Here is a 60,948-nt window from a genome sequence, read left to right as displayed (position 1 = left end):
CTGTGCCTGTTTATTCTAACAAAAACAAAAAGGGTCGGATATAGAATATAAGATTATGACCCGTATTTGACTCGGATCTGAACAATACATTAATAATTATAAAATATAAATATTTTTAAATACATTCTTTTACTAAATTAACAAATTATTTTTTTAATCGAATTAACCAAATTACTTGTATCCCATATGAAGCATCTAAGAAATTAGGATTTGAAAGAGGCAAACTTGTTTGGCTATAAATGTATTCATCATCAGTTGCATATAAGTGCTTTTTTGCTAAATATCCTGGAATCATGTTGGGTTTTTTTGCTAACATGGATAAAATAAAATGAATTATATATGTTGGGTCTTTTCTTTTCGGGTAGACCCGGATCCAACTCGGGACTCGTCGAACCGAATCCAGAATTCTAAGCACAAGACCCGTCGGGTATATGGGTTGGATTTGGGTCTAGTACATTAAAATGATTTTTGGGTCTGAAATTTTCAATTTCAACCTGGACCGTTGGCAAGCTTACTCATCATGCGGCCAACTCTAATCATGTGGCTAGACTCCCTCCTTTGGTCACTCATCATGCAACTAGCTTTGGTCAAGTGGCCAAAGAGAGAGGGTGAGAAAGAGAATGGGGGAGAGGAAGTAGAAGGGGAAAGAGGAAGGAGTCAAAAGGGACGAAAAGAGAAAAAGGGCAAAAAAAAAAAAAAGAAGGGAAGGGTGTACCAGCACCAGCGCCGACGTCACCAGTGAGAGAGGTGAGAGAAGCAAGTTGAGATGGGAGGAGTAGTGGTAAAAGAGAACGATGGTGTGTATTTTTTATATTTGGGATGCGTATTTTAAAAATTTTGGGGTATTTTCAAAATTATTGTAGAAAAAGTTGTTAAAAAATTTGTCTAATAAAAATCCGCTAAAAACACGCTTTCAATCATACCACTAAATATCTTTCCTATTACACTTAATAAAGTATAATCCATATGCCATATTACTATTTTAATATATTGTCTTTTATTACACATTTTTCACTGATTACACTCTACAAAATGTAATAGCATGGACTTACAATCATATCACATATTTATATTAATAATTCACAATACATATCCCATAAAAATTAATGCTTTTAAATTTGTCAAATGACCCACAACCAATCTATTCTACGTGTAATGATCATGATACACATCAAAACTATTCTATTATCACTACCGTACTCCAACTATGAGATAGGGTATAATACTGGGTGTAATAAGCTCATTGTGAAGGAAAAATCATAAAAAAAGTCCCCATATTTTGGATAGTGTATTATTTGAAATATTATTTGGAATAATTACTGTAGCACTTTTTGTGATGTGATGTATGTGAGATAAAAAGGTGATTGGGAATATAAAAAGATAGGTTGGAAAATGTGTTTGTGATGCAAGCAAAATATTATTTGAAATAATAGAGGTATCCAAACACTTTTTTTTTTTTGTATTTTATCCTCTCTATTAGTCTATCTCAACAAATGATTTGTTGAAACATTAAACTAGATGAAAATACCCCCAGTTAAACAGTTAAAATTTTCAATGAAAATGCCCCCTTCTATTATTTATAAAGAAATGTTTCCTTCAAGCTCATAAATATTTTGTTATCATTTCCTCATTGATCAGAGTCTTTAAACTTTCAAGTGCTACATTTGTAGCCGGAAAAGGGAAAAAATGTCTCAAACTTCTTCAAATTAATTTTGTTATTCTTTCTCTAGATATTGTTTATCACAACATCTAAAAGAACCAAATCAAAAAACTGTGGATGTGGTAAAATAATACCCTTAAAAAGATCATAGATATCGAAAAATTTCGAAAGGAGATTTCTTGAATGTTCAAATTATAAGATATAATTTGTACGATAAATTAATGTCTTTTTTAACTTTTAGATAGAATAATTTGAAAAAGCAAATTTTTTTTTGAATCATCAAGTTTATGATTTTCTTATTTTTCTTTGCAAAAAGACGTTAGCAAGGGCATGCTTTTTCCTTCCAAGGAGGGTATTTTTGGGAAAAAGTATTGCCAAATCCGAACTGATAGGCAATTTTATCTATCCATTATTGTACAAGACATACCATTGTCGTTTACTTGTTAATCGTCACTATAGTTACTACTTGAGTGCTTTGACTACCAGTCAAACGGATCAAGTGCCAATAAAATAACGTCTGGGCGTAAATTGCAAAATACAAAACACATGGGACTATCGTGAATTTTCCCATTGTGGATGCCTACTCCAGTAAACAACAAATGCATGAAAGGAAGCACAAGCATCCACCGTATCTATCTTTCCTATTCTAATTGTTGATGTGATGGACTGAATACCGATGGGACTTTGCATGTCTGTATTGATATGATTACTAGTGAACTATATATATAGCACAGCCTATAGCTAGGATACTGCGTTGAAGAAAATGCAGGAAGGCATTCATTAGGGAGGAAAAAAAGTGGGGATTCAATTTTCCGTTCTTATCTCTGGTTGTACCGAGTTTCTACTAGTACTTCCTGCTTTTTAGCTGCTCCAGCCTCCAGGTTGTTATGTGGTGGTCTTCTTTTGACTGGTAAAATTGAAAGCTCTTTCCCGTTTACTTGTGTGTGTTTTTTCTTCTGCTTCTTTTTGGTCGTGGATTGTCTTCTTTTTTTTTTCCCTAAAAAAGAGAGAGCATTTTTTAGTCTAAGATATCCTTGGTGGTCATATGTTAGTGTCGAGATTCTTCAATGATCGTTAATATATGCTTCATCTATGGCTATTGATTCTTTTTCTTCTATATTCTTGTGAATCTTGTTGTTTCTCGTTGGTTCTGCATCCAGCTTTATCATGCATGCAAGTGCTTTTTTGTGGTGCATCTGTGTATCCCCCCTTTCATAACTCACAGTTTTTTGTGGTGCATCTGTGTATCATTTTTGCCTTTTCCCCTTTGCCATTAAAATAGACAGCATTGTCAGATAGCAACAGCATGATAATACAAGCTGTCTTCTGTTACCTTCTGTTTTTGAACTTAATAGATCCTAGTCGGGCGTCGAGGCCTTGTACGACTGTCGTCTGAGTAATTCCTGTGGGAAGATTGATCTTGTTTCTTGAGTTTAGTGCCATATTTGGTTTAACAAAAAGTCCACATTACCAATATTAATTCAGTGGATCTTTCATCTGCATGTTGAACTCCTCTAATGCATTGTCAAATGACAGATTTTAACTGGATTTACCTTCTGTTTCCTTATTATGTTAAGACTTGGGTGATTGCACTCTCTTGTCTATGTGTTTACGAAAGTATGCTTATTACATTCTCTTATTCGTATCTTGGAAAAATATGCTTGTTTATATTTTGGTTGATTTGTTAGACTTAAAACATGCTCGTTTGTATTTATAACTGTATTTGTGTTCTGGTTTCTTGTTATGTTAGATTTGGCTGACTAAGGGCTGTTTAATCGGCTTTTGGCAATGGCAAATCTAAATTGACTATGGTTCTATGAAATGGGACGGTCAAAATTTTTAGGAATTGACAGGTTGTCGAAGCCTGTGCAATAATAAAACCTGCTCAAACTAAAAGTGATTTCTGTAGATAGCGGTGAGCAGGGTCGAATCCACAGGGACTGGGAGTAATTATTTCTTTTCAAGTTCACAGTGACAAGGGGGGTGTTTTTGTGCAGAAGGTGACAATCAAAGAAGTTCAAATAAAATCTAAGAAACTACTAAAAATTAAATAACAAAAAATTACTAAAATCAAATGAATGGTAATTAAGGATCTAGCCAAGGAATAACTTCAGCAATGGTTCACCCAATTGATCATCGATAAGCAAAGGCAATTCCAATTATTTACTAATAAATAGGTTATAACTGCCAAACAAGCGATGACAGTCAACCCCTCCTTACTGTGTCGATGATTAAGGTACGCCCGTTAATCACTGCTCTAATTGAGAAATAATTCTAGGTACGCCCATAGAATTTAATTCCCCAATTGCCTTACGTATTAGAGGAGCCCTATTCTAATCAAATAACGCACTACCAGGGTTATTTTAGATTAGCCCGCGTATTCCCCTGACACAAGTCTAATTATGCCAGTTGCCACTATTTTAGAGCAATTAAACAATTACGGATTTAATGCCCTAATTGACAATAGATTATCCAATCAACTAATTATCTGGATCCAAGACAATCAATTAATTAAATAACCATAAACATAGCAACCAAGAAATATGCGGATACCAATAAATAAAAGAAAAAAGATTAAATTAAAACGATCTCACAATTTTAGGCGACCCAAAGCATCCGTTGTCCCTTGACTAGACAAAGAGAATTAGTTCATTTTTGGTGAACAAATCCCACGCAAAATTGTAAAGAGAGCCGCAACCATTGTCCCTTGAAATTGGGGAAATTCAATTCGGTTCCAATGTTTGAAAAGATAGCAAAGCTACAGCAATTGATTCTATGGTTTCTACTTGTCCAATCATACGAGAAGGAAAAGGAAAAGCTACTTGGAGCCCACAAGGAAAAGTCAAAAGACTAAGCTAAAGAGTTGTCTGCCATTGTTTTGCTCTATTCCTATCTAATGTCCTCTTTTGAGAAGCTCTGCCTTGTGCGGCGGCTCCCCCAGGGGGAAGAAGAAGACTCCCCACTTCAGCCCTGCGTTCTCCCTTTTAATGCTGTCATCTGCAAATTACTAAAAAGGACTTGTATCTCCTTATTCCAGAAATGTCCTCGATTGCCTGCTATGTGAACTCTTTCTCGATAACTGTCAAATTGGCCTTTATTGTGATATTTTTGTTCTACTCCCTGAAATAAATGCAAATTACGAAAAGTGAGTAGAATCTAATAATTAATTCACATTGGGTTAAGTAATAGGGAAAGTTAATAATAAAATTAACTATCAAATTGCAACCTATCAGGAATTATAAATAAAGGTTCAGAAAAATCGGTACGCTTGTTTATATCTTTACCAAAACTACATTCTCTTGCCTTTTGACCTGGCTTTTTAATATTTTACTATCTCTGCATTGAAATAACTTGAACATCAGACAGACATGAGTCATACTGGCTAGCTTCTTCTGCCTTAGTTTTCTTCACTTACTATCAACTGTTGGTGGTGATAGCTTTATAGTATGTACTTCTCATTCATGTTCTTTATTTATATAACTAATTTCCATTGCTCAAAATCCTAGGCATTAGCTGACCCTCGTTGGTATTGTAATACTCCTGATTCGGTGCCAGCTACAAATCCATATGATGAAATTCTCATGGTCTGTATAACTGTGCAACCATCATTAACACCATCAGTTTCATTCTTTTAGATAGGAGAGTCCTTTTTAGATACCAACATGCACGTCTCCTACTGAGCAATTTGTTGCAAGAATCTCTTATGAAAAACTTGTGTTTGAAAGACTTGCTGATATCTTGATCCTTTACTTCATTTATGCATGAAGTGATGCTGACTGTTTACATGTTTTTATTTTCACAAGCAAATGCTTTAGAAACACCAAAATCATGACCCCAGATGGTGCCCAGTTCTAAAGCGTCTTTATTGAGAACCACTTCTAGTGATTTAAGAACAAGTCATAAATAGCATTACATTGCTGTGAACTAGTATTTTTCCAGTTAATCAAGCCTGAGAGTTGACATAACTTGTATCCAAATCGAAGTATGTTACACCGAAGCATTGATACTCTTGCATTGTTGACCTTAAGTCTAATCTTCACTTGGTTGATCTAAAGTCTAATCTTCATTTGGGTGATAGGCATTTCAAATAATGTCAACTACCAGGAACCCGCTTCTTCATCATTACGGCCTTTGATGCTGTTACCTGGTTTGCTATGTGCTTTGGGCAAATGGTTACCTTACTATCTTCATAAAAAATTAGTGGAATTTAGGTCATTTGAAAGATTCGGTGTTAGGTTGAAGAGAAGAAGTTAGGCAATGGAAAGAGTTCGACCATATATTTCAAAAACTGAGGCTGCAAGGAGACATGTGGAGGATATCAGGAGGAACAAGTTCTCTATTGGTGCAAAGGTCCCAAATCCTTTGATGAAAGACCTCCACAATGCTGTTGCAGGCCTTTCATCGGAGCTTTACACCAAGGATATCCATTTCTTGAAAGAACTAATTCAGGTCCCATCTTTTCCCTAATTCCGCTTTGTTTGGATTCAGGCATAGATGTACCATATTCTGTCATATTACAAATAGCAATTCTAATACTGCATACTTGTTTCTCATGCTAGAATGCTGAGGACAATGAGTACTTAGAAGCAGTTGGACCAAAGCTTGAATTTGTTATGACAACAAAGGACATAACAGGTGTTGGTGCTCAAGCCACATTGTTGGTATTTAACAATGAGCTTGGGTTTTCAAAAGCCAATATCGATGCTCTTTGCAGTATTGGCCAGTCCACCAAGAAGGGCAAGAGACGGCAGGGCTACATTGGGGAGAAAGGTAACAGAGGTTTCATTATTTCTGTGCCCTTCCTTCCTTAGCCAAGCCTAAAAAATACAATTTTTTTTTCAATTTCAAGTCCAGTCAACTATATCTTGATTAAGCACTCTTTTTTCTGAGTATTATTCTGTAATAGTTGCATATAAGTTCTTGCTGTTGTGGAGACAAGGGCTATGTATGAAGTTTTTTGCTCACTTGTTTTTGGGCAAGTATAGTATACATGGTGCAATGAATTTATTTATTCATGTTTTTTGGGTACAAACTCATACAAGACTTAACTGGGTAATTCTCTGTAGCAAAACAAACCTACCAAAGACACCTATTACTCTGGAACTGAATAGAGGTAGTAGTCTAGGGTGATATATCTCATGCAACTTGTTAACTGAAAGTACTGCTCTGGTTTAGAAGCTCTGCCATTTTCATTAAATCAAAATGAAAATTTACTGAAATAGCATTTTGATCACAATTGCATGTCATAATTTTTGAATGGAGGACATTTAGGTATTCGACTATGCTAATTAATGAGTATAAGGGGAATTATTTTTGCTGATCATAGTCAAATACAAATTGCTGTTCGAAAAAGATAAGTTGATTTGAGATGAAACTGTTGCCTGAAATGGTTAGTTTATGTCAGAGGATTTCTGCTCATACATATTATCAAAGGTTCATTTGTGCCACCCCTTAAAAATATTCTTAGTTTGTAACCTCTGATTCCATACGAAGACTATCTTGTCTTATAAGTAAAAGCAGTAGGATTGTTTACTGTTCTGTCTAGCATCTCATTGCTGGTTGAATTTTTCAATTTCACGCTTTAGGTGTTGTGTGGACAGGTCTTGCCATCTAGGAACTGTAAAATGGTTTGAAGTATAGTGCATCAAAAGAGTTCTGCTTAATGCATGTCTGCCTAGTTGCTATATTTTAACATTTCAAGTCCTCCTAATTGCGATTTAAAACTCGCAGGAATTGGCTTTAAAAGTGTGTTTCTTGTGAGTGCCCAACCATTCATTTTTAGCAATGGGTATCGAATATGCTTCAAGGAATTTCCAGATGGGGATTGTGGAATAGGTTATATTGTTCCTGAGTGGGTGACGACCAGACCATCTATCCAAGATCTTCAGAGTGTTTACAAAAGTAGCATCGTTCTGCCCACCACGACAATTGTCCTCCCTCTGAAAGCTGAAAAGGTTGAAACTGTGAAAAAGGAGCTATCACAAATCCAGCCTGAAGTCCTTCTCTTCTTGCAGAAGATAAAGCAGTTAGCTGTCTGGGAAGATGGTATACTGTCTTCGAGGAACTCACTTTCTGCAGTTTCCATTTCAAGTGAAACTAGTCTTGTCCCTGCAAGAGGTCAAGTTGCAGAGTCCCGACTACTTCATATATCTGTTCAAGAAAAACATGACAACAGTACATCCAAGACCAGATGCTCCTATTACATACATAGGCAAGCCTTCCCAGTCAAACCTGCTTGCATTGTGGAACAAAGGAAGGATGTAAAGCAGTGGGTGATATCTCTGGCTTTCCCTTTGGGTGAAAGGCTGAAAAGAGGAACTTCCTCTGTTGGAATCTTTGCATTTCTGCCGACATCGATGGTGACCAACTTCCCCTTCATGATTCAATCCGATTTTATACTTGCATCTTCAAGAGAGGCAATACTTGTTGACAACAAGTGGAATTTGGGAATCCTGGAGCAAGTTCCATCAACATTTGTTGGAGCACTAATTACTTGTATCAAATCTGCTGAAATGATTAAGCTGCTTCCAGTGCATTGTGCGCTTAATCTTTTGCCTGCAAAAGAATCCCCGTTTGAAGAACTTAATAAAGTTAGAGAGTTTATCAAATTCATGGTCCAATCAGAATGCATTGTTCTTTATGAGTCATTTCTGGATGAGCCAAAGGTATTCTGTCGTCCAACTGATGTTCTTAGGATCTTACCGAAGTTCCGAAATATCTTGACCCGCATCAAAGAAGACAAAATACCTCTTAATGCTGTTTCTTCTCAACGGAAGTTTGTTTTACACAATCTTCTTGATAACAAGATGTACGATGAACTTCTGAATTTTTTGGGTGTACCATCAGCACATTGCAGTTATGATTGGTATGGAAAATGCATTAAAACTTGTAACCTTTTATGCCGAGCTTCACCAGATGTGTACATGGATCTTCTTAGCTTTCTTGCTGAGTACTGGGAATATATGCCCCTTAAGTCTGTTGATTGTCTTCCTCTACTGAAGTACATTATTTGGAATGGGGATGTCTTATCTTGCAGTGTTGCACAAATTAAACAAGAATCCTTGAAAATTCATCTTGTTTGGTCATCTGAAGAACATGCTTGGCTGAGCAAATGGAACCTCGAACTAGGTTGCCCTAATGACTTGTTTTTCTGTCCTGATTTCATGGCAACTGCAGTCCTGAAAGATGAGAAACACAATTTTTTGAAGAGATGGCTGACTTCTGCATTGGGTGTTGTCATTACTGATGCATTTAGCTATGCTTTGGAAGTGGTTGGCTTTATTAGAAGAACAAAAGATCCAGATGTTGCGATTTTGTTTGCTCATTTTGTATATCATAGTTTTATGAAGAAATACCTTGGTTCGCATAATATTTCCAAAGTTCTGCTGGCTATGCCTATAGTTGATAAATCCGGATATGTGAGCCTTTGTTCTAGGAGTCTAGTACCTGCATATATGGGGACGTGGGTGAAGCTGTTTGGTTTGGCTAACCCATTCAGTATTGGTTATGAGACTAGTAACAAGAAGTCAATAGAACAACATGAGGTTCTTCATCATGCCAATGGTGGAGATAATAGTTCTTACTGTGGAAAGTATGCTGAGCTTGGAGATAGTTATTTAGAGGCTGCAGAGTTTGCTGGTCTCATTACTCCTGAAAAGGAGCTCTTCAACTTTCTTGTGATGCACGTCAAAGCTATAGACTTGCCTCATATACTACCTCCTGATGATGCTCTGCAAGTAGCTTCTACTCTACTGACAAGTGAACAATCTCTGTTGCTTCTGGATTGGATCAAGAAATTGAGATCCCAACATTGTCAAATAAATGGATGGCCCAAGAAATACGAGATACCTCGAAGATTTATTGAAAGTATTAGGAGTGGAAAATGGATGAAAACATGCTCCGGCATTAGCTCTCCCTTACATTGCTATCTTTATGGCGGAAATGAAAACGCTGTTTTACTGGAGCTGGGAAAAGCTCTCAATGTCTTGTCAGCTATTGATGAAGTGTACTTTTCACATGCGGTACGATCATTCATGGATGAGCTGGTATTCATTGGTGTAAAAATTGGGAGTGAGAATATGTTTCAACTTATTACTGATCATCTGAAGCCTTTGCTTTCCTCTAAAATGAGTAGCAAATTGGCAGTTTTAATTTTGGGCTTCATTAGGTACTCCAGGGAAAACAATAAGCTTGATGGGAACATGAAGAAATCTCTGCAAGAGGGAAAATGGGTTAAGACTCTTCGAGGTTATGCATCTCCTGTTGGATCTGTACTCCTAACTTCTGCTGAAGAAAAGGCTGTTGCACAAATTTCAAATTTGAAGATTGTTTGTAGACCTAAATATGGGGTCAAACTTGCTTCTTTCCTGGATGAACTGAAGTTTCTGGGTGTCACTGTGGATTTGGAAGAAGTCTATAAGCTGATTCCTAAGCATTTGAGATTTCCAGATAATTTATCTAGTTTGACTAAGGATTCTGTGCTCCTGTTGCTTAAGTGCATGCAATTCACAGGTGCTGATGCTTTTGAGTCTACACGACATGTCTTTAGCCAATGTTGGATGAAGACGACATCTGGCTTTAGATGCCCCTCGGAATCTGTATTATTTGATCCTATGTGGGATCACTTGCTCAAAGTGGTTTCTTTACCCATTATCGATGAATCATACTATGGAAGCAGGATTAGATCTTACAAGGAAGAACTCGAGGCAATTGCTGTGATTGTAAATCTTGATTCAGCAAGCAAGCTAGTCGTTGATAAACTCAAGTTGCTGATAGCTTCAAGTGGTCTGATTGGCACCAAGGTGATCTCACTTTTGAATTTTCTGAAGTGTGCCAAGAATGAAATGCCTTGTCTGGTATCCGCTATTGTTAGTTGCTTGTTAGAAGAAATGTGGCTGAAAACTAACAATGGCTATAGCTACACTTCACATGCTATCTTGTTTAACTGCGAATGGGCAACTGTTTCCCAGTTAGTGGACCTTCCTGTTATCGATGAGACTTTTTATGGAGATGAAATCTACAATTTCAAGGAGGAGCTGAAGATGCTGGGTGTTGTGGTCAATTTCAATAATGGTATCCCCATCATTGTACGTGGGCTGAAGCTACCGGAAGATCCATCACTTGTTACAGTTGACATGCTCTTGTCATTACTTCATTGTGTAGCCTCACTTAAAAGTGATAATTCTTCTGACCAGTCTCTACTTGAAGATCTACTCAAAAAATTGAGAGCGGCTAGATGGTTGAAGACCCATTTAGGCTACAGATTGCCCCAGGAAGCTCTTCTTTATGATCTGGACTGGGAGGGCCATCTAAAGTTACTTGATGGGCCATTCTTGGATCAAAGGTTCTACAGGAATCTTGATTCTGTGGAAATGGATGCTCTGAGGATGATTGGTGTTAAGACAGGTGCACAAGAAGTTTGCAATTGGTTTTTCCAAAATTTTACTTCTCTAGTTCAGACTTGTCAGGTGAAGAGAATCTATAAATTCATGTATAAGTACCACTGGACTCCAAATTCTGAAGATAATGTGACATGTGAGTTGTGGGTCCCTGATGATCATGTTGATGTTTGTGGGATGTGGTTGGATAGTGCGACATATCAGTGGCGGATTATCTCTGATCATCATATTAAAGACGGTGGTAGATGGGTGGATAATCATGATTGCGTAATTTCTGATGATTGCAACTTATTTGCTCATCGGTTACATGTTCTTGATAAGTTGTATGAGATGGAGTTGCTGAACTTTTTGTCCTCAGCATTTTCTGTCGCTTGGTGTCCTACCCTTGACAAATATATGGACCTTTGGAAATTTTGGTTGGAAAGTAATCACCAAGTGACTTCTGTGGAGTTGAAATCGTTTTGGGGATACATATTGAGAAACTGGGATGACTTTACTCTGGAGATCCTTGAGAGAAACATAAATGCTTTTCCTGCAGTTGATGTCTCAGGGGGAATCCATTTGGTGGACAGAGGAGAAGTTTTCATTGCTGATGACTTGCAGCTTAAGAAGTCATTCAAAGAGTCTAGCAAGAGGCCACTATTTATTTGGTTTCCCCAAGATGATTTGAATTTTCAAAACCGACTATCTGAAATTTACTGCTGTCTTGGTGTTCAAAAACTTTCAGAATCTGTTGAATGTTTGGTGAATGGCGATTTTCATCAGATGGATCCTGAGGACAATATAATTGGGAAACTGTTAGTCAAAATAGTTATGGGCTTTTTGGCAAGTCGAATTAACATGCCATTAGGTGCAAGGCTGAGGAAGGCTAAGTCTCTCCTTGATCTCCCCATCTTTGGAACTGATAAGCCCTTGGAGGTTACATATTCTTTACAAGTACCTTCATCAGGACCGGAAGTGCATGTCGGCATCTATAAGAAGGTCTTCTGGGACAGAAACTCAAAGAGACTGCTTATTCATACACCCAGTTGGAGCAGTGGTCAAAAAGACATTCAACTGGTGACTGATTATGCCAGAGCAATATCAGAGGTCGTTTTATCCAATTGCTCGGGTCATGTGGACTTGTGCCATATAATTAAGTTGGGCTTTGCATTTGGGTTCCAAGAGAATGAGATTAATGAATTGCTGATGATAGAAAATCTTGCTGTGTCTTCCGAGGACACAGACTTCATTGACCATGTATTTCCACCCATTAAGGTCCTTCCTCTTGACAAGCTTATAATGCCATGTACACCAAACACCAACGTTTCCAAGAGCAAACCAACTTCTCTTGGCAAAAGGAGTCGCCTGAACTAATACTTTTCTAGCTGCATCATTCTCGCATATGCAAGCAGCATAGCTTAAGGTAGATGTTTTCTGCTCATGGTGCTAGGAAGTAATAGAGTAGGAAGTATTCGTTGCATGTTTCTGCCCCAAAAGAAAGCAGAGCTGTTAAGTTTAGACATTTTATTTAGCGGATTATTATCAGATGCAATGTATCATGTCTTTGTTGCATTTTTTTTGTGCATTAGGATATCCTTGAATCAAACTCATGCAGGATCAATGACTCACTGTACATTACCATATTTTTGCAGAATTTAATAGCTTCAGTTATGGATTTTGCTTTGTTTGTCTGGATGATGTTTGGTGCTGTTTTTTGCTTACTGAAGATCCATGCAGACTCATACTTTTGGTTTCTCTGAATCTACTTCCGTGAGCAGATAATGAACCCAGGTATTTGACCATACTGATTTTTCTTTTTCGTATTCAGTGTTTATTACTTGAGCTTCTTCCGAGAGATTTCTTGATAAATGCATGGTCACCAATTAGCAGCCCTTGCTTGTTTAGTGGTTGCCAACAGGGATCCTGGATTGGAAAAAACTTAATTTACTACATCTTTCGAAGCGAATCTGATAACCGAGAACATATTATACTTGCGTTTCTGCTTAGGATACCATCTGGTTGCTTCAGATGTTGTTATGCTACTTTGCCGAGTTCATTTCAAAGGAATTGCAATTTACTCCATGTATGATTGACATATCAAGTACCCAATCCTGAGACATCCTGGGATCTACATTTTGCCTGAACACTTGAAATTCTTAATAGTATATATGATAGCATATGTTTGCAGTTAGTGCTTGAGAGATGAAGTAAAACCAGATGCATGGAATTTGTTCAAGAGTACAATCACTGGCAATGCATTTAGTTCCTCACAATTACCTGAGGTTGCAAACTGTCAAATCTAGGATAAAGCAAAATCTATAAAGATTTTCTTTGGATGTTTTGCAGCTGATGGAAGGACTATCACAAATCTTTGAATGGAATCAAACTGCACAGGTTGTTGGTTGTGATGGGCAAACCGTAGAATCTGGAGGAATGACATCTTTTTGTGTTTTGTTGGACTGTAAAACGCTTCTAGCTTTATGGCCTGCCCTGTAATCTAACTTGGAGGATTTGTCCAGTGTCCTTTCTAAATTTGGATAATGCAGTGAATTTGTCTGACTTCTGCTGGGATGGACGGTAAAGTATTTGTGTAAAATGCTGTGAAATCAGTAGTCAGGTAATAACTACCACTAAGTTGCTGTTGCATCTTTTAATTCTGATTAACCTTTTGATTGTCTGACAATTACACATTTTCTACTCGAAAATTTAGTCTATGCACCATAAAATACTATACACCATAAACATATTTTCCTGATTTATGTAAACTTAAACAAAACTATCTTTCACACAAGTCTTAGAGTTAAAAAAAAAAATATTCGAAACATGTAATGTTCAGAACTCCAGGAAAGAGTTGGTGAGCTGCAGAGTTACAGATCCTCAGAACGCAATTCTTAGCTTAATTTTCCATGAAACTTTCTTGAAGCTTACTTTGGATTTGAATTTAGACATCAAATGAGAGCACTCGTCTATAGTTTCCAATTAAAGTTTCTTAGTCTACAGTCTACTAAAAAAAAAAAAAAAGCACTGAGAAAAAGCCATTGCAATAATTTCAGAGCATGGAATCGACCTTCTAGTATCGACCCACAGATGTATATGGGATCTTGTTGCGGTAAACAGACCTTGATTTGTAGCTGCATGACGAAACAATAATATGTATAACTAATGTAGCTAGCTATATGCTTGATTGAATTAGATGTATTCAATAAAAATATCTCTAAGGCCATTATGATATTATGATGCATCTGTATCTTGCCGTAAAATCTTTCTACTGTTGATGTCTACTACTGGAAGTCTGAATCTGCAGTTCTATCTTTGTTAATGAACTCAAAATTTTCTAAACCACAGCAGCTGCAGATTTTCCTTTGGATTTTTCCTGTTTTCAAATTAAACAAGAAATCTTGAAACTTCGTCTAGTTTGGTCATCTAAATTACGTGCTTGGCTTAGCGAATGGAACCTTGAATAGGGTTTGCCCAAACATGTTTTTCTGTCCTAGTTTCATGCCTAACCTTAAAAGAGATGGCTAACTCCTGCCGTGGATATCGTCCAAGATTACTTGCATGAGCAGCGGATAACCAACCGAGGTACTAGACCGTACTGGTTTTTCTTCATGGGGTTCAAAATCCGGTAGTTGAGCTCATTCTAAGAGATTTCTTGATAAGTGCAAGGTTGCCAATTCTGTTTGACCAGCCCTTGGTTGTCCATATGTGCCTAGTGCCAACAATGCTGCTCAATGTGAAGAAAATAAGTTCACTGCTTTCATCTGTTTCAAGGGAATCTAGTAACAAAGAATCTAGAATCCCTCTAAACTCCGACCGGGTGCTTCTTGGTGCTTCAGCTGTTGAAACTACGAGGGGTTTTGTATAACTTTTGAAATCATACGACGGTTATGTGAAAAAGAGAACTTATACTGCAGGGGCTAAAGTGTAACATACTCTTAACAATATGCTACTAATACAACTCTGATCTCAAGAACAAAAGGATACATGGGAGACAGAGTGATTGGGAAATGAAAAAACTAAAAAAAAAAAAAAAACTTAGACAAACAAATAACCAAGCTGATGGAAATACCTTCTGGATCATAAAAGAGAAAAGGAAAAAAGTAACACTATATAAACAATAAAGAGTTGAAAGAGAATCATAACAGGTGGATACAATTTGTAGTGTACATTGAGTCATAGTGCGTTTTTAGTACTTCAAGTTGGCACACAAATCACAAGTCAAATTCAGGTTGCCATGATGCCATCCAGTCCACCAGGCCTCGATTTCTTAGTGCATTTTGGGTGGTACTCTGATAGCAAACAAATGCTATATGGCAACATCAAGTGTGAGTTTACTAGAGTAAATGAACTTGTTTTATGGGCAGAAGACTTAGATAAGTAAGTCAACCACAACCAGGCATGTAGAGGCCACAGGTATGAAATTAAAGCAACATGGCGCAGACTGCATGTAGACCAATTGACTGATTAAGTCAACCCCAAGTCCTAGACACTTCACAAGACATAGGAGTAAAAGATCAGCTGCAAATACAACGCTCATTCTTCAAACAGAAGTAGAAACATGGAGCATCCAAGTTCCATTTCGTGGGAATTTTCAGCAGCAAAGATTTTGCTGCTGCTTCTTCTCGTTGCCCTGAATTTGTCACCACATGCCTCAGCAGAAAGTGGAATATCTCGAAACATGACTGATCTACTTGCTTTGCAAGAGTTGAAGAGCCAGATATCTGGTGATCCAAATGGAGTTCTGAACTCGTGGAACCATTCAAAGCACCACTGCCAATGGCAAGGAGTCACATGTGATACGCGACATCAGAGGGTCACAGCCTTAACTCTCTCAGGTATGGGCTTGTCTGGTACCATATCTCCTCATATAGGTAATCTTAGCTTCATGAAATCTATCCATCTTGGAGAAAATCAATTTCATGGTGGGATTCCCCAAGAAGTTGGTCTCCTGTTCCGTCTAAGATTTCTTAACATGTCCAGTAACAACTTAAAAGGAGAAATTCTGGTTAACTTGAGCTGGTGCTCAGAGCTCAGAGTCGTAGACTTGATATCAAACCAGCTGGAAGGAAAAGTGCCAAACGAGCTTGGGTCTTTGAAGAAGCTTGTGGCCCTTTACCTTAATGAAAATAATTTGACAGGTGAGATTCCTCGGTCACTTGGAAATGCATCTTCAATGACAGAACTTGCTCTCGCATACAATCACTTGAATGGGAATTTGCCAAAGGAGTTAGGCTTGCTTAAAAGCTTATCATGGATTATAGTCGGGGTAAATGGCTTGGTTGGTGACATCCCTTCCTCTGTTTTTAACATATCTACCCTGACATCCTTTGTAGCAGTGGAAAATATGCTCCACGGAATGCTACCAGCCAACATAGGCCTTACCTTACCAAATCTGGAAGAGTTGGAACTCGGTGGAAACCAATTCCATGGCAATATTCCAACTTCTATTACCAATGCCTCCAAGCTTCAATTCTTAGATTTGTCCCAAAACAAATTCGAGGGGCAAGTACCAACTAATCTAGGAGATTTACCAAATCTTCTGGGGTTAAATCTTGCAATGAATCTCCTAGGAAGTAACTCTGCTGGGGACTTGAGTTTTCTCCCATCTTTGACCAACTGCAGCAGGTTACATACACTTGACTTCCCTTTGAACCATTTTGGAGGTGAATTACCAAAGAACATCGGTAATCTCTCATTGCAACTCACCTATCTTCATATGGGATATAATAATATCTCAGGAACTATCCCTAAAGGATTTGGAAATCTTGTCAATCTAAACATATTGAGCATGACACAGAACTCCTTCACAGGTGGCATTCCAGGTGATTTTCCTAAATTGCAAAAGTTGCAGGCCTTGGACCTAGAAGAAAACAAGTTGTCGGGACAAATACTATCCACACTCTGCAACATTACCTCTCTATACTATGTTGGCTTATCCAAAAATAGCTTAGAAGGTAATATTACCCGTTTTCTTGAGAATTGCAAAAATCTAGGACAACTCTCCCTTTCCTGGAACAACTTCAATGGCAGCATATCTGCACATATCTTTGGCTCATACCTCTCACTAATTAGTCTAGACTTGTCTCATAACTCATTGATTGGTTCCTTGCCATCTGAAGTAGGAAAATTAAAAGGCCTCAATGAACTTGACATTTCCTACAACAAATTACATGGAGAAATTCCAGGAACACTAGGTGATTGTTCAAGCTTGGAGGAGCTTTACATGCAAGGCAACTTTTTCCAAGGAACAATTCCAATGCATTTGGCTTCTCTAAAGGGCATCCAAAAATTAGACCTTTCAAACAATAACTTGACTGGACCGATACCTCAAGGTCTAGAGAAACTTATGTTTCTGAAATATCTAAACATTTCTTTCAATGATCTTAACGGTGAGGTACCAACTGAAGGAGTTTTCAGGAATGCAAGCCAAATATCATTAGCTGGAAACAGGAAACTTTGTGGAGGAATTCCCCAACTACGGTTACCACCATGCATCACCAAAAGAAAGAAGAAAAGCAGGCATTTACTAATCATAGTTATATCTGTATTTTCCCCAGTGGCTCTGATTTCAATGATCTTGTTAGCATATATTATTGCATATAATAAAAAAGCCAGAAGACATGGGTCATCAAGCAAGCCTTCTATGGTTGACAAGCTCTTTAGAGTTTCTTATCACGAACTTCACCGTGCAACATCAGGATTTTCTCCAGCGAACCTAATCGGTTCAGGAAGTTTTGGACTTGTTTACAGAGGAAGGTTATATGAACATGGAGACAGGCTTATTGCTGTTAAAGTCCTTGACCTGCAAAAGAATGGGGCTTCCAAAAGCTTCAAGGCAGAGTGCAAAGCATTAAGAAACATCCGCCATCGAAATCTACTCCCTATCTTGAGCTACTGCTCCAGCATTGATTCCAAAGGTCTTGACTTCAAAGCTCTGGTCTATGAGTTTATGGGAAACGGAAATCTTGACTTGTGGTTGCATCCAGAGACAGCTGAAATGATGGGATCAAGAAATCTAAATCTCCACGAGAGATTAAATATTGCAATTGATGTTGCTTCTGCATTGAATTATCTTCACTACCAATGTGAGGTACCAATTGTTCATTGTGATTTGAAACCAAGTAATATCCTTTTGGATAATAACCTTGTTGCTCATGTGGGTGATTTTGGACAAGCAAAGCTTCTTGCTTCAACCACTGATAGTTCTTCATTACAAGGAAGCAGCAGTGCTATAGCAGTAAAAGGATCCATGGGATACGTAGCTCCAGGTAATAAGTTTTCCTATTTTCAGCAACTAAAATCATATGGATTGTCAGTATTATATGTTTGTGAAATATTGACTTCATATCTTCAGGTACAGATGGTAGCTTATATACGTTATCTGTGATGTACAAAATACGGTAAAATAAGTAGTCAGGTAGCCAGTTACCAACTCCAATGCATCTAAAATATAGCAACTTTTACTCAAAAAACCCACATGTGGACTTCAGCCACTTTACAGGTTACACCATACATTTGTTTTCCTGCTTTCAATTATGTGCACCTAAACTTACTAATTGTCAACATTACAGCATTAGCAAGACTAAAGTGAGAAAGTTTGATGAAAAACACAATTTTCAAAGTTCAAGTTCTAGGAAAAAGTTATCATCATGGACAATTCTTTAGCTTAACATTCCATGACATATATTTCAAGATTACCTTTCATTAGACGTCAAATCAATACACATGATCTATACTTTGCGCAATATCTATTCATTTCATGCATGCTCTACCATCTTACTTAATTATTTTGCAGGAAGAAATTTCAATTTTTTTAACTTGTTAATGAATGAGAAAACAACTTAAGAGTTCAATCAGTTTTTTTTTTAATTCCTAAAGATTCTTGCTTTTCTGAAAAGATATTCATTATCTAAAATATTTATAAGTTATGACAACCTCTCCATATATGCTTTTCATTCTTAGCCTGCAATTTCAGTGTACGGTCTACACAGACATATATCTAAGAAAGGTGTAAGTTATAAATTCCTCTTCTGCTGCAATAATTTCAGAGTATGGAATGGGACTTCAAGTATCTACCCAAGGGGATGTTTACAGTTACGGGATTCTTTTGCTAGAGATGTTTACAGGAAAGAGGCCAACAGATGATATATTTATGGATGGATTGGACCTGCATAATTATGTTAAAACGGCTTTGCCTGAACAAGTTCTTGAGGTTGTGGACCCAATATTACTTCTTTCAAAGCAAGGAGATGAAATTGAAGAAGAGTCTGCACAAGTGGGATTAGACAATGATGACAAGAAGATGGAATGCATCACTTCAATATTGAAGATTGGGGTCGAATGTTCAGCAACATCACCAAATGATCGCATGCATATGGGGGAGACAGTCAGAAAATTACATCGCATTAGAGATGGCTTTCTTGATGCTAATTACATAAACAAAGCAAATCTCGATATTTGACAGGTATGTATCCTGGATATCATTCTTCAACTTTTGATTGATCTGCCTGCTCAACTTTTTGGCTTTGCTGAATGATGGTAATTTTTTGCTTATGTTCATAGCATGAAAGTGGAAATGAAGGGCACGTAATAATTACATTCTTGATTTGCAGTTTCGTGATAGTGGAATGATTCAGATATCAAACTAAAATTTCTGCTGAGGAGAGGAACAGATTGAAGAGATAATTAATACTTGTAAGCTGAGGTGATCGGATGCTTCAATCAAAGAGTTCTGTAGGTGACTGTCAGCATATTGTTATATCATATTTCTTGATTGAAAACTATGAATTGTCTGTTTCATGGTTGAATCTTTTCAAAGCCTTTAGATCACATAACTGTCAAAAAATTTTTTTTTTTTTCTGCTGAACCAAATAGCTGCACCAATTAGTACTACACAGAAAGCAACTTATTAGCTTAAAAGCTTTTACAGAATATGCAGATTGCTTTCAAGGAAATTTAAAACAAAAAAAAAAAGATTTTCACCGCTCAGAATATGCAGATTGTTTTATATACTCAACAAAATTTTTGGTTCATTTGTTGCGTTACACCTTTGACTCTTTCAGATGACCACTAATCTTTTATTCGACCAAGCCCTCAACAAACATCACAACAGCCATCCTTTAATTCGAACTAAAGCCCTCTTAACAATTTATATAATTAAGGTCCTAATGAACAAAACTTGACATGGAAAATGCTAGCCCTACCTAAATAATTCTATCCGGAATAGTTACCTAAACAATTCTATCCATAGTTTATTGCGGAATTGATAAATTCATTTCATTTAAAATTTAGCCTAATTTACTCCTTCCTAGTAAAGAAGAATGGGTGTGATGAGGCTAGAGTTGAAGTGAGTTCATCAGTTTCCCAATTATTCAGATTTTGATCACACCATCTTACCTTGTGAGTTGCCATAAGATACAAGGTAACTAATAAAGTTGCAGTACTCTAAAATCCATCAAATATCAATATGATCCATAAACATAATCGATATTTTCTTCCTTCAAGATGCTAACTATGACATAGTTAGCCTTCTAATAATGCTACCTGTCACACAGTTAGCCTGTCATAACACGCATTTCATCAATGCTAGCTACCATATATATAAGCAACTAGTCCTGTTAAAAGTAACATTACACAAGAATTCAACGATGTAGTATCCATTTGGATAGTATATTATTTGAAATATTATTTGGAATAATTATTGTAACACTTTATGTGATGTGATGTGATGTATGTGAGATAAAAAGGTGGGTTGGAAAATGACCGGTTCTGCCCCTTAATTGATCCAAGGCCGGTTTCACACTGGTTTAACGGAGAAAAATCGAACTAAAACTCTATTTTCTTCTCCCCAATTCATTTTAACTCAATTTAATCATCTCCCAAGCCAAAAATCAACCCAGGGCCATCATAATTAACCCAAAGCTCATTTTTAAACATTAACAACAAAACAAATATATCATCTTAAACCAAATGAAGAACCCATTAGATCTTAGAATTAACATACAATAATTCCAACTAATAATCCACCCAACTTACCTATCAACGTAAAATATGATCAACCACCATAAATCCTAGATTTAAATATCAAAGGATAATAAGTACTTAGTCAAATCTCAACATCCAAGCAAACCAACCAAAATCCACCATATCATAAAGTCAATTTATCAACCAAATGCCCCAACCCAAATTAAACCGTAAATAAACTAAAAAGAACAACTAACTTATCTTGACTAACAGACAAAGAAGGATATACTAGCTTCTTTCTTGCACTTGCATTGGAATCCCTTAACTCTTACTTTGAGAATTTTAAAAGGAAATGCAAACCTTTAGAGGAAAAGAAAAAGAAAAAGAATGAACTATTTGGTCAAAAGAAGAAAAGAAAGAGAAAGAGAAAGAGAAAGGAAGGCTTCTGCCACTGACAATTCAGAATTGTACAACAATTCTCTAATTTCTTAGTACTCCAATTTCCACCCTAAAAGTTTTATAATTGACACCAAAATCTTTATAGAAAATGCTTGGGTTACACCTTTGTTCAAGACAATTCAAACTACGTAAAAATCCCAATTGTTACCAAAAGGAAAAACAAAAACAGCTCTAATTCATTATTTCGTGCAAGAAATCAAATTCAGAGATGACAGATGTAAATACTGAACGAGAAAGTAAAAGCAGTTCGATTGGGAGACCGCCATTTCTGCGGCCGTTATATCTCCCAAGCGGGCAGGTCCTCTTCTACTGTAGATTTCAAACTTCAATAGGGTACGACTCACTTCAATATTGAAGGTTGGGGGCCGAATATACAGAACATTACCAAACGATCCGATGCATGTAAAATCACATCCCACCCGAGTAGTAGCTTTCTTGGTACCAAAGTAACCCAGGCAATTCTCAAAATTTGAAAGATCTGCAACTTCTTTCTCTCGCATTGATGTGTCGGAGCTAGCAAAGAAACAAATTTTTTTTTTTATTTTCCCTAAATCTGATTTCATTCGACCTCACGAAATTAAGCTCAACTTGTTTCTGATCGGTTTCTGCCACACAAGCATGGAAGTGGAAAAAGGTCTGTCGGGGATAAATAGACCTTGATTTGCAGCTGCATGACGAAACAATATGTAAAACTAATATGTAGCTATAGGCTTGATTGAATTAGATGCAGTCCATAAAAACATCTCTGGAGCCATTATGATATTATGATGTATCTGTATGTATCTTGCCGTAAAATCTTTCAACTGGAAGTGTGAATTTGCAGTTATATCTTTATTAATGTGCATGCTTCACAATTATTAATGCGTCCCTGTTTCATACACCAAGAAATTCCTTGGGACATAATTTTTTATTCTGCGACACTATGACATAAAATCTTTTCTAAACCACAGCTGCAGCTGATTTTCCATTTTTGGAATTTTTTTCCTGTTGTCAAATTATACAATAATTCTCGAAACTTCATCTTGTTTGGTCATCTAAATGACATGCTTGGCGTAGCAAATGGAACCTTGAAGAGGGTTGCCCAAACAACACGTTTTTCTATCTTAATTTCATGGGTGACGTTGAAGAGTTGGCTGCCTTCTGTCGTGGGTGTCGAGGTCATGGGGGCTCAAATCCCCCTATTCTCTGCTGTTCGCTTCTTTAGTCCTAATCCTTCCTACTAGCAAAACCAAAGAAAAAAGAGAACTAAAAGATAATCATAAAAGGTGGCAAAAAAAAAAAAAAAAGAATTAAAAGATAATCATAAAATGTGGATATAATTTGTAGTGCATTTCGATTCAACTCTTTCAGCTTTTAATGAATGAGAAATAGGTTTAAATTTTGATATATTTAAGGAATCCTCCGTATAATTTAAATCGAAGTAATTGGAGGTCTAACTCAAGCCTACATGATACGACCGATCAATAAAAATATCCTACCTTTATCATGTATTTCATGCATATACATTACACTAGATACATATCATATTACTATTCATGCCTTGGTGGTGAAATGGAAGACACGCACTCACCTCAAGTTGGCTCACAAGTCCTCCTACAGTCCACCAAGCCTCGATTTTATAATGCATTTTGAGTGCTTTTCTGACTGCAAGCAAATTCTATATGGCAACATTCAATTTGAGGTAATTAGAATAAATGGCTTAATGACATGCTGCTTTTTTGTAATTAGGTGTTAGTAACAAATAGTCCCTGTATTCATGAAACCTAAATTGCACTTCCAAATAATAATCTATGTGTTTGGATTACAAAAAGATAATTATGCCTTCATTGTTAGTATATTGTCAAGCGACAATTTTTTTTCTCTTTGTTTTCTCAATTCCTACTATGAAATACAAATTTTGATAATAATATGCTAAAGAACTTTTTATGAAAAAAATTTAATTGTCATAAGAAATTAAAATGTATATATTTATTCTAAGTAATTTCTATTTCATTAACAAATTAAATATTTAGTATAAATATTTTGCTGATTTGTTCTCTTTTCCTTTGCCCTCTTTTTTCTTTATACTTGCTAACAATTTATTTGACACACACACACACACACACATAGTTATTTTTATTGTAGAAAATCTAACTATTGTAAATTATTATGAGACCTAAAAAATGTATATTTAGTAATAGTTTTTTTGTATAATTTCTATTTTTATTAGCAATTAGTGCAGTTACTAAGATTGCGATTAACATCTGTTGACAGCAAGAAATGTTTTCTTTTTTTTTTTTTTTCCAGCAGACAACAAGACATGCTACTTAAGGGAAGAGATGAAGTTGCTAATTAGAGTTGAAGATGGGGATGATATAACAAGAAGACTAAATGAAACCAAGAGAATTCTTTTTCTGCATTAGGTCAAGAGTGGAGAGTAAAATGAAGAGAATGCTTTTCTATATTAGGTCAAGAGTGGAGATCTAGTTGACCTGAAAAGAAGACTAGGTAAGACGAAGAGAATGCGATTTAGATATGTTAAATTTGATTTTGTATGGTGACTAAAACTTCTTAAAATCTTGTAGCAAAGTTGGCCAAGTTTGGAAGATCTCAAACTAAAATAGTAAAATGGAGCAAGTCAGCGTTTTCTGGGGACCAGTTATCAAATTTCTGTCATCAATGGATACTAGGTAAAACATTTTAGAATCACATTGACATGAGTAGAAAGAGTATTAAAAAAAAAAAACAAAAAAGCTTTGACATTGTCTTTTTAGCAGAGAACAAGATATGTCACTTGAAAGGAAGAGATGAAGTCAAATTAGAAGATGGAGAAGGAATAAAAACAAGACCAAGTAAAATAAAGGTAATGTTTTTTCTGTACTAGGTCAAGAGCAGGGATCAATGCATATCTCTGATCTCACTATAAGTTATTTGTGCTAATTGACCTGAAAAAGAAGACTTGGTAGAACGAAGAGAATGAGATTTAAAAATGTTGATTCACTTTTGTATAGTGATTGAAAATTGTTAAAATTTTATAAGTTCCAGCAAAATTGGTCATGTTTGGAAGATGCGAACTTAAGATGGAGCAAGTTAGCTTATGTAACTGCAATAGTTTACGCGATTTGACATTGTTTTGTATTAGAACCATAATGATACGAGAAAGAATATTGGCTGACCCGAAAATTCCAGAAGTTGGGATATATAAACAGTACAACGTTGTTTTAGGACAACAGAGACGGGAGAAAGAGCATTGGCTTGAGCAATCCGAAAAATTTCCAGTGCTATTGACTCACTAGTTTGTTGCAATGTAATTCAATCCAATTTTCTCTCGGGAAAACTGGAGCTTCAAAATCCCACTTCTTGGAGATTTTGGTTATCATCAAACAGAATTTTGATCCTGCTTCTGGTTTTAGTTCCCATCAACTTGTCAGCAAATCATGCTTCAGCAGCTAATCGATTTAAAAATCAGACTGATGGACTTGCCCTCCTGGAATTCAAGTGTCAGAATATCTAATGATCCATATGGAGTTCTCAACTCATGGAACAACTCACAACACCATTGCCAATGGCAAGGAGTCAAATGCGACAAGCAACATCAGAGGGTGACAATGTTGAGTTTGACAGGCAAGAGCTTGTCTGGAACCATATCTCCTCATATTGGAAACCTCAGCTTCATGAAGTTTATGCAACTTGGGAAAAATCAATTCCAAGGTGAGATTCCCCAAGAAGTTGGGCGCCTGTTCCGACTGAGATATCTTAACCTGTCAGGTAACATATTGAGTGGAGAAATCCCAGTTAATCTAAGCCGTTGCTCGCTGATGAGAACCATTGATCTGTCTAAGAACACACTTCAGGGCAGGATTCCTGCTCAGCTAAGCAATTTGCAGAAGCTTGAAATTCTTTATCTTAGTTAGAACAATTTGGCAGGACAGATTCCATCCTCGATAGGGAATATATCGTCATTGATGCAGCTTGCTCTCGTGTTTACGAATTTGGAGGGCAATCTGCCCCTGCAGATGGGCTTTTTAACCAGCTCATCTAAATTAGGAGTTGGAACAAATAACCTGTCTGGTGAGATCCCTCTCTCTATCTACAACATTTCAGCTCTTGTTATCCTTTCACTAACAAATAATGACTTCTATGGAACTCTTCCAACCAACATTGATCTCCTTTTACCAAATCTGCAGTATTTGTGGTTGGGTGGAAATGAATTCTCTGGCAAAATTCCAATTTCAATCACGAATATTTCTGGGCTTATCTCACTTGATCTTCCGGTCAATAACTTAAGCGGGGAAGTTCCAACCAGTATAGGAGATCTGCCATTCCTGGAAACTGTAAACCTCGAATGGAATCTCTTAGATAGTAATTCGGTGGGAGACTGGGATTTTCTTGCATCATTCACAAACAGCAGCAACACAATGTCTCTTGAAGGGAACCATAATAACTTTGTAGGCAAAATACCTAAAGTCATGGCAAACCTATCCTATCAACTTACTAAATTAGGTATCGCAGGAAATCAGTTATCAGGAACTATCCCAATAGGACTTGGAAATCTTGTCAATTTGTATTCCTTGGACATGTCAACTAACTCTCTTTCAGGTCCAATTCCAGGTGATTTTGGCAATCTTTACAACTTACAATATTTGAGCCTAGGAGAAAACAAGTTTTCAGGAGAGATATTATCCACTCTAAGTAACATTACAACTCTTTCTGATGTATACCTGTCAAACAACAAGTTTGAAGGCAATATATCCGGGAATCTAGAGAAGAGTAAGAGTTTGCAATTCCTGGATGTATCTAATAATGACCTAGGTGGCATCATGAACCCACAATTTTTCAGCATTCACTTGTCACTAATATATCTGGACTCCGCACATAATTCACTGAGTGGGCCTCTGCCTCTCGAAGTAGGAAGGTTGAACCACTTGGAAGTATTCAATGTTTCATACAACAAATTTTCAGGACAATTTTACTCTTAAATATTTTAATGAAATTCTCTTATTTGATATGCGTACACTTAGAATGAGTTTTAAAATTATTTGTTAATTCTTTTTCCTTCTTATTCCTTTTTGTTAATTTTTCGCCAATGAAACTGTAGAACTGTCATTATTGCCTCTAGTTTCTATTGTAACCAAATATCGAACTAGTGATTTTTTTTACGAGTTAATTTTATATCTAACTCAATGTTTTTGTTAATCTTTGTTTTCTATTTTTTGATATTAAAATTGACATAAAAATGAAAAAGAAATGGCCCAAAACAACTACTAAATTATGATAATTCCATTACGTGAAAAATTAATAAACTTTAAATGAATTATTTCAACATTTTCTTTTCTATCTTGTAAATTTAAATCCATAATAAAATAACATCAAAATGTATCCTATTATAGTAATGAAATTATTATTATAGTTGTTTATCACATAGTAGATATGGACATGAAAAATTTGGCACCTTTTCCTTATAATTATACTAGATCATCTGATAATTGTATAGGAAAATAAATTAAAACTCATTATACAAGTGCATTTTTGGGTATTCATTTAAAATTTGACCAAATCAATATTATTTTAATGTTTTGTTACTACAACTATCAAATCAAGGGAGGTAAATATGATTTTTTAAATTTCAGGGGAGCTCAATGAAATTGTCAGAAACCTCTCCTGAGGTTTCTGAAATTATCCCCAAATAAAAAGCATAGTATAGATGCAAGTAATTTGTAGCAGGTTTAGTATGTTCATGAATAACTATTATTTTGGCAGTGCAATCTTTTTTTGCTTATTGATTAATTATGAATTGATCCAAGGTGTAAATAATTGAATAATAATATTTTGACAACGTATTCGCAGTTGTACAAAGAAATAATTGCATTTGAAGTATTTATTTGCCATATTAGTCTTTAAAAAGTTATATATACAAAAATGGTGTGGTGCAATCATAAATGCTAAATACTACAACTCATACAAAAGATGAAATGTATTCTCTGGGATGGTAATAAATTTATGATGTGTGTGATTATATTGACATCGGTATTCTTTTAAGTTGAAATAAAAGGAAAGGTACCATAGTGCATTTGCGCGTTAGTGATCTATTACTATGTAACAAAATTAATAAGTTAACCAATATAAAAAGTGAATTAATAAATGTATTGAAAATTACTATGTACAATAGTGCAAGTGTATTGAAAAAGGATAAATAAAATTAGAAGACAAGGATAAAAAGAATAACTCAAATGCATTAGGTGTGATAGAGGTTATTAGAAGAGACAAATTATAAATGAAATTAGTTGGAAGAGACTTAGATGAAAAAATAAGTAGAACTCAAGTATAACAAATTAGTTGTTATACAATCAAAGTTGATAATGTCTATATTGGCAGAGCATAAATGATTAATTCTTGAAATAATAATTATGGTAAATGTGTGCATGCGTGTGTACATGTGTATATGTGTATGTATTAGTAACCATGACGAAGTCGAATATTCCATATAGGTCCACTTTTGGCGGATATGAGAAGTGGGATGTTATGGGCCGTATGTAAGAAGGTTGTGAATAAAAGTTATAGGATGGAAGCGAAGAAGAGTTAAGTATTACCAATTTTTTTTTTTAGTGTAAGTGGCAAGTCTCGAGCTTGGAACCTCTTACTTACACTCCATCTCGCGTACTATCTAATTCATCCCTTCCTCTCCAAGTTTCGTCCATAGTACAAGTAAAGTGTTCATGAACATGTTCGAGTTTGGTTCATTTGAGTTTGAAAAAAGATTGATGGTATAATAAATGAATCAAACTCGAACACAATGCTAGGTTCATTTAATAGTCGAGACGAGCACGAACCTGTTCACAAACTATTCGAATAGTTTGTGAACACATATATAATGACAAAGAATAAATGAATAGCAATATAAGTATATTTTCAAATATAGGATATATATTTCTTGTTTCATAAAAAAGTAATTATACATGAAGTTAATATTATTTAATTTGTAAAACAAAGAAGCATAATTAAATTTATTCGAAATCATGAATGATTTTTAAAATGCATGATTAAATAGTTTTCAATCTGAAATTGGAGTTAGAGCTCAAGCTCAAATTCGAATCAATTAATTTAACAAACTAACGACGAATTTGAACTCGAACATATATGCAAATTATAGAAGCGAATTTGAGCAACATTTATGGGTCGTTTAATATTCGATCAAGGTCGAATGGCACTCGTACAATATGGGAACAGATCTTGAACATCATGTAATTAGATCGAGTATCGATTTAACTCGTGGAAAACATATTATACAAGTATAATAAAAGTAAGAAAATCTGTGAACCTAGTAAAATTAAATGGTAGAGAAACTAAATAGAAAATAGATGGCTGATCGCCTGCTAAGTAGGAAAAGGGAATAAAATTTTTTTGGGTAATTTGGCAAAGAGCAAACCAGTTCCCCGGGAGTATTTGTACTTTTAATTTGCAAACACAGCCCTCGGTGCTGATCAATTTGAATTATTTTAATTATCCGTTGTCATCTCTACCCACCACTAGGCATTCACGGACCCCATGGAGAACACCTCACTCACTTTCAAACTGGTGACAAATCGGTATTGTTAGGCTGCAACGTAGGACGAGGGGCCTGGACGGTTGTCTCTGACAATCGTCCAGGCAGTTCATCAAAAAATTTGTGAGGCTTCAAAAATTTATGCGGCTCAAATCACATTTTGTAACTCGATTTTCACGTCGTGTGGGATCCACAAAAATATTGTTCTAGTATTACCCGCTGTTGTTCTATTATTACACTTTGAACAGATGATATTATATCATGTACAAATGATGTTACACCTTTCGGAGCGATTGTCAGAACAACCGCTCCAGCCCCGCGTCGTTGCCGCTCCAGCCTCGCGTCCTGCAACGAAACATCAGATACTGCCCTCCCCATTATTGCTACCATGCTACTACGGTGGCTCATTGCACACCACGTCCTTCGAAACCATTGCTTTACTCTTGCTGGAGACATCTGTACTGTCTCCACTATATAACCATCCTTTGTTAAGTAAAACCTTTTGATTGTCATTGTCAATTGGGATGATAAATGATGTTATAGCTGTCAGATGTTATTATTAATGAATTCAATACAGCGTTGCCTACTTGAATAGCCATTCCTTTTAATTTTCTTTTCTCACTTTGAATTTTTGTGTCGTGTACTAAAACTTTTTTACACAAACATGTTTATTTATACAATGCTCTCAAGAAATTTGTGTGATTAAATGGTATACATTTTACTTCATTTCTTTTCACTTTTTCCATGTTACAACAGTACTAGCCTATTGCTATAAAAAAAGGTTAATTATAGTTTGTTCCCTTGAACTTGATCTTTTATAACACTTTGTCCCCTTGAACTTTAAATATATATACTTTGCCCCCTTCATTGATTAAGTCAAACATTAATGATGAATTTTTCATCCAAAATTTTAACAAAATAACATTAATACCCTTACATAAAAGTTCTAGAATAATGCTATACTTTTAATTGGAATATGAAACATTTTACTAAGACAAACACAAAGTCATATGAAAAATTAAAAAAATAAAAGATGGTATAATACCAAAGAATTGAAAAATTGTATTGTGGAGAAAAAAAGAATTTAAAAATTCCTAAAGAATCTGCACAAATTTTTCATTGCTTATCTTTCTTCCTTTAAATTGTAAGCGGATTAGTTTTGGTAATTTTCATTTACTTTATAACTTTCACAAGATTTTCACGAGTTAATAAGATGCTATTTGATAATTTTATACCACATTTATACCTTGTTTTATATTTTGTTTGCATTCTACATTAAAAAAAACCAAAAATCCTCTAAATATATTTTTATTTTTAATCATGTTTTTATCTCATATAAAACACATTAAAAAGTACTACAATAAAAAATATAAGCAAATAATTTTCATTCCAAATGGACAAATTAATTTTATTTTTTTAAACATAAGTATTGCTATGGCATTGAGATAAACACATTGAGTTGGTTAGACTTCTTTTTTGTCAATTATCTAATTCATTTTAGTGCTAAAAGATCAAAATGCATAGTATAATTGAGTTCAAATGCATTTAGCAACTATTAAAGAAATAGGTATTTATTATATTACAATTATTATGTGTGTTTAAGAATTATCTAGGGATATTTTGGTTACAAAAAATATAACTTCGTTTTAATCCCGTCAAAAAGTTAGCCACAATGAGTAAAGTGTATATATTTGGAGTTAGGGGGGGCAAAGTGTTACAAGGGCTCAAGTTTAGAAGGGCAAAGTGTAATTAATCCTATAAAAATTCGAAATCTCTTAACACAGAGCAACGTCAAGGAAGAATAGAGAAGACAAACGGAACCCTTCCCAACCACCCTCTTCCAGCAGGGAGAACCTCATGAGCTCCCTCTGCCCAACTTGTCAAAGATGGGGCCATTAATTGTTGAAGAGGATAAGAGAAAGAGGGCCGGAAAAGTTAAAATCACAACTCAGCAGAGCAGACAAGTGATTGAAAGCTTTGGATCTTTCCTAGAGCGGACGAGCATTGTGTTTTAGTGGCATGTAGGCTTAAAAAGCAAGTCAAAGAGCAACAACTTGGCCCTTCCCAGTTATGGTATAATGGACCATCTCTAGCACTAGTATTTGTGGGGCACCATCTCCAGTATAATAGACTGAGAAAGCTAGGGGGTGCGTTTACAGTGCAATATTTGGAAGTTATTTGGGAATTTTTGAAGGAAAAACGACCTAATAATACCTTTCTAAAATATGATGTATATAAGTCAAAAAAAGGTGATTGAAATAATTGTTGAATGAATATTCCCCAAAAGCTTCAAAACCCTGGAGATCCACCGGTCACATAATGGACTAGTGGTCATCAGGAATTGGAATATGTGGTACAAAATGTGAATACGTGATCCACTTTCTCAATTCATTTTTGTCCTAAATTGGAATAGCCTTCTAGTAGTGTTCACATTGATTTTAATCAGTTATTGATTTGGTTTTTTATTCATAAAGTGGCTCTTCATGTCTTAAAATTTCGCATTTTGTAGAAACATTTGGATGTCAAAATAATTGAACAAAGGCCGAATTGTGAATACTGTATGATAGTGCACACTTCCGAATACAATGTCTCTCATTACCAGGTGCCATCCTGGTTTGTTAACACCATCTAGTTAGCCGCCAGAAGAGTATTCCTATATCTTGTTTGGCTATATATATATATATATATAAACAGCAACATTGATGAATGTTTACATTAAAACATCAAGTATCAGCTAGCTGCTAATTCTTGCCTCATTCCTTCACAAAAATGGAGCCTCAAACTATCATGTCTTGGGGGTTTTGGTCATTATCAAGAAGCATTTTGGTTCTCTTTCTAGTTTTAGTTGCCATGAATTTGTCAGCAAAAAGTAATGCTTCAGCAGTTGATGGATTTCGAAATGACACTGATCGACTTGCTCTGCTTGAATTCAAACATCAGATACTTGATGATCCGCATGGAGTGCTGAGCTCCTGGAATCATTCTGAGCACCATTGCCAATGGCAAGGCATCACATGTGATACTCAACATCAGAGAGTCACAGCCTTAACATTGGCCGGCAAGAGCCTGTCTGGAACCTTATCTCCACATATAGGAAATCTCAGCTTCATGAAGTCTATCCAGCTCGGGGCAAATCTGTTCCATGGTGAGATTCCACAAGAAATCGGTCGCCTGTTCCGGCTAAGATTTCTCAATTTGTCAAGAAACACTTTCAGTGGAGAAATCCCTGTTAATCTGAGCCATTGCTCACAGATAACAACCATTAGTCTATCCAGGAACAGATTACAAGGGAAAATTCCTGTTGAGCTAGGCAATCTGAAGATGCTTGAAAGTCTTTATCTTTCAACTAACTATTTGACAGGAGAAATCCCTTCATCCATTGGGAATCTGTCATCATTGATATCACTCTACCTTGTATTCAACAATTTGGAAGGGTTTCTGCCAAAGGAAATCGGCTCGCTAACAAGATTGTCTGAGTTAGTTGCTACTACAAACCAACTATCAGGTACGGTACCTGATTCCATCTACAACATCTCTACGATGACTAACTTTTTACTAGGAGGCAATTTCTTTCATGGAAGCATTCCAACCTACATTGGTCTCACTTTCAAAAATCTGCAAACACTGTCTCTTGGGAAAAACAATTTCTTTGGTCGTATTCCAGTTTCGATCACCAATATTTCTGGGCTCAATGCACTTGATCTTTCAGACAATAAATTTGAAGGACAAGTTCCAATTAATATTGGAGATCTATCGAATCTTCAATTCTTCAATCTTGGAGGGAATATCTTGGGAAGTAATTCCACGAGGGATTTGATTTTCATTTCATCATTAACAAATAACAGTAATCTAAGGACTTTTGCCATTGACGGTAATAATTTTGGAGGCACAATACCTAAGGTCCTGACAAACCTTTCATATCAACTCACTGGATTAGGCATGGGGGCAAATCAATTAGCAGGAACTATCCCTGAAGGATTTGGAAATTTCTTCAATCTGTATGCTTTTGATATGTCATCCAACTATCTTTCAGGTGAAATCCCAAGTGATTTCAGTAAATTTAAGAACTTGCAATTTTTGGGTCTAAATCAAAATAGGTTGTCAGGGGAAATATTGTATAACCTGTGCAATGTAACCACTCTATTCCATCTGGATTTATCAAGTAACCTGTTTGAAGGCCACAATATAGTTGGAAATATCCTTATGAACTGTCAAAACTTGCAAGAGCTGGACATATCTCAAAATAAACTCAGTGGTGTTATACCACAGCTTTTTTTTGAGATGCACGCCTCACTAGTATATATAAACATGGGGAATAACACATTCAATGGATCTCTACCTCTTGAAGTAGGGAAGCTGATCCACTTGGTTGTTTTCAACATTTCCTACAATATGTTTTCTGGGGAAATACCTCCCTCACTTGCTGATTGCTTAGACTTGGAGCATCTCCGTATGGAAGCCAACTTTTTCCATGGAATGATACCATCCAAATTGGCTTCTTTAACGGGCATCCAAGAAATAGATCTGTCAAGTAACAGCCTGACTGGACAAATACCACGAGACCTAGGAAAACTTCAATCACTGAAGTACCTGAATCTGTCCTATAATGACCTTGTAGGCAAGATTCCCACTTCTGGAATTTTTGCAAATGCAAGCCAGGTAACGTTGATTGGCAACCACAAACTTTGCGGAGGCATTCCCGAATTAGCTTTACCAACTTGCCCCATGATCAAGCCAAAGAACAATAAGAAGTCTAAGGTCATTGTAGTGTTGTCAACGGTTCTACCAGTAATGGTTTTGGCTATTGGTACAATTTTTCTGTATTACGCGGTACACCAGAGAAGAGATAGAAGGAAGAAAGATTCATCTACCATGCACACGGGAGGTGAAAAGCTCTTAAGAGTTTCTTATTTTGAGCTCAAGCATGCAACTGCAGAATTTTCTGCTGATAACTTAGTTGGATCAGGAAGTTTTGGCGTTGTTTACAAAGGCAGGCTAGATCAACATGCAAACAGGGTCGTTGCTGTTAAAGTTCTTGACGTCCAAAGAAATGGGGCTTCCAAAAGCTTTAAGGCTGAGTGTAGAGTATTAAGGAACATTCGCCATAGAAATCTAGTTTCAATCTTGACTTACTGCTCCAGCATAGATTCCAAGGGTCACGAATTCAAGGCTGTAGTGTACGAATTCATGGAAAATGGAAGCCTTGACATGTGGTTGCATCCAGAGTCTGCTGAAAGAATGAAATCAAGAAATCTAAACTTTCATCAAAGGTTAAGTATTGCATTGGAGGTGGCTTCTGCCTTGGATTATCTTCACAACCACTCTGAGGTAGCAATTGTTCATTGTGACCTTAAACCAAGCAACATTCTTCTGGACAAGGACCTTGTTGCTCATGTGGGCGATTTTGGATTAGCAAGGCTTCTACCTAGAAACACTATAAGTTCTTCCCAAGAGGGAACTAGCAGTTCTGTTGTACTAAAAGGAACCATTGGATATGCAGCTCCAGGTAATTATCCTTCTAGCTATATCTGCATAATAAAGTCTTGTATGACAGTTTTCAATTTTTTTGTCCTACAAAAAAGTGTAATTTATCTATTAGACGAGATAAGATTAAAGCATTCATGTTATTAGTACAATGGAAATGAGCGGCTCATACAAAATGTAAATTATCTATTACAAGAGCCATAAATTCTTTTTTATTTGCTATGCTGTTGATCAGAATCAATATTTTCAGAGTATGGGTTGGGGCTGGAGGCATCAACTCCAGGGGATGTCTACAGTTATGGCATGCTTTTGCTAGAGATGTTCACAGGAAGGAGACCAACGGATGCTGCATTTGTCGATGACTTGGACTTGCATAACTGTGTTAAGATGGCTTTGCCTGAACAAGTTTGGAAGATCGTGGACCCTTCACTCCTTCCAGAAGAAGTAGAACAAAACAGACAAATATATCGGGTTGCTGCAGAGGATGAGGATATAGGCTTGCCAGGTGATACAAACAAGGTGCAAAAATGCCTTGTTTCGATCTTTCAAGTTGGACTGGGATGTCCCCAAAAATCATCCAAAGATCGCATGGACATGAAACAAGTCACAAGAGAATTACATCTCATCAGAGATGCCTTTCAAAGATGTTAATTAGATACCAGCAGGCAGTGGAGCTTTTGAAGTATTTCTATTGCAATAAAAACTTGGATAATATATATGCATTAGTACAGTTTGAAATGCATAAAATGCATCAATGTTTTGATCATTGCAGAGCTTTGATAAATGAGGATTTTCCTTTTGTCTATTTTTCTGGTGCAATAGCAGCCGATAATCTAGTGAGACAACAGTAACTCCAGAATAAGCTCAATTCACTAAAGCAGCCGATTGGAAACAGAGACAAGTCTATAAATTAAGGGCAAATTCCACTTTATCCTCCTATGATTTAGTGTTTTTTTACATAACCCTCATATGGTTTCAAAAGCTATACATAACCACTTCATGGTTTGGATTAAAGTATCAAAGTGACGGAAATGATCATTTGTGACGGAAACCTAAAATATCAAAAATACCCTTATGTAAAGTTGAAATTTATTTATTAACCAAGGGGGTTATGTGTATATTTTGAAAACTCTAAAGGGGTTAAATGGTAAAATATTAAACTATAAGGGAGTTATATGGTAAAACACAAAAATCATACGGGGTTAGTGTGTTATATATTTATAAGGGTAATTTCGACATTTTTAGAGGTTCTGTTACGAATGACTATTTTCGTCACTTTGACACTTTAATCCAAACCACGAGGGATTATGTATAACTTTTGAAACCATAAGGGGTTATGTAAAAAAGCGCCAAACTACAGGGGATAAAATGTAATTTACCCAAAAATTAATCACCTGTAAAATTGAAAAAGATTACTACCCAGAAAATCACTTATATCTATAAAGAAGAACTCCAATGAGATTTCTGTTTAGTGATGAAGATTGAAATCAGGGATTTCAAATCTCACCATGATCAATTTACAGTTCTGACCTCTAATTGCATTTGAGTCAATAAGAATTGGTCCCTCGGAACACTTGGACCAGTCAAACTCATAGCTCACCAATCGTGCGCAGTGTGGAAAGGTTTTCCCAGTCAGCCAGTGCCGTTGTCCGGATAATAATGATGATATTTCACAATGCGCACGATCTTAAATTAGTATTGCACAATTAGTTTTTTTTTTGTTTTTTATTATAAAGTTATATATATATAAAAGAAACACAATAGTAGAAGTAATATAATTAATCAAATAATTTATAAATAAAATACTACGAGTCAACTCAGAATTAGTGGAAGAAAAGACTCGCAAGTAGTGAGATTTAAATCAAGAATTTCATAAATTAGTTAAGTCATCTAAATGTCACACACATCATCTATTAGTATTTCAATTACTTGTACAAGTAGGTCTAAAGAGTGGCGCATTGTCACTTGGACCGAAGAGATTGAACCAGATTTATTTATTAATTTAGTGGCTAAAATTGAGATTTTAAAAATTAAAAATTTTACGTTTAATTCTCTCTTCCCCACTCCTTTTTTTTTTATAGCTTCTTAAATTCCATCCTTTTTCGAGTTTCATGCTAAAATATGCCAAGATATTATGTCCCATTTGTTCCAACTGTTTGGGCTTATATAAGCAGAACTACAAGAATCTGTAACAGCTCAAACATTGTTCCCATTCCACAGAAACTTTTATCACTCAATCATCAGTTTGTTGCAAATTAATCCATCTTTCCTTCGAAGCTAATGGAATTTCCAATTACCAAGTTGCGATTTCGCTCATCGACATTAGCGAACATTTTTCTCTTCCTCTCAGTTGCCATGAACTTTTCAGTAAGCCATGTTTCAGCTTCCAAAAAATTTCAAAATGAGACTGATCGTCTGGCTCTGCTTGAATTCAAGAATCAGATATTTGATGATCCGTTTGGAGTGCTGAATTCCTGGAACCATTCTCAACACCATTGCCAGTGGGAAGGAGTCACCTGTAGTACTCGACATCACAGGGTCATAGCCTTGATTCTAAGGCATAAGCAGTTGTCTGGAACCATATCTCCTCATGTCGGAAATCTAAGCTTCATGAGGTTCATGGAACTTGGGGGGAATCAATTCCATGGTGGGATTCCCCAAGATTTTGGTCACCTCTTCAGGCTAAGAGTTTTGAACCTGTCAGGAAGCGCACTCGGTGGAAAAATCCCAGCAAACCTGAGCTACTGCTCAGAGTTGATAACAATTAGCCTGAGGGGGAATAAGCTGGAAGGGAAATTTCCCATTGATCAGCTAAGCAATATGAAGAAGCTTGAAAATTTAAATCTTTTGTCAAACAATTTGACGGGACAGATTCCCTCTTCCATTGGGAACTTATCATCATTGATCCGAATCGGTCTCGACTTCAACAATCTGGAGGGAAATTTGCCCATGGAGATGGGGCTCTTGAAAAGGTTGGTTGTATTAGGAGTCGCTGGAAATAAACTATCTGGTATAATCCCTGCCTCTATCTTCAATAATTCAGCTATTACGATCATTTCAGCATCCGACAATTCCTTTCATGGCAATCTTCCAACCAACATAGGCCTCATCCTGCCAAATCTGAATGCATTAGGTGTTGGGAAAAACAAGTTCTATGGTAACTTTCCAACTTCAATCACAAATGCTTCCGGGCTCGAGGTACTTGATCTTTCCAAAAATAAGTTTGCAGGCCAAATTCCAAGTAATTTAGGAGAACTGAAACAACTTCAAATATTATATCTTAATGATAACCTCTTCGGCAGTAATTCTACAGGAGACTTGGATTTTATTGCATCACTGACCAACTGCAGTAATCTCAGAATTACTGACTTGGGGGGCAATAAATTTGGAGGTAATATACCTAAAGTCACGGGCAATCTATCAAATCAACTTACAACACTCTACCTAGGAGGAAACCAACTATCGGGAACCATCCCAGAAGGATTTGGAAATTTTTTCAACCTATTTGTACTTGGCCTTCAAGAAAACATTCTTTCTGGGGTCATTCCAAGAGATTTTGGCAAATTACAAAACATGCAAGGTTTGAGTCTGCACCAAAATGAGTTGTCAGGACAGATAGTCTCTACTCTATGTAATGCCACCGCTCTATACTATCTGGACTTATCATTTAACCAGTTTGAAGGGGGCAATATATTTGACAATGTTCTTATGAACTGTCAAAATTTGCAATATCTGGATATATCTCACAACAAATTCACTGGAATTATATCACCACAATTTTTGCAGACGCACTCATCACTGATGTACTTGAAATTTGGTGAAAATTCGTTTATTGGTTCTCTGCCTCCTGAAGTTGGAAAGCTTATACACTTGGTGGATTTCAATGTTTCCCACAACCAAGTTTCCGGAGATATACCCATGTCACTTGCTGATTGTTCAAATCTGGAGAATCTTTCCATGCAAGCCAATTTTTTCCAAGGAACAATTCCACCAAATTTGGCTTCTTTGAAGAGCATCCAGCAAATAGACCTTTCAAGTAATAACTTGACTGGATCAATACCAAAAGAACTTGAGAAGCTTCGATTTTTGAGGTACTTAAACCTTTCCTACAACGACATCGAGGGAGAGATACCAAACAGAGGGATTTTCATCAATGCAAGTCAAATATCATTGGTTGGCAACAACAAACTCTGTGGAGGCATTCCAGAATTGGAGTTCCCACCTTGCCCGGTTATCAGAGGGAAAAACAGAGGAAAGCTGAAGGTTATCATATTGCTGTCTATTCTATTACCGGCAACGCTTCTGGTTCTTGGTACAGTGTTGTTATATTTCTGCGTTTGTCAAAAAGGAGAAAGAAAAATGGCAGCCGGATTCTCTAGCATGCCCACAAGAGTCGATAAGCTCTTGCGAATTTCTTACCATGAACTTCATCGTGCAACTTCAGGATTTTCTCCAGAAAACTTGATTGGTTCAGGAAATTTTGGAGCTGTCTACAAAGGAAGGCTAGAAAAACATGGCAACAAGCTTGTAGCAGTCAAAGTTCTTGATCTTCAAAAGAATGGGGCTTCCAAAAGTTTTAAAGCCGAGTGCAAAACATTGAGAAGTATTCGCCATAGAAACCTCGTCTCTATCATGAGTTATTGCTCCAGTATTGATTCCAAGGGCGATGAATTCAAAGCTCTAGTCTATGAGTTTATGGAAAATGGAAATCTTGACCTGTGGCTGCATCCTGAGACAGCTGATCAAGCAACAAGCTCAAGAAGCCTTGGTCTTTCTCAGAAGCTGAATATTGCAATTGATGTGGCTTCAGCATTGCAGTATCTTCACAACCATTGTGAAGCAGAGATTGTTCATTGTGATCTAAAACCAAGTAACATTCTTCTTGACAATGATCTTGTTGCACATGTGGGTGATTTTGGATTGGCAAGGCTTCTCCCAAAACCCATCAACATATCTTCCGAGCAAGGAACCAGCAGTACTATTGCTATGAAAGGAACAATCGGTTACGCAGCCCCAGGTAAATACAAACTTTTATGGTCAAGATGCGCAACGGATCTTCTGTCCCACACTCTGTGCCACTTTTTATTATATTATTATTTCTCCTACATAAACATCACGTTTTAGTTCTTTTTTTGTTTCCTTAATATCCAATAACTATTAATTGAGTAATACACAAAATTTAACAAATTCAAAAAATCAAAATGCATAAAAAATGAGATTTTTTATGAATTTTCTGCTCTATTTTTTAATTTTCTATTATATATTGCTTTTTTGAAACTGCTGTATTTATTTTTTATTCAATTAATAGTTATTGAATTTTAAGAAAACAAAAAAGAACTAAAACATGATGTTTATGTAGGAGAAATAGCAATATAATAAAAAATGAGACAGAGAATGACACAGAGTGTGGGACAGAAGATCCGTTGCAGTCAAGATGTCACTTAAATTGTGCACAAACTATTAAGGTTTAGATATAAAAAATAGGGCAAATTATATTTTACCCCCCTATGGTTTAGTATTTTTTGTACATAACCCCCATGGTTTCAAAAGCTATACATAACCCCGCATGATTTGAATTAAAGTGTTAAGGTAACAAAAATGATCATTCGTAACGAAACCTTTAATTCGTAACGAAACCTTTAAAAAAATTGAAATTATCCTTGTTTAAAAATTAAAATGGCTGAAATGATTAAAACATATAAACATAATATACTTAACGCACTAGTCCGTATGATTTTATGTTTTATCATATAACCCTCTTATGGTTTAATGCTTAACCCTATAACCCCCTTATGGTTTTCAAAATATACACATAACCCCTCTGTGATTAATAAATAATTTTCAACTTTACATAGGGGTATTTTTGACATTTTAGGTGATTCCGTTATGGATTGCAAATTCTATTACTTTGACACTTTAATTCAAATCATGAGACGGTTATGTATAGTTTTTAAAATTATAGGGGGATTATGTACAAAAAATACTAAATCACAGGGGAATAAAGTGTAATTTGCCCTAAAAAATAGAGTACCATTATTTGGCTCTTTAACACATTCTTTATTTCATTGTGAAGCGGAGTAAAGAACTTTGGCAGATATAATAGCTGATTCTCTTTATTTTATTTTTTTTCCTTCTCAATTTTGTCATGTCACACTTTCTCTCTTCTCATCTCGTTTAGCATATTTAGAATAACTTTTTAAAATCACTTTTATCTCATTCTTTGATTGTTTTTATATGTATATATATGTGTATACATATATATTATTTGTTTGTCATTTATCATTTTCAACCCTTGATTTATCATATCATTTGATAATTCCATGAATAATCAAACTCGCAGAGTATATATATATATATATATATATATATTTTCGACACAGGGGTGTCCGGATCAATCTTTACGGGGTCCGACTAATCCCCTACGGCCTGGACCCGGCGCCCCAACCCGGCCCAAGCACTTAGGATAACAAATATATTCACATGGAGATAGTTGTACTGTTGCATTTTTTTTTTTGGATAATGCTATTTCGTTCCTTAAGATTCTTTTTCAGCGATTTAAAAGGAGAAAAATTTTAAACTCTTTCTCCCAAGTTCTATGATCTGTTGATCTCATTTTTCTATGGGATAACACAGAAAATATACATAGAGCTTTAATGTTAAAGTACATTTTGAACTAACAAACCACATTAATAATTCAATAATTCAAAATTCAAATTGAAACTAATATGAACTAACAATAGGGTAAAATAAGAAGGATAAAGTTTGTATACATTGACACAAGCGATGTTGGATGTATGGCAGCTAATTACCATTTGAAAATTGAATGTTATGTTTTACATACGTGGCATGCATTTAAATCCACTTGTGTATACGTTGTCAGTGAATACAAAATTTATCCAAACAAGAAAAATATACATATTATTGAAACAAGTGGCAAGAAAATAGTGGCATGTCCACTATGGAGAAGAAAATAAAAAAGCAAGCAAAAATGAAAAATAAAAAAAGATGAGAAATAGCAAATAAATTCATGTCCTTAGTTTAAAAAAATTGTAAATGACTTTTTGTCAGGTTCTTGGATGATATACTCTGTATATTGACAGTTAGTTTTAAGAAGTAACTTATTGATAAAACGATTTTGGGGGACAATAAGCAATTGACCCAGGTTCGTAGTGATTCACTTTTAACAATTTCAGTTACGTCTCATTTACGAACTAGTACTTAGTAGCTATGTTTAATTTACCCCAATCTAACAATTGATTCAGTTTCAGTCCCTTACATAATTTTCCCTATTATCTTTAGGTTTTCTTGTATAACGTAACAATAATATATCTAAAAACAAAAATACAGAGTATGGAATGGGTGTTGCGGCATCAACTCTGGGGGATGTCTACAGCTATGGAATTCTTTTGCTAGAGATGATCACAAGGAAAAGACCAACAGATGATATGTTCATGGATGAGCTTGATCTACATAATTTTGTTAATAGAGCCTTGCCTGGACACGCTTATGAGATCGTGGACCCTTTGCTTCTGTCTAAAGCAGGTGATGAAAACAAAAGAATGACTCCTGGAAGGGATGAAACTGATGGTGGAAGGGAGATGGATTCTGTTATTTCCCTGTTGAAAATCGGGCTCAAATGCTCAGAGAAATCGCCAAATGATCGGATGCACATGAATGAAGTAGTCGGAAAATTGCATCATATTAAGGATGTTTTTCTTGGTGTCAGGGCATATCAAAAAAATCTTGAAGCTTAATAGCCACAGGTACATACAAGAATTTAATACGGTTCACAAAGTTGGAAGTTCATTTCTTCTATATTTTAGATAAGCAATTTCATTCTTGATGTAGTCTTACAAGCTAACTCATTCTTTTATTCAGAATCTATTTTAGCCAAAAGCAAAAAGAAAAGAAAACAAAAGTTATGTTTTGTGCTCAGTAGAGTGGAAAAAGGATGTCTTCTTGCAGGTACTAATGCATAAAATCTTGATTTGCAGCTGTTTGTTTGTTGGTCTGAATCTCCGAGCTGAAGTTGCCAGTCTGATGAGTTGATAACGAAGACACCTTTGGCTTTTTATTTGGAAAAATAAATGGATGACTGGAACATATATCTATAGTCCTCTTCTTCTTTTTTTTTTCCCCATATATATAGGAATTGGATGTTTTGAAAGGCAGCCAATTCGCTCAATCCATTATGTTTTCACATCATTATGCTTTCGTATTATGTTTGGGTCTTATGCTCCCGTATTGTACATTAGTATATAATAAATTGTACTACATCATTACAAGGTTATGCCCTCCTCTGAATGTTCATTTTGCTGCCATATGAAATCTTACTTGTGATGAGAACAACACCAAGGGATAGAATGTGGGAATCAATTGTAGGAAAATTGCCCTCGCTTAAAATTGTTTCGGCACCTTTTTATGATTCGAGTGGCTATTTTGCCACCAAATGATGCCTCAACTTCACAATGTTTCTGATCACTTACACTTCTTATGTAAACACCTATTCACATGAAACAAAACTTTGAAGAAATGTTAATTCTTGAATCATAATAGTTCTAACTGTGCAAGATCACATAAAGGATTGATTTATTGCAGAAAATCATTCTTCATATTTTAAAATATTCTAAAATTACGCTCTATTATTCTAACCGGTTTGTCATATTAGTGTATATTATAGACAAATAAACTTTGTCTTATACTAAAAGGTATTTACCCATCAAGAAAAGTGAAGTGGACATTAATAGTGACAAATATAGCGTCAAGAAAAGTGATTACTGTAATTTATGATTTGAAACCTTTTCTATCTTTGTCCATCTCCCTAGTATTTATACGAGGAGACTAAAGTCTTCTGGTCCTTCCAGAGTAGACATGCAGGGTACTAAAATTCAAGCTTAAAATTATAGACTTGAAAAGTAAGTCAACAGCAACTGTTTGGTCCTTCCTACCAAGTGGTTGAATGAAGTGGACAAGTCATTTAGCAGACTCACTGTCATGGGCATGAGAGAATAATGAATTGTGGTCCACCAATGTAGAAATTAGTGAGAGTATTCAGATTGGTTAATATTGACGGCCTAAATGAGAAGTTAGAAAAACTTTGAGAAAAGTCTAAAACAGTGTCTCTAGTCTCGAGAGTTTTAACGTTTTTTAGGCGTTGAGGGTCTGAAAATTGAATAATCTCCGTATGCTCAAAAACTGTTGGAAGAGAAATTTCATTGCTGCTTCTCTCAAACACATGAGATTCTTAACTGAAGTAGAAAGGGAGACGAAAAGACCAAAACAAAGCAAAACGGACAATGTCATCTCAAAGTATTTGTCAGAGTGTAATTTATTTCAACAAGATCCAGTGCCTTGTTCAAGTCATGCTCAGGGCACGGAAGGAACAACAAAATTATATAAAATGAAATAACAAAAGTACCAACTCTCTCTAAATAGAGTCCACCTACAAAAAAACGATTCTAAATTATGACATTCTTAAATAATAGATACAAACACGGAAATTTTTAAAATCAAATAGATGAGTTATCTATTATTTTGTTTCTGTTGATTAAATCATTGTCGTTTAGTATTGGATTTTTCCTCTAAATATATCATGAGTGTTAGATAATTTACAATGTTAAAAAGGCTAGACTATTATCCTTTCAATTAACTCAATTCATTTTAGGAAGAACTTAAATCCACAACCCTTTCATGCTAAATTCACACTTTATACATGTGTTAGACACTTATGTCCTTAGCTTTTAAACATCAAATCAAAACTTTTTATAGTAATATCTTTTCTAAAGAAAAATATTCACACCCTAATCTTTATTGTGACTTTTATATAGAAATTCCTATTTTTTAACATATCTTTTATATAGAAAACAATTTCTTATACTACAAGGACGAGGGGAAAGACCAATGATACGACAACAGGTGATTATCACTTCTTGTGTAAGAAACTTGTGAAAATTTGTTCATTAGCTTGCCAAGTTACTTTTCAGGTCATGCTACTGATTTAAATCTTAATCGTGATCAACAGAAGCAAAATTCACAAGAGGGGATTTCAGGAATGATCAGTTACACATGCAAAAATCATCATTTCCTTGGAATCAAATCTTTGCTATGGTTTAGCTACAGTTCTTCTACAGGTCGGTATCTACTTTTTTTTGGTAAGAAAAAGTTTTGATAGGTTTGACTCCGATCACTACCACTACCACGGGTCAAGGCAGGCCTCCTGAACCATAGTTCATTTACAGAGATACTTACAGATCATCTACCAGCACAACTCTTACATCGATAGCGGAATTCGAACATATAACCTTTTGTGAGAAAGTGACCCGTTATTGCCAACTGATCCAACTTGCGTTGGCATGGTATCTACTGCTGCTGCTAAAGCATGTATCTTGCTAGAAATGTCATGCAAATTCACAAGGCTTGACGGGTTCTCCCACTGCACAAGTTCTTTAATAGCCTTCTCAATCTCTCTGGTCTCCCTTACAAGGCCGCTCATGCAGAAACCAATACAGCTCAAAATCAATGCAATGCGGCTCTTGAGCTCCTTCTCACCTTTATCAGCGTGAATAGCCTCAAGAAATTCGTTGCAATGCTGAAGATAATAGGTTAGAGTTTTCTCAATGGTCACTTCTTCTTCTGAACCTGGTAATTTCATCATAGAAGGGATTTTTGGTGATTTACCCGATTCAAGATCAAGGGAAATGTTTTCCCTTTCCATCTCTTTGTCCAATAACACGAGTGATTTTACCAGACTGACCTCCTCAAAACACTTTATTGAAGAGTCAACTATTTCCTTGAAAATCTTGAGATCAGCATTTATCTTGCTCATACTTTCCTTCCACAAATTGGTGTCCATTCTTCCTGATTCTTGATGGAGAAATTGAATTGCATGAGTGATGAAATGTAGGAACTCCACCATCTCTGACAAGGACACGGAGAGCTTACTGTAACAAGCACTGTAAAAAGGCAAAAACCAAAAATTGGGTTCCACCTCAGCTTCACCAATGAATTTTCCTAGTTCATTCACTTGGAGTTTAAGCTTTTTCAGGCTTTCCTCCAAGTTGGCCTCGCTGGCAGTGAGACTAATCGCACCAATAGAATTTCGCATCACTTCAAAATTCTTGGAGAGCTGAACTTTCGCTAGAGCAAAAGCTCTTGTGGGCTGTAAAACAAGTTCTACCACGATTGAACAAGATATTCCAATGAAAGTTTCTGTGATTCTTGCTATTGCAAATTCACTTGGGGGACCAAAATCTTTCCTTCCTAATAATAGTACTGCCCCTATAACTGCTGAAATTCCTCCCGCCTGGCCATACATATGGCTGCGCCGTAAAAAGCTGCAGAAAATGAACCATGGAAGAAGGGATAGAAGCTGTATTGGAACATATTTTCCAAAAATAAAGCAACCGAATACGCCATAAACCATTCCTAATACTGTCCCCTGAGCCTTAACATTTGCAACTTTAAATGCTGGTTCTCTGGCTGATGCAAGGCTTATGGCAACTGGCAATCCCGCCCAAAATCCGTTTTCCTTGCTGTATAATGATCCAAAGAACACAGCTAGGCCTAATGAAAGTGAGCATTTGAAAGCTGGCATAAGCCTGCTTTTGTTGATGTTGATGGATAAGCTTCTCCATATCCTTATGAAGAACCATTTCTCCTGTTTTCCTGGATCAGTTGATCTTTCTTTGATAGAACTGATTGCTGAGGTGGTAGCTAGTTTTGCTTGTAGCAGCTTCAAGCAAAAAAGGAAGAAAATAGAGGGTAATTGTCTATGGTCTGTTGGGACGGTTCGAAGAGTTTGGAGGGACTCAGCAACGTTTTCTGCATTTGCTTCGGGGACAGTAAGGGGCATGCTTTTAATATGACGCGAAATAAGCTCCTCAATTCCTGCTAGATCATCTTTGCGCTCTGGAAATGGTACGGTACCATTGGACAAAGCAATTTCCATCCCTCTTATAGGTGTCTCAATTTCTTGCAATATCTGTCCTGGATTCGTGCAGTAAGGTTTCAAAAATTTGACTGGAACCCTTCCCCATAGCATACTTTCCTGTTTCACGAGGGAAAGAAAAAAATCATCGTAAATAGTTAGTGCCTATGGTCCAATGCCTATAATAGAAGTTGTAGCCCCATTAGGGTAAGGATACAGCTTTTCAAGTGAGCTTACCTGCTTGGATTTGATGCTCCTAAGCAATTTGGTTCCCGTGCGAGCCAAGGACTTGGATTGCAAAATCAGTGCTTGTGCTGATGTTTCGTCTTGTGCAGAGAACGCCTTCATAAGGACCCCTACCCTCTCCGAAGCATTCTTAGTGTAAAGCTTGAATTTCTTCTTTACCTGTCTTCCCAAAAATAAATAAATAAATAAAAAAGGAATAATTCTCGTTATTGAGCACGTGCTTGAAGTACGGTTCAATATATTTTTGACGTCACATGAGACAAGAATGGTATATCCTCCGTCACCTAAACTAATAGAATATTCGGTGGACCGTATTTACAAACTCACTTATAAATCATGTGATATATACTTTGACAGCTTGAATACGTGTATTTTCTTACGTCATTATGCATTACCTATTTATTTCTTACAGCATCTTGTATTATTAGGTCTTTTTTATTATGGACCCGATGTATGAATGCATCAAGCGACAGATACGTGAGTCCTTCATTCACATGTGAGAGTCTGTATATTTGTGTCTTGGCATACCCATGAACTCGATCTATAACTGACCTTCTCATGGCCTACAAGTATTCTTGTCTATTCGAGAATTTCCACTAAACTATACAGTACAATGCAACGATATGAGACGCTACCATAAGAATACGTTCGGATATGCTTCCCAAAAAATAAAGAGAGTACATTCGGGTAATAATGTTTACAGAATTTCAGGAAATTACCTCGTAACATGCCAAGCTTGGGTAAGGAAGCAACGAGGCCAAAACACAAGCCACGGCTCCAATAGCCGTACTGGCTAAGACGTGGATGGGGTGCAAAATAGGGTCAGTTTTGGGACCATTGATGAAAGCTAATACGTAGACAACAACAATCTGGCCGAGTGCTATACGCTTTGATATCAGGTGGCTGTTTTCAGGCAGCACCACCACAAATGCGCTAAGCGCCACCGCAACGGGGGTGGTGCAAATGGTTAGCTGGGCTGGCCCCATTAACCATAAGCTAAGGATGGCAGGACAGACACCAAAGACGGAAGCGTACAAGGCATGCCAACAGCCACGGAAGGTGTCCTCCACTGTGGCATCTGTGACAAGAAGAATTGCTGTCACGTAGGAGAAACCGGGAAATGCTATTTGATGCTTAAATGAAGGCGGGTCAAAGAGGGTGATGCAACCAATAATTGTGCAAGCTAAGGCTGTTCGGAAGGCTGAAGCTATGCATGATCTCCATGCTGCTCCAGCATGATCCGATTGAAATCGTAGGATTGACATTATTATTAACTTTTGAGGAATAGGAGTATGCTGTTCTTGTTTATTCTGTTCCTCAAGTTCTCCTGATCGGCAAACGCAGAAGAATGGAAGAGAATTCAATTCAGACGAGAGGGTAGGTACATTGTGGGGAGGGTACATGGAGGTTCTCTCTTTTGTAGGGGAAGCAAATGGATCGCTTGAGTAGCTTTGTGGACACTGGACTGGGACCCTCCAGGCGGCTGGGTCACTAGTCGATTTTGCAAATGTAAGAATTTTTCTAATTGGATTGAATTAGTATCGTACCTAGGACGGTAATTGATGAAAATTGAACTATCAAATAGGTAAATTGGTATTCTGCCATGCATGTATTGTATGGTATAGTGTGGTTCATAATCATCCTAGTGATGCTGATGCAGTAATATCACTCCTGTTATCGTGTAATTTTACAAAATCCAACAGTATTTGTAAGCAATCATTATTGACTATTCCAACCAAACATTTACGTCTTGTGCGCTAATGTAAGAATTTTCTCTTACAAAAAAAAAAAAATTTCTTGATGCAGGAAAGATGAACGTCTGCCTATTACCAAATAAATTCTAGATGCCAATAAAATATAGGACAAATTCCACTTTACCCCTTTGTGGTTTGGAGTTTTTTTACATAACTCCTCTATAGTTTCAAAAGCTATACATAACCTTCTTATGGTTTGGATTAAAGTGTCAATGTAACGGGAATGATCATTCGTAACGGAGTCACCTAAAATGTCAAAAATACCCTTATGTAAAGTTGAAAATTATTTATTAACCAAGGGGGGTTATGTGTATATTTTGAAAATCATAAAGGGGTTATATGGTAAAGTATTAAATCATAAGGGAGTCATATGGTAAAATATAAAAATCATACGGGATTAGTGTGTCATGTATTTATAAGAGTAATTTCGACATTTTTAGAAGTTCCGTGACCAATGATAATTTCCGTCACTTTGACACTTTAATCCAAACCATGAGGGGGTTATGTATAGTTTTTGAAATCATAAGGGGATTATGTAAAAAATATTAAATCACAGGGGGTAAAATATAATTTGTCCTAAAATATACGTAATTCTCCGTTAATAACTGACATCGATCGGAACGTAAATTGTAAATCTTATGTTCCATGGCGGGCGGGCTCACAGGCTATCTTCGTCTGGCTTGAGACTCTACATCTACAAGTTGGGTTGTGTCAATAGGAACAACGACAAGAAAAAGGACACATAGGTCAAATTTGGCAAACGTTATCCGCTAATTACCTCTGTCACACGTGCAACACACTCACTTGAACCATTCCTGTACGTACTACTAGAGGTGGCAAATTAACCAACTTAACTAAATTTATCCATATCCGTCCATGAATAGATGGATATGAGTATCTTAAATTTTTATATATAGGTATAAATGGGTTACCCAATAATACCCATTTATTAAATGGGTATTATTGGGTAATCCATCAAATTCAATTAACCCAATTAGAATTCTCTTCCCCCCAAGTCTCTTCTTTTCTCCCACCCCTTTTTTTTTTCAAATTTTTTATTTTGTCATGATGTTAACTACTTTTGTTTCATTATTATTATTATTTATTGGTTTTATCTTATTATTTTATTTTCTCTTAGTTTGTTAACTTGCTCATTTTTCAGTATTACCAATTTATGATAAAGTTTAGCCTATTTTCTTATCTTTCTAAAATGAAATTTTAAATTTATATATGAAAAAAATGTTAGAGGTTCAAAATTTTTGGATTAAGTTTTTACATTAATTTTATAGTACTTAGTTCAAATTTTTATATTCTTATTATTCAATTATTAAATAATAGGTAATTTTGTGACATAGAGTATAAATGAAAAAAAAATTGATAATTAGACTTATTGAACATTATAAGTAAATATTTAAAACTAATGATGGGTACAAAGAGCGGTATAAATTGATAACTTAGTTTGTAAAAATGAATTTAAATGAGTTTACCAAAAGTTAAAATAAATGGGTTATAAATGGATAATTGGGTTACCCAATTCATTTTTTGACTTACCCATTTATACCCATTTAATTAAATGGGTATAAATGGGTTGACTCACTTATACCCATTACCCATTTTATCCAACCCAAACCCGCCCAAGTCACCCATTTTGACACCTCTACGTACTACCCAGACAGCAGAAAGATTTGTCGTCAACATAGAACAAATAATTCAACAAATCCAAAGTCTGCCCGAAGATATGAACGTGCTCCTAAGAGCTGAATGTTCATCATGCATGTGACCACATTAATTTAAGTGTAAGTGAGAGAGTTTGCACTTAGAACTTCTCACACAGACTTCCTATCTCTTAGCCTGTCAATGGGGCTATTTGAGTCGGGTTTTAACAAACCCAAACTCATTTCGTATAGTTAGTACCACTCTCAGATTTTGGGTTATAAGTTTCGGATTAATAAATGTGAAACTTATAATTGACTCACAAAATTTTGGCTATGAGTTTAATTTGGGTTTAGTTTAAACTTACTTACTGCTCCTTAATTTTCTCAATATAAGTATTATAACTATTAAGTTCTAAAACTAATTTAATATCCACAGGACCATAGCATTAAAACTATATACAAACCAGTAACATATAACAACTCATTAAAAAGTATATAATCAAGAATTTTTCAATAATAATAAAATATCCAATTAATTCAAATACATGAAAAATAGTAATAAAACGTGAACAACAGTAAATACATCTTCAAAGGTCCTCAATTTACTCATACTAAGATTTGTCTTTCTGAATCTGTAGACGTAATTTTGTATAGTTAATATTTCTTATATATATTAATATATTTTGACACATAATGTATAAAGTATTATTATTATATATTTATATCAAGTTATAATTTTATCGGGTCAATATCAGATTTGAACTTAATAAGGCCCAAGTTAGGCTCATATTTAATTCGAGCTTAATATTTAGATCCAAACACATCTATCTTAACGAAAGATTAGGTTCATTGGACTTTTTCTCGAGCCTAGTAGGCCAAGCTCAACTTATTCCAATTTCATTCACAATCCTATCTCTCCTGAACCACTCAACCCATCCCTCCCCCACCACATTAAGTTATTCCATCAACTTGAAGCAAAAATCCAAAACAAGCCATCAAAGAAACGTAGGAATAGATATATTAGAAGTCTGCGAATTGGTATTGAGTTTATGAGTGCTGATGTGTACATTGATGACTCCATAATGACATGACATCGATACGTCATAATTGGCCGTATTGTCTGATTTACTTTTCGTCCCAAGAAGGAACACCTTCTGGTCATCCACATTGAGCATTGGTTCTGCTAGTGTGCCCACTATGCAAGGCCAGAAAATTAAATTGCTTCTGCCTTTAATTGACTGATAGGGTGTTAATTGTTAGTAATTTTATTGTTAATTCTCCTCTTTATCCTTGCCAAATATTGCTTTAATTGTCAATATATATTTATATTTGGTATTTGGATATAATTTCAGAAAGTGGAGCAGAAAAGTGCTAAAAGGGGACCTTCTTGAGAAGATTTCTCCACACGTGAAAGCTTCTAAAAGCTTTCCACAATCAGCCCAAATTGTGCAAACCAACGGAATTGCTGATGAAGAGTTGCCTTCCTATTATTAAGTCCTGGCAAGTCCACTAGCAATAAGAAATAAAAAAGGAGAGAATTCTGCGGGGACCACGTAACATTGATTTAGAAAATGTGTTCTTCTTTTGGGAGATGTACTCATTAGCCATAGGTGGACTTTGATGATGAAAGTAGCTTTTCTATTTGCTTCCTACGTAACTAGTTCTCTTATGAAACTAGTGCAGAGTTACTCTTATGAAACTAGTGCAGAGGAGAATTAGACGAGAGCTTCATAAGACATTAGACTAGTTTTAGTTTTCTCTCCAAATAAGCTCCGTAGGAGGATAGAGGTAGTTTTTGGTTTTCAGAGAAGGAGTTCTTCCTTCTCTTGTTGTGTGGTGTGCAACTTTTCTTCAAAGAGTCTACGGAGACTCAAGTTTCTTTCTAAATTCTTAGTTAGTTATTTATGTATTTCATTCCAATTAAATTGCGTGAGAATTTTCTTATGAGGAGTGGCTAATTTTCTCCTCTAGTCAAGGATCAACGTGAAGACGCAATCCCAAATATCTGTGAGATCTAATTAGTTTTTACTTGTTCCTTAATTTGTTAATATTTGCATGTTTTCTATTTCAATTTTCATGGGATTATTTTGTTAATTGGATATCAAGAGCCCGATGTGCAATTTGACTCTCTAATCTCCTGTCAAATTAATCATTTAAATTCGTAATTGTTTAAATGATTAATATTAGTGGCAACTAGTATTTTCACATACTAGGGGAACATGCAATCTGATTTAAATAACCCTCGTAGCGTGTTATTAATTTGGGTTAGGCTTTTCTAGTTTTTAATGCAATTAGGAAATTAATTCCTACGGTCGTACCTAGGAGTATTTCCTGATTAGGGGTAATCAACGGTCGTACCTTGGTTATCAATAAATTAAGGAAAAGCTGGTCGTTAGAGCTTATCGGCGACTATAACTAACCTGTTAATAAAATTAAGTGAACCTTCTTTACATCAATGATCGGATGAATGGACTGTGTCTGCGTAGTTGTATCCTTGGCTAGAATTTATTTATTATTTATTTAATTGCTATTTACATTCGTATTAATTAATTATTTATTTTTGGTTAAATTGTTTAATTATTTTTAGTTTATTTCTGATAAAAATCCCTGTGTCCCGAACTTGAAAAGAATCGAATTTTTCCCAATCCCTATGGATTCGACCCTACTCACTACTATACACAGAAAATTTATTTTTCTCGAGTAGGTATTTATTATTGCACAGGCTCGACACCTGTCAATTTTTGGCGCCGTTGCCGGGGACTGTCGTTAATCATTTGTTTCTTTTTAAGTTCATTTTTTTCTGGTATTTTTCTAGTTTATGCCTCGCTTTTTTCTTACAGGCGAATTAATTTTCGACCCTGAAGTAGAGAAGACCGCGCGTAGAACGAGGAAAGAAACCAGACAGCTCAGAGAAGAGCAATACGGTATTGCACCTCAGGAACTTGATCCAGAGGTTGAGCCGACAAATTTGTCTGGTGACAATTCAAGTGATTCAGATCAAGAGGAAGCCATTATGGCAAATGCACGAACACTAAGGGAGTTGGCTGCTCCTGATTTAAATCAGCAGCCCTTGTGCATTACTTTTCCACATTTAAATTATGACACTCCCTTTGAACTAAAATCTGGTCTAATTCATCTCTTGCCATCTTTCCATGGATTACCAGGTGAGGAGCCCTAGCACTTGCAAGAGTTCGACGTCGTTTGCAACAGTATGAAGCCTCCGGGAATTACAGAAGAGTAAATAAAGATGAGGGCCTTCCCCTTCTCTTTGAAGGACTCCGCAAAAGACTGGCTCTACTGCCTACCACCTGGTAGTATCACCACGTGGGACCAACTGAAAAAAAAATTCTTGGACAAATACTTTCCGGTATCTCGAGCTGCAAGCCTAAGGAAGGAGATATGTGGCATCAAACAACACCCAAGCGAATCTCTCCATGAGTACTGGGAGAGGTTTAAGAAACTGTACACCAAATGCCCTCAGCATCAGATAAGTGAACACCTGCTTATCCAATATTTCTATGAAGGACTACTTTTCAGAGACAGAAGCATAATCGATGCTGCAAGTGAAGGGGCGTTGGTGAACAAAACTCCTCAAGGAGCATGGGAGTTAATTGAAGGGATGGCTGAGAACTCACAGCAATTTGGTTCAAGAGAGGACATTCCTACGCGTATGGTGAATGAGGTAGAAACATCCTCTATTCAACAGCAACTCTCCGAATTGACATCTTTTGTGCGACAACTAGCTGTGGGGGCATCACAAGCCAAAGTGTGTGGGGTATGCACTGCCGTGGGTCATCCTACGGAAATGTGTCCACTGGTTCAAGAAGAAATTGCAGAACAGGTGAACATGGCTGGCCACGCGTCTGCTCCAAGAAAGCAGTACGACCCATACTCAAGTACCTACAATCCTGGTTGGAGGGATCACCCCAACCTTAGCTATGGAGGGAATAGGCAGTCTAATTTTGTGCCAAATAGACAGCAAGGGAACCCACAGCAGTACCATCCTCGCCCACCACCACCCTCTTCAAACTCAAGTCCGTCCATGGAAGAGATGATGAAGCAATTACTTGCTAATCAACAAAAGACGGATTCAGACCTGCAAAGCATGAGAAATCAACTGGGACAGGTGCAGTCATTGCAAAATCAAATGAATCAAATGGTTATAACAATTAACCGTTTGGAGTCCCAAGTTCAAGGAAAGTTGCCATCTCAATATGAGGTAAATCCAAAGAATGTAAGTGCAATGACCTTGAGGAGTGGCAAGGAAGTTCAAGGACCCGAACCCGTGATTCCTAAAGACAAGGACGAGGAACGAATCGAGAAAGAATTAGAAGAGGAGGGCAGAGACAACAAAAATGCAAAGGTACCCTCGAACCCAATTCCTACAATTAAAACTAATCCACCTCTCTTTCCTAGCAGGTTAGAGAAACCAAAGAAGCAAGACAAGGAAAAAGAGGTCTTGGAGATCTTTCACAAGGTGGAGATCAACATACCCCTACTGGATGCGATTAAACAAGTACCCAGGTACGCAAAATTTTTGAGGGACCTGTGTGCCAACCGCAAGCGGTTGAAGGGGGATGAATGAGTTATAGTTGGGGAGAATGTTTCAGCAATTCTACAAAGGAAGCTTCCACCGAAATGCGGGGACCCAGGTATGTTTACTATTCCTTGTAGGATAGGTAATATTTTGATTGGAAAGACCATGTTAGATCTAGGAGTATCGATTAATGTCATGTCGAAATCTATTTATGCTTCCTTGAACTTAGGCCCTTTGAAAGAGACTGGAATAATAATCCAACTAGCTGACAGGACCAATGCATACCCTGACGGGTTGATTGAAGATGTTTTGGTAAAAATTAATGAATTTTTTTTTCCATCTGATTTTTATGTGCTCGACATGGAGGATGAAAACTCCCGTGATCCGTCACCTTTATTGTTAGGTAGACCCTTTTTGAGCACAGCCCGAACCAAAATTGATGTTAATAAGGGTACTTTATCTATGGAATTTGATGGTGAGATTGTTCACTTTAACATCTTTGAGACCATGAAATATCTATCCGATTCAAATGTTAGCTCTGTTTTCTCGATAAATGTTATTGACCCTACTATACAGGAGGTTTTTGAAATTGAAGGTAGGGATGAGCTAGAGGTCGCCTTAACTAGGCACTTCGAGTCCGAAACGACCTCTGGGGTAGAGTTGAGTGAAGAGCTCAAATGTGTGATTGGATCGTTGCGAACGTTACCAACCACGAAGACAAGGTATGACCTCGCACCCATTTTTATACCTGAACCTCACAAAAGGTTACTTCCATCTGTGGTACAGGCACCTGTCTTGGAACTGAAACCGCTGCCAAAACACCTGAAGTATGCATACTTGGGTGAAGGGGAGACACTTCCAGTGATCATCTCCCCGGGTTTATCAAAGATTCAAGAAAATAAACTATTTCGAGTTCTAAGGGAACATAAGCAGGCGATAGGATGGACCATCGCCGATATCAAGGGAATTAGCCCCGCGGTGTGTATGCACCGAATTCGACTCGAGGAGAATGCTAAACCCGTACAGCAAGCTCAACGGAGATTAAATCCTCTCATGATGGAGGTCGTAAAGAAAGAGATTTTAAAGCTTCTGGACGTTGGAATTATATTTGCAATATCAGATAGCCCGTGGGTAAGTCCAGTATAGGTGATCCCGAAGAAGGCTGGGGTAACAGTGGAATCAAACCAAGAGGGTGAGCTCGTACCAATTCGAAAGCCCACCGGATGGCGACAGTGTATCGATTATCGGAAGCTAAACGCCGTCACGAAAAAGGACCATTTCCCCTCCCTTTCATTGACCAAATGGTAGAGCGATTAGCATGTCGAGCTTACTACTGTTTCTTGGATTGATTTTCAGGTTATTTTCAAATTGCCATAGCACCTGAGGACCAAGAGAAAACTACTTTCACATGCCCATTTGGAACATTTGCATACCGAAGGATGCCATTTGGATTGTGCAATGCACCTGCTACCTTCCAAAGATGCATGGTAAGTATCTTTTCAGAGTATGTTGAGAAGATTATTGAGGTTTTCATGGACGATTTTAGTGTGTATGGTTAAAGCTTTGAAAACTGTCTAGATAACCTGAAATTGATCTTAGTAAGGTGTATAGAAGCTAATCTCGTGCTTAATTGAAAAAAATGTCACTTTATGGTTGAACACGTGATAGTTTTGGGTCATGTAGTATCATCTACAGGTATTGGGGTTGATAAGGCAAAAATAGATGTTATATCTACTTTACCTTACCCTGCGAGTGTGCGGGAAGTTCTTTCCTTCTTGGGTCACGCAGGTTTCTATAGAAGGTTCATCAAAGATTTCTCAAAAATTGGAGCACCCTTGTTCCAACTTTTGCAAAAAGATGTATCCTTCGAATTCGATAAAACATGTAAGGGGGCATTCGATAAGCTAAAGGAGTTATTGACTTTCTCACCTATTATCCAACCCCCTGATTGGAACCTCCCATTCCAGATCATGTGTGATACCAGCGACTATGCAGTGTGTTGATCTTGATCCCTATCTTTTGATGTTTACAAAACAAATGGATGTTACTAATGTCTCTTAAAAGATCTATTCAGTTATGAAACAAATTAGTTCCAAAGATCAAGTACAATTGAAAGATGACAAAATATGCTGAAGCTGTCGGACGCTCAAGAAGTCAGGATCGGACGTCCGATAATCATTGCACAACTTCGGACGCATGCTTCGGACGTCCGATAGGATCCTTCGAAGTCGACGAAACTATCGGACGCTGAATATGTCTCTACCGGACGTCCGATAGAAACAAGATAATTTCTCAAATCTGTTTGTTTGCTGTCGGACGCACAAAGAGCTTGCACCGGACGTCCGAAAGAATTGAAGAAAATCTCTGAAACTCACTGCCTGCTGTCGGACGCATAAAACAGGGCTATCGAACGTCCGACACTACCAACGGCTAGTTGACTGTTCAGCTACTTTCTATCCGTTGGAAGCATTAATGAGGCACTTTCTTGGTCCTATATAAATAGTGGTTGGTCAGACACTTCAAATAACTTTGGCACACTGAAGATACAAAAGATCTAGAGAGATTTTAGTGAGAAAATACTCTTCAAAGAAGATTTGTAGTCTTAGTGGTGTGAGGTTCATTGTAAACTTTTCATTTGTGAGTGAATACTTCATGAGTGTAGCTCTGTGAGGGTTGTCCTGAGGGATAGTAAAACGTCCTGGCTTGACCGAGGGAGTTCGGGGTAAGGAGGAGGTGAACCTTCCTTTGTACACAAGAGTGATTGTAATTCATCAACTTGAAGTAGCTTGTTTGAAGCTCAAGAGGAGTTGGGTAGTTAATTGATTTGCAATTCTTTCCTTTTACTTATTGTTACATTTATGATCTTTAAATTGTTTATCTCTTCTACTCACAAGCACTTGTGCTTTCTTATCAACTGCTCCATTGTGTGGTCGCCTAGAAAAGGGTTGTTTTCGGGCCTTACAATTGGTATCAGAGCCAGGTTTCCTTGAGATTAAGCTCAATCGGCTTGGGAGTAAAAATGACAACCAATAATGCTATGTTTTTTGAAGGACATTCTGTTATTAGACCACCTATGTTTAATTGGTCAAATTATATGAGTTGGAAAGAAAGAATGATTATCTTTTCGCAATCTATTGATATCGAATTGTGGTTTATTATTAGTGAAGGTTCATATGATGCCTCTCTTATAGATGAAAATACTCATGCATCTAGACCGAAAACAAGAAGTGAACTGACTGCTGTGGATAGAGCTCATCTCACCTTAAATGCAAAAGCCATGAATGTGTTATATTGTGCATTAGACTCAAATGAATCTATTAGAGTCAAGGGTTGCAAGTCAGCTAAAGAAATTTGGGACAAACTGAAAGAAATTCATGAAGGTAGTGAGAATGTTAGAGAACAAAAGAAGTCCATTCTAGTTACAAAGTATGAATCTTTCAAGATGGAACCTCATGAAAATGTTGATCAAATGTATTGTAGATTCAATGATCTCATTAAAGATTTAGAGGTGCTGGAAAAAGAATATTCTCTTGGTGAGAAAAATAGAAAAATCCGGAATGCCTTGTCCAATGATTGGGAAAATAAAGTGACTGCTATTGAGGAGGCTAGAGATTTGAATATTATGCCTATTGAATCTCTTATTAATTCTCTTACCTCTTATGAGCTGAAACTTAAGACTAAGGTGCAAGAGGAAGATGATGCAAAAGTGCGAAAGAATATTGCTCTAAAAGCCTCACAAGATGAAGATGATTCTGCCTCCCTAGATGAAGAAGATGTGGAAGGTGATGACAATGATATCGCTCTCATCACAAGAAGTTTGAAACGAATACTCAACAAGAAGAGATTCAGAAAAGGTGGACCTAGCAATTCATTCCCAAATCAGTTCAACAACTCGAGAAACAAAGGGAAGTTAGAGTTCAACAAAAAGCAAACTGATCAGTGCTTTGAATGCGGCCAACCTGGACACTATGCAAGTGACTGTCCAGTGATGAAGAAGAAAGAAGGAAGAAAACCAAGAATAAACAAATTACAATTCACATGGAATGAATGCAATTCCGATGGTGAAATTGAAGAGGAAGATCAATCTGCTCAATTGGCTTTCATGGCCATTGGAGATGATGAGGTAACATCTTCTAACTCTCAATTTGATTGTGATGATGAAACTGAAGATGATCTTGAACATTTCATTATAAAATTGCATGATAGTTTGAAAGAATCTTATGCTAGAAACAAGGAGTTAAAACAGAAAATTAATTTTTTACTTCGAGATAATGCAAATCTTTTTCAACAAAACAAAAAGTTGATTGCTGAAAATGATTACTTCAAAAAGAGTGAGACTGCTTTACATTTTGAGCTTGATAGAAAAGCAAAGCTTTGTGATTTGTTCAAAAAGGAACAAGGTGATTTGAAAAGAAGAATGGATGGTCTAAATGAGTTGCTTAAACACAAGAAACAAGTCTGTTTTCAAAAGAATAGGTTGAATTCTGATTCAAATGAGTTTGCTATCCATAGGAGAAGACAAGTAAGATTTATTAAACCTGTTCATGTAAATAACTCTTTGGTTATGTGTAATTTTTGTTGTCAAAAAGGTCACATGAATAGTGATTGTTATGTGAGAAAAAATATGAGAAGAGGCATGAAATGCATGTGGATAGTTAGACATGATGCTAATTTTAACAAGTAGGAGGTTTTGTCTAATCATTGCAGTGATTCTTGTTCATAATATTTTTTCTTTTGATACTTTGATCTGAGTTTTCGCTGATATCTTTGAATACTACTGAATCTATATGATGTCAAAAAGAGAGATAAAAGAATAATGCTGATCTCATGATGATTTGCTGTGATTGCTGTCATTTCTCTATTTTTTCTTGGAATATTGAATTCTCTGTTATTGTTGCTGGATTATAGTAGTTGATTTTTACTCTTACGATGACAAAAAGGGGGAGAAATGGATGCAATGTGTAAGGGGGAGTTATTCTGAGATTATGAGTTTGGCTCTTAAAAGTTTTGGTTGCAATGATTGAGGGGGAGCTTATACTTATTTTTGTTTCTTTCCATCCATTGTTTTGTCATCATCAAAAAGGGGGAGATTGTTGATCTTGATCCCTATCTTTTGATGTTTACAAAACAAATGGATGTTACTAATGTCTCTTAAAAGATCTATTCAGTTATGAAGCAAATTAGTTCCAAAGATCAAGTACAATTGAAAGATGACAAAGTATGCTGAAACTGTCGGACGCTCAAGAAGTCAGGATCGGACGTCCGATAATCATTGCACAACTTCGGACGCATGCTTCGGACGTCCGATGGGATCCTTCGAAGTCGACGAAACTATCGGACGCAGAATATGTCTCTACCGGACGTCCGATAGAAACAAGATAATTTCTCAAATCTGTTTGTTTGCTGTCGGACGCACAAAGAGCTTGCACCGGACGTCCGAAAGAATTGAAGAAAATCTCTGAAACTCACTGCCTGCTGTCGGACGCATAAAACAGGGCTATCGGACGTCCGACACTACCAACGGCTAGTTGACTGTTCAGCTACTTTCTATCCGTTGGAAGCATTAATGAGGCACTTTCTTGGTCCTATATAAATAGTGGTTGGTCAGACACTTCAAATAACTTTGGCACACTGAAGATACAAAAGATCTAGAGAGATTTTAGTGAGAAAATACTCTTCAAAGAAGATTTGTAGTCTTAGTGGTGTGAGGTTCATTGTAAGCTTTTCATTTGTTAGTGAATAATTCATGAGTGTAGCTCTGTGAGGGTTGTCCTGAGGGATAGTAAAACTTCCTGGCTTGACCGAGGGAGTTCGGGGCAAGGAGGAGGTGAACCTTCCTTTGTACACAAGAGTGATTGTAATTCATCAACTTGAAGTAGCTTGTTTGAAGCACAAGAGGAACTGGGTAGTTAATTGGTTTGCAATTCTTTCCTTTTACTTATTGTTACATTTATGATCTTTAAATTGTTTATCTCTTCTACTCACAAGCACTTGTGCTTTCTTATCAACTGCTCCATTGTGTGGTCGCCTAGAAAAGGGTTGTTTTCGGGCCTTACACAGTGGGTGCGGTATTGGGTCAAAGAGTGGGAAAGGCATCCCATGCTATCTACTACGCATCTCGAGCCTTGAACGGAGCTCAATTGAACTATTCAACCACCGAAAAGGAGCTTTTAGCAGTTGTTTTTGCCTTAGAGAAATTTCGATCTTATTTACTTGGTGCTAAAGTTATTATTTTTTCTGATCATGCAACTTTGCGGTATCTGTTGACCAAGAAAGAGGCAAAACTGCGATTGATACGGTGGATATTGTTGCTACAAGAGTTCAACCTGGAGATCCGAGATAAGAAAGGAGCGGAGAATCTG

General features: G+C 36.4%; 6 protein-coding genes and 1 non-coding gene across 8 annotated transcripts; 5 read left to right on the top strand and 2 right to left on the bottom strand.

Annotated features, from left to right (window-relative positions):
• Positions 1-8,687: 8,687 nt before the first annotated feature.
• LOC113703527 (uncharacterized) lies at positions 8,688-13,670 on the top strand. The gene is made up of 3 exons (XM_027224925.2): positions 8,688-12,463; positions 12,693-12,831; positions 13,387-13,670. Exon 1 carries the CDS (start codon positions 8,824-8,826, stop codon positions 12,412-12,414), a length of 3,591 nt encoding a protein of 1,196 aa, XP_027080726.2. The 5' UTR covers positions 8,688-8,823; the 3' UTR covers positions 12,415-12,463; positions 12,693-12,831; positions 13,387-13,670.
• Positions 13,671-15,628: 1,958 nt separating this feature from the next.
• LOC113704867 (LRR receptor-like serine/threonine-protein kinase EFR) lies at positions 15,629-19,847 on the top strand. Its single transcript, XM_072062074.1, has 3 exons — positions 15,629-18,308; positions 19,089-19,504; positions 19,653-19,847. Exons 1-2 carry the CDS (start codon positions 15,719-15,721, stop codon positions 19,499-19,501), a joined length of 3,003 nt encoding a protein of 1,000 aa, XP_071918175.1. The 5' UTR covers positions 15,629-15,718; the 3' UTR covers positions 19,502-19,504; positions 19,653-19,847.
• Positions 19,848-31,448: 11,601 nt separating this feature from the next.
• Positions 31,449-35,273, top strand: LOC113703709 (uncharacterized). 2 transcript variants are annotated; one of them, XM_027225164.2, is made up of 2 exons: positions 31,449-34,490; positions 34,704-35,273. In XM_027225164.2, the coding sequence occupies exons 1-2, from the start codon at positions 31,754-31,756 to the stop codon at positions 35,117-35,119; spliced, it is 3,153 nt and encodes a 1,050-aa protein (XP_027080965.1). In that variant the 5' UTR covers positions 31,449-31,753; the 3' UTR covers positions 35,120-35,273. The 2 variants fall into 2 exon arrangements, with proteins under 2 accessions (XP_027080965.1, XP_027080966.1); XM_027225165.2 differs by having other exon boundaries at positions 31,452-34,490; positions 34,719-35,273.
• Positions 35,274-37,785: 2,512 nt separating this feature from the next.
• LOC113704864 (putative receptor-like protein kinase At3g47110) lies at positions 37,786-42,758 on the top strand. Its single transcript, XM_027226735.2, has 3 exons — positions 37,786-39,485; positions 41,816-42,231; positions 42,463-42,758. Exons 1-2 carry the CDS (start codon positions 38,042-38,044, stop codon positions 42,220-42,222), a joined length of 1,851 nt encoding a protein of 616 aa, XP_027082536.2. The 5' UTR covers positions 37,786-38,041; the 3' UTR covers positions 42,223-42,231; positions 42,463-42,758.
• A 1,753-nt stretch (positions 42,759-44,511) lies between these two features.
• Positions 44,512-48,007, bottom strand: LOC113703304 (uncharacterized). Its single transcript, XM_027224620.2, has 3 exons — positions 47,360-48,007; positions 46,632-46,799; positions 44,512-46,514 (listed from the first exon to the last, which is right to left on the bottom strand). The coding sequence occupies exons 1-3, from the start codon at positions 47,903-47,905 to the stop codon at positions 44,739-44,741; spliced, it is 2,490 nt and encodes an 829-aa protein (XP_027080421.1). The 5' UTR covers positions 47,906-48,007; the 3' UTR covers positions 44,512-44,738.
• A 5,289-nt stretch (positions 48,008-53,296) lies between these two features.
• Positions 53,297-54,634, top strand: LOC113704863 (uncharacterized). The gene has a single exon (XM_027226734.1). It carries the CDS (start codon positions 53,297-53,299, stop codon positions 54,632-54,634), a length of 1,338 nt encoding a protein of 445 aa, XP_027082535.1.
• LOC113705111 (small nucleolar RNA R71) lies at positions 53,432-53,538 on the bottom strand. Its single transcript, XR_003451758.1, has one exon. It is a non-coding gene; the product is annotated as a small nucleolar RNA R71 (small nucleolar RNA).
• Positions 54,635-60,948: the final 6,314 nt, after the last annotated feature.

The sequence above is a fragment of the Coffea arabica genome, chromosome 8e (assembly GCF_036785885.1).
Source record: "Coffea arabica cultivar ET-39 chromosome 8e, Coffea Arabica ET-39 HiFi, whole genome shotgun sequence".
Lineage (NCBI taxonomy): Eukaryota > Viridiplantae > Streptophyta > Magnoliopsida > Gentianales > Rubiaceae > Coffea > Coffea arabica.
Note: the sequence above shows the minus strand (reverse complement) of the source record. Positions and strands in the feature narration are given on the sequence as shown.

What these genes read in the sequence shown, in the direction of transcription:
- LOC113703304 (XM_027224620.2), bottom strand. Translation starts at nt 47,905, where the DNA reads ATGTCAATCCTACGATTTCAATCGGATCATGCTGGAGCAGCATGGAGA. An exon ending in CAAGCTTGGCATGTTACGAG is followed by an intron (nt 46,800 to 47,359) that starts GTAATTTCCTGA and finishes TTGGGAAGACAG; the next exon opens with GTAAAGAAGAAATTCAAGCT. An exon ending in GGAGCATCAAATCCAAGCAG is followed by an intron (nt 46,515 to 46,631) that starts GTAAGCTCACTT and finishes CTCGTGAAACAG; the next exon opens with GAAAGTATGCTATGGGGAAG.
- LOC113704863 (XM_027226734.1), top strand. Translation starts at nt 53,297, where the DNA reads ATGAGGGCCTTCCCCTTCTCTTTGAAGGACTCCGCAAAAGACTGGCTC.
- LOC113703527 (XM_027224925.2), top strand. Translation starts at nt 8,824, where the DNA reads ATGGCAACTGCAGTCCTGAAAGATGAGAAACACAATTTTTTGAAGAGA.
- LOC113704867 (XM_072062074.1), top strand. Translation starts at nt 15,719, where the DNA reads ATGACTGATCTACTTGCTTTGCAAGAGTTGAAGAGCCAGATATCTGGT. An exon ending in CATGGGATACGTAGCTCCAG is followed by an intron (nt 18,309 to 19,088) that starts GTAATAAGTTTT and finishes CAATAATTTCAG; the next exon opens with AGTATGGAATGGGACTTCAA.
- LOC113704864 (XM_027226735.2), top strand. Translation starts at nt 38,042, where the DNA reads ATGCAAGGTTTGAGTCTGCACCAAAATGAGTTGTCAGGACAGATAGTC. An exon ending in AATCGGTTACGCAGCCCCAG is followed by an intron (nt 39,486 to 41,815) that starts GTAAATACAAAC and finishes ACAAAAATACAG; the next exon opens with AGTATGGAATGGGTGTTGCG.
- LOC113703709 (XM_027225164.2), top strand. Translation starts at nt 31,754, where the DNA reads ATGGAGCCTCAAACTATCATGTCTTGGGGGTTTTGGTCATTATCAAGA. An exon ending in CATTGGATATGCAGCTCCAG is followed by an intron (nt 34,491 to 34,703) that starts GTAATTATCCTT and finishes GCTGTTGATCAG; the next exon opens with AATCAATATTTTCAGAGTAT.